Source organism: Platichthys flesus, chromosome 21, assembly GCF_949316205.1.
Source record: "Platichthys flesus chromosome 21, fPlaFle2.1, whole genome shotgun sequence".
Taxonomy (NCBI): domain Eukaryota; kingdom Metazoa; phylum Chordata; class Actinopteri; order Pleuronectiformes; family Pleuronectidae; genus Platichthys; species Platichthys flesus.
This window is the reverse complement of record NC_084965.1, coordinates 5,983,191-6,055,279: the sequence shown is the minus strand read 5'-3', so window position 1 is coordinate 6,055,279 and position 72,089 is coordinate 5,983,191. Positions and strand designations below refer to the sequence as shown.

Sequence of the window (72,089 nt, the reverse complement as noted above, 5' to 3'; positions counted from 1 at the left end):
GTCAGGGAGTAATAACATGGATGTGGGACGGATAACACTGACAGGGAATTAGGTGGCCTGAATGCGATGCAGCCGCGCGCCCTCCTCCCCGGCCTCACAGATTCATGTCACATTGCACATATTGGTGGATTACTGGTTAGTTTAAAGAGCTTAGGTTGAGTTCCCTCTGGTGTGCGATCAAGTCTGAGCAGCGTGCCTCATAATGCACCGCCGAGAAGAAAAGGCCCTGTCACACCGGCTCGCCTCCTGTCTCGCTCTCAAGGTCTCTCGTCATTTGACTGTCTGAATGTCTTTGTGAGACGGCCGTGGAAACGCCGCGCTGATTGCAGCCGGGGTTTCCATGGAAATGGCACTCAGGTTGCTTCTTTTGTGTTTCGCTGTGCGGCAGCGTATAGAAGTCGTACCTGAACGGGACGTATGCATCCATAGCTGAGGCTTTAATGTGCAGGCAGAGCAGGGGAGCAGTGAACGCGGCACAGAATTATTCATATGTCACCAGTGTGGCAATATCCAGGGTGAGTTTACCCCTAATTTGAAATATATATATTTTCTAATAGCACCATTGGTTTACCTGTTATTCTGAATTATATGTGTCAACAGTTTTAATAGTAGTTTCTTTAAAAATATATATTTGACTCATTATAAACCATCGAATCAACCTGTAGTCTTCCTCAGTCGACATGTTCAAACTAAAGAAGAGTTTCCACTAAAAATAAAATTAAGAAAATCCCTAAAAAAAACAATTTCTAATCGTAATAACAATTGTATCTCCACACCAGCACATGTCCACCCCACCAAAATGTTATTATTCCAATAAACACATCCTCTAGTAGCTGTGCAGACTGGCTGGTATCTGAAACCTCCGGCCACAAATGGGACCCTTAAAGTTGATATAATACATGTTGATTTAATATTAATTAGATTAGGCTGCAACCACATGTTTTCTATCCATCCAAACACTGGTGATCTACAGACCCTGTCGCCCATGTTCCCGTTATAATCAGAGGAATTTGGAGTATTGATCCCAGACCTTGTTCAGTCTGATGAGATTCTAATGACAAGACCTCTGATCCTCTAGAGCCTCATTGATACTTTCACTTTCACCCGGGCTTGAACCTATTCACTGCAGAGGTAACACGCTTGACCTGATCCTCCCCTGCGGGACAGCGGCCTCAGATCTGACCTGACCACATCCGCTGTGTCAGATCTCAACCTTCTCAAACTTGGGGGTGATGTTTTTACCATCGAGACATATCGCTCCATCAACTTCCCCCTGCTGTCTGTGATTACCAGAGTTCCCCACTGAACCAGTGGCTTAAACACAACTCTGTGTTGTCTCCTTGGACCAAAACTTGACTGAGCGCAAGTGGAAAGAATCTAAACTGGAAGTCTTCTGCCTCCACTCGAGTGACAATTAAGCAGCATATTTCTCCTGTTTAATCAAAAACAATATAGGGAACCAGTTTGGAACCAGTTAAGAGCCCGTTTAGCATTTGCTGAATGGTTTCTAACACATTTGGAAAGTATGTCTGTGGAATCATTGACTAAGTCATGACTAAGTTGCCTAAGCTGAAGTTTGCTCAGGGCGTTGTCACATCCACCTTGTTTGGTCTGGACCTTTCAAAATAAAAGTCAGTCCAACCAGAAGAGCTGTTGTCGGTCTGGATCAAACTGGACCATGGTTCACTTCGTTTGCAGAGTAAATAAACTTCTTCTGACTTCTGGACCTATTGCAAGAAGTTGAGATAACATTAATCAACTGAAGCAGAAAAAAGTAACTTTAACAGCTCGCAGGAATAACCCCTGTCTTTGCTTCTAATGATATAATATTTGAATCATTCAGGGACTTTTTAAAAATTAGAAGAGTCTTTAAATTAGATATCATGTGATGCTACAGAGGAAAATGATCAGATATCAGCCATCACACAACATTTCTCAGGATGTAACTCATTTGCATTCCAAGCTGTGTGAATCTCTACTTCGCGTCTGAGGAGTGCGTCACCAGGACAGTCACCGCAAAACTCCACATGTCATCATCGACCTCTTTAGTGAATCCGAAGTTGGCGATTCTTCCGTTTGAAGTCGTCTGTGGGAGAGACGCGGCTGAGGGACAATTATCTTGTACGTCCTCAAGAGGTCTGGCATTGTGGAGGCAAAAGGCTGAGTAAAAGAGATCAGAGGAGGAGGGCACACACAGAAGTACATCTAAGGGCCTCGTAGATCCCAGGTATTACCAACTGTCTGAATTAACAGGATACACATACTTCACCTAACAGTCAACATGTCATGTCTTAACAGCGTTTGGCTTCACCCATGAGCCAAAATTCTTACATGAAGCCCCGTGAGCCCCTTGCTGTTTCACAAGCTTAGATGAGGTCTTAAGCCTCAACAGAAGATGAATGCCGAGTGCTAAATTAATTTGAGGCATTTTCTTTTGTGCGCTGACAAAAGCGACCGGGTTGGTGCTGGTTTCCATAGCTGATGACAGATCATCGGGCTGCAGTGTTTGCCCAGGTGTCAGGCCTCCCGCTTGCAGACAGCAGAGGGTTTGTCCAGGTCTCCCAAACTTCACATTGCTGAAGCTTTCGGTGCCTTAATTGTACAGATCGCTTCATTCAATATCGGCCATGAAAGAGCCTCTAAAAAATAATCGTGACAAAGTGTGGAAACGTTGGAACATGCCCTGTTCTCCCGAGGTTTCAGGCTGCACGGGGGAAGGAGAAGACTCTTTCAAAACACTTCTGAATGTGGTGCGATCTTAAGAAAGACTTCCGACCTTTAAACGCTCACAAACACGTCCATGACATCCAGGTTTGTGTGGCGTGGGCGACACTGCTCAGCGCTCTGCTTCCACTCTTTCCCAACAACCTTCATCAAGACTGCATTATAGTTCCCCCTGCATTGTTTACAGCTGCAATGAGGTGTTTTAATTGCTCGGTAGTGTGTGTAAAAAGTCCCGCCCCCCCCGGGCTGTTTGGCAGATCATCGCAGCATTTGGTGCGGTCAGGAATTTTTCGGATGTATAAATATACGAGTATCTAAGTATATGGTTTGATCTGTGTGTCATTGAAGTTCGCGGTGTTTGTTTAAGGTTAAGCTTTTGGAGGCCAGTCCAACAGTTTGTATCCCATCACTCAGGAAGCTTGTTATGTCTGCATTCGGAGGCCGGGGCGGAGTGATCGCAGCACAGCTGGCAGGTACAATGCGTCTGGATCTATAAATTTCCTTTGGCTGCCGTGCATGACATCCCTCACCTTTGCCCAGCCCCTCTGGTGCAGAGCTGCAGCAGCTAGCAAACCCAACAAGCTGCGTCCTCGTCTCAGGAGAAGCAGCCGCCGCTAATCTGCCACTTGTCGTGATTCCGATGCTGATATATATATACGCGTACACATGTTGAACAGCATTCATAACTACAGAGAATGACTGATCATTGACAGGCTTTGAACGCACAATGTGCTTTCTTGTAGTAAAATCACAGGTGCTCTAAATCACTCCCTGCGCCTGGTTTTGAGGGAGTGTCATTTCTCCCACAGTCGGTTTTCTCCTATGATGTGTTCAAGCCTTTTGAAAAACACTCACCCCGGACCCGATCGTGTGCTCACACGCTGCCGCTGCAAGTTTATATTTGTCCCTCTTTTCACTTTTAAGAGTTGATATAAGAGGAGAGGGAGAAAAAAAAACAGCAGAATTTCATGACAATCTTGAAAAAGAGCACGAGTTCCTCTACATTGCTGCGGCTTACCGGACAAAAGAGTGAGGGGATTCGTTTTTCCACGGGGTGAGCGGCGAAGAATTAGAAGCCTCTGCCACTTAATTTGGCGGCAGAGACTTACCCTGCGAAGTTTTGTTTTTCTAAGCCTCCAACATAACAGAGTGTGCCTTGCCGTCAGCACCTTAAGCAAGTAAAAGCGCTTCCCTTTATGAACTAAACCCGCCAGATATTTGCTTTGCGAAGCCCAGCGAGAAGAAAAGAGGAGGGCTCGCAGTGAATAACTTTTTAAAACACTGTGTACGACGCGAGGGGAAGAAAAAGGCGGCAGGAGACATGAAAGAGCAGGAGAAATGAATTGAATGTTGTTTTTTTTCCCCAACTCTATGAAAAAGAGGGCGATGGGATCTGAAGGCTTCGTTTCCAAAAGCTTTAGCCAGGTGATTCATCACGGCGCTCTGTCAAAAGAGCTTTCCACAACATGAGGCGAACAATGACACTGTGATTGCAAGGACAGGAGAGCTCGTGATTGAAAGATATCAGCCATAGGTTCTGCTTCCCAGAGAGAGAGAGAGGAGGCCGACTGCAAGACAGAGGGGGGGGATGAAGGAGGTGAAGGAGGTGAAGGTGGGGTGTGGGGAGGGGGGGACAACTTGGTGATGGAAATCAAAAATCTTAACCCTTCGACATGGGTGTCAAGAGAGCTTTTCGGCGGTGGCCTGCGTAACGAGAGCCTCCAGATATGAATTAACCAAAACAATTTAACAGCTGCTTAAGCGCGAACACAGGAGCTGCCAGGCAGATTGATAGGAGCTGTAGCGGGAGAGGGCTGCTCTCAGATCAGGTTCTGCTGCCGGGTGACGGCGGGTCCTCAGCTGTGGAGCGATGCTGAACAGATCGTGGACGTCTGCCAGATCTTAAGATCACACACACTCAACTCAGAGAGGAATCAGTGGAGACTCACAACACCGGGCTTGTTGTCGTGAGTCGCACACCACCGGATACATGATGTTTTGTGTCTATTTTGCAGATGCACACAGTTTGACACGTGAGACATATATTAATAATGAATAAAAGTGAGTAAATATTGACTCAGTCATCTGCACCATAACATGGCCCAACATGGCCTTTCTTTATAACCCTACTCTGGGTTTATGTCTGTTTGTAAATGTTGCAATAAACATTTTACCGGTCCAGGTGAAGCTGTGTGAAAAGATCTTATATCCGGCTGAGGTTTAAGTTATAATAACACATCATATGTTTAATACGTGAAATCATAAACTGTTCATGAATTTCCGATGCAGGAGAGTGGAAGTTGACATATTAAGTAACAGAAGGGAGAGAAATCAAGTACTTGGATAAATATACTTAGTTACTTTGCACCACTAGATATGGAATTGAAGCAATAGCGATGATAAAAGGGAACAAAATACATAATTGGTAGTTTCTTGTTACATATTTATCATCATTTATCTTGATTATTGAACACATTACATTTTATAATGCTAGTTAATGTTTCAAGACAGAAAGATGATGAAAGTAGCTCAGTTTCTCAGACTGTGGCCCTCTGAGCTCCGTCTCACTTCATATCTCTTCCCCCGTCTCCACCTGTTCCCGCCTCATGATAAAAGAGTAATCACCTTAGACACTATTTACACTCGGGGCCGGGCACTACCATTACCCCTCCATCAATATCAGCATTTAAAGTTCATGAATCTGTGAGGCAGACCTCCAGCCTGTAATTTCCGTAGTCCCTAATTCACGGTGAGAGGAAATAATATTACAGGGCGTTCAGCTAAATAGCGATGACGCTCGCCCGTAATTGTGAGAAGGCATCAAGAACTCTCACTGGCTGCAGAAGCCGCAATGCATTCACGCCTATGTTACATGAGCACACGCGTGTATCGTAACCATGAAACACCCCCGGGTGGGTCAGAACAGACAGCCCCCCCCCCCCCCCTGCAGTTCTCCACTGTGACCACTTCATTAGGAACGTCTTCCTGCCTGCACACACAGCCTGATCCTTGCAGACAGTGACTCAGCAGTTCGCTTCACTAAATTTGAGAGAATTGGCAAAACGTGTGATTTAGGCAACTTTGGACATGATATGCTGCTGATGGCAGCTGCAGCCGACATGTGATCCAGAATCAGGAGCTTCACCTCTGCCAATAGAAACCGAGAACGTATTTGAAACTCGATGCAGAAGCTCAACACAATATTTCTACCACCCTCTTTGAGGTCCTTTAAATCCTTTACATCTTATTGGTCCGTTCGTCTTTAGATCTGTAGAGAAGGAGCGGTGATGGTGAAAGGACTTCGACAAAGACGGATGTGTGTCTCCTCGTCTTCCTGGCATCCGACGGACGGATTGTGTCGTACACGTCCGCAACACAACTGGATGCAAATGTTAACCGTTGCAGGCTCTGACAAATCTCACAGGAATGTTTCACCGATCTCAGATCCTGCTCATTAGCAACATCTCAGATTACGCGGTATTCACCAGATTTAATATATCTTTGATTTATGTCGTCCTATCGTATTTCAGCAGGTAACAGACGGCTGAGTGGGGGGGGAAGCGACTTGGCCGAGGCTGCGTGACCCGAGGCGTCTTGAACTGTGTGAGGAAACGCTGTCTGCTGACTCACTGATGTGATTCATGTTGTTGTTTCTTCATGGGCAGATGCTGCTCATATGATATTGGTTCATTCCTCAAGTGTAAATGAAGATGAGATCAGTTTTAATGACCAGCGTTTACCTCTGATGTAGATAGGGTCCAGTTGGATTTTGGTTTTACAATGTAAACATATGGGGAGTTGATCATAGACTGTATAAAGACGGCCGCTCTCAAATGTGGAGCCAAACTATTTGAGATCGCCCCCTGGTGCATTGCTGCAGTATGCACCATCCCCCCTCCTCCATGTTAGCAGATGGGATGTGGACCTAATTTTTAAATCCACACGTCAAACAACATGATTGACAGCTGAGACTGACTCACAATTGCTCGGGCGCATGTATGGGCGGGGCCTCGATAGCGTGGCTCCACCCTACTTTCACAATTGCCAAGATTCTTGTGGAGTGGAAAAAGTTTGTTCATATTTATATACAATCTACGGTTTTCATTAAAAAATAAATTGAATATTAGCACAACTTACTCATGTCACTTAAACCTTTAATTTAATTTCAATACTGTTATAATAAATCCTGACATAAAAGCTTTTAGAACTAAATTGAAATAAGTCTGCACAACAGGCGACAGAAAAAAACTCTTATGCAGATATATATTTTGGATGCAGGCAATTAGTACGATTAAAAAAATTAAGAATATAATTGTATTGATTTTAATCCCATCTCGTCTGGAGCCTGCTCTAAATCTAAATGATTCCCAAACCCTGAGGTTCGTCGTCAGATACGGGTCGAAGGCAATTTCTTGGAAGTTTTAGAGTGTGATTGTACTTTGGCAGGAGGCTCGTTAGCAGCGAGCGGTAAATATTTGCTGTCCGGGGACGGCTGTATCTGGAAATTCATCCTTATCACTTGTGTAACTAAACTACATATTGGCCTCGAGTTTCCTCCTTTCGGCTGCGGACCAGGAAAGATAAGCTGGGAGGAAAACAAAGGCCCAGATAAGAATATGACAGCAGACGTTAGAAACAAAGCTGTTTTGCAGTGAGTCAACTTAGTTCAGATTGTATTGACTGTTGTTACAGATACGATATTTACTGTACGGCTGTGAAATCCTATTCGGGCCGAACGAGCAACTTGAGAAACCTTACCCGCCCGTTATTGATCCTGTTCTGTTTGTTGTCAGCTTTTTATAATTAAAGACTTGAAGACACCGAATCCAGTTATAAAATCACTTTGACATTTGAGCCCTGACGGTGTTTAAAATGATTTTTTTTTCACACGTCACAAGAAGCATTTATCTCTGTCAGAGTCTCCCATTCAACATGTGAGAACAGGTCAAGAACATCTGATACGTTTAAGCGCATAATGAGAATAAAGGTTGATACTTTTTCCTCAGAACCGAGTGAAAACAATCGGCCGACTACAACATCTCTCTCCATCATATTCGGTTATTTTTTTCTCCAAAGCATAACATTAATTATTGAGATGTGTTTTAGAGGAACTAATGGCACTCTTTCCCCCAGACAGATGTCGATATGGAGGATCGAGAAAATAGATGTTGCACTATAAAACTGTCAAACAACTCTTCAGGGGATATAATTGCTTCTTCCTGCGCCCTGGTCTTGTCAGTCCCACCCTGAGCGTAGACACATTGAAAGCTTCCTCATTTCCCCCAAAATCCACCAACTCACCAAACTACTCCAGACTCTCCTGAGATCTTGGTTCCCCCCCCCCCCCCGCACACACACACACACACACACACAGACACACACAGCGCAACGCGGCACTGGAGAGCATCTGCGAAATTATAAAAAAGGCACGACGTTGCCAAATTAGCACCACATTCAAAAGTTCTGAAAGGCTGCTGAATGTCAACAATGCCGGCTGAGCAGCAAAAGCTTAATTATCCCAAATGTGAGCATGGGTGTGTGTGTGTGTGTGTGTGTGTTGGTGGGTGTGTGTGTGTGTGTGCGCTCTCTACCCAGGTTTAGTGGCGATGATGTAATATCATATATCTGTATTTGTCTCTGGGTGAGCATTACATCATTACCTCTGGCTGCCAGCGAGGCGGAGATGCTGAGACAGAGGAGGCTGCAGCAGAAGCCGTTCAGTCTGCAGCTCACACAGCAACACTGAGCTTCCAGTTTCCACACGATGCTGAGCTGCAGCAGCAGACATGGACGTGATGTCACCCAGAGAAGTGTTAGGATTTAAAAAGAGATGTGACGCAATTTTTTTGTTTTTTCTTTTCCTGAAGGGAGTAAGATGGTTTTTTGGGAAAGTAAAAGCTCTGCAAAGTTAACAGGAGATTTAAGGCACCTCCCTTTTGTACCTGTATCAGCAGCCGGGCCGATACTACTCACGATGTCATCACATCGCGATGCCCCACGTTTGCATAACGTACATTTAGCATCTAGCCTGAATCGCCCCCCTCACAAGGTCAGGTAAGAATGGAGGCCGCCATTTCCTACAAGTGCTGTAAGTGGTCAACCAATAGCAACGGAGTGGGCCACCTGACCATTCAGAGTGGACTATATCAGGAGGGGCGGGACCTAAAAGAGACAGGAGCTCAAACCAGAGGATGAACAGAGGAGCTGCAGCAAATCAAACTTATAAATCTGAATAAGACCATAAAATGTCTCCTTTAATCAAACAGTGGCTAATATATGTTTATGTTTTTTTTATTTAGCAATGAAATGCTGTATAACTCTAAAATGATGGGGTTTAAGTACTTTCACATTATTAGAGGAATTCAGATGCAACAATTTTGTGTCCTTGTGTTTTACTTTAAGTTATTTTATGATGAGAGTCTGAGCCATGTTGCATTTTTGTTTTATTTTCCACCTTACACTGGACGTGGTTATCCATCAGTTCTTTTTGGAATAATTAACCTAACTTTTTTGCTGAGAAGCTCAAAAGCTTCTCTGCAACTTCTGAGACGAGTCGACAAAGTCACAAAATGACACAACTTGTGCACTTGGCGTTTATGAGGAGGACGACAGGAGAGACGTCCTGACTCCTCTTCCTGTCGGTGTCATGCACTCAATCACATTTACTATGCAGGCAAGGAATAAGGACACATTTTTAAAATGTGAACGCACACACACACAGCCTCACACTCAGACGTATTCCTGTGCAAAAACTGCTTAGTCATTTGTTATTTCCACAATTTATAATCCTTAATATAATTTCCTCTCTGGAAACGCAGAGCAATGAGTTCAACTGAGGCATTTCTGAATTATGAGCTGAGCAGGAAAGGTTTTAGATCTTGGCTTGAATTAAGTTTGCGTCGATGACATCATTACACAATTTAAGTAATCACTGCAACTGAGTCACACACACATTTAGGATAATGCAAGCGGGAATGCAAAGTATGGATCTTTCATTTTCATTATTTGGTAACTTTTCCCCGACGCGTTTTGACAGAGTTAATTACGCGACTTGGAAACACATCCTGTGTTCAAAGGTTGGAGCAGAGGACATAAAAAAAAATCAGGCATGATCATCTATGTAAAACTTCACAGCGGCCCTTCATCTCCGACAGCAGCCAGCTCTACTTAGAAAGCCACAAGAAAGTGTGGCTGACAGTGTGCAGGAGCCCGCCTGTAATTCTCACTGATACCTGTGCATTAAGTTACCTCTCCTGCGCGGAGGAACACATCAAAAGGAGATTAAAATTAAAACACGGTGAGCCGATGTATGGTTAAGTCTGGAGACGATAAGCTCCGTCCGGAAATTCAAAAAACAAAAACCGAGACTTGAAAATTACCAGAATGGAAATGTACCTAAACCGGAGTGAGGTGAAGAGGGTTGTTTTTCTCCAGCATTCTGCAGGTGCCACAAAACGCTGCCATGTGGACGACCACGAAATATCAAGTGACCCTATTATTACCACGTAGATAACGTAGGGCATTCAGGGAAGGATGTGTGTCTGTGGTGCAACGCCATGTCGCCCACAACCCAGGAGATCAGAGAGGAGCCAGGGCAGGAGGGTCAGCAGCAACATGTTTGTGTGGCGGAGTAAATTGATCACTGTGTGGATGTCACCTAGATGCTGTTATCCCCCTCCGGAGCCACAGACAGGGTCATTGTTGCAGCGTGAATAAATGAATACAGATGTAAGGCTTCCTCCGGGGGTTTTCATTAGACCCTGAATGCATCAATTCAGGCCGTAAACGTGCCCGGTCCTGCGTCTGAGCGACAAACATACAGGAATGGTGAAGGGCAAAAAAACTTTAAAGTTTCTTGCCACGCCGATAACCCCCCCACCACCACGAGACACCATTCAACCACACTGCCATAATTAATACTTGATTCCTCAGCCGTGAGGAGCAGATGCAGGGAAGATGACCTGGAATTGGGAAACCACATGTGAGGAGGCAGCATGGGTGCAAGGTATCATGTTTACTTTCATAAATGTGGCAACCCCCCCCCACCCACCCCCCCCCCCCCGCCCCTACACACACCCACACACACACACACACACACACACGCACACACATTGTGCACCTAGCAATTAAATCGAGTTAGAGATTACTCTCTGCTGCATCCCGATTTTCACAGGAGCCTCCAGCCTGGACTATAATAACTATGGTCTGCAGTGCTTCAGCCATTCATTTGATAAAGTGCTTTTCACCTTGCAGCTTTCATTACCCGCACACAAGACAGTGTGTTTGTGTGCGTGTGTGTGTGTGCGTGTGTTTATGTGTAAGTGCTGGTGTGTGTGCATGTATAAGTTTATTTGCTTGGCTTGGAGGGAGCTGATTAAACAAGTGTCATGTCATTATTTTGTAATCAATTTTTCAATTATGATCCAGGCTCTATAACGCCGTAATGGAAGGTGCACCCGGATCTATACGGGAGAAGCGAGGTGATTAGATGTTGCTGGAAGCTTTCCAGAGAAGAAAGGGAAGGGGGGGGTGGGGGGTAGAAAAAAGAAGGAGAGCAACTTTTTCTCCAGATCGATCCTGCTGACTGAAACGGCCTCGGTTCATAACAGACCATGTCTGCTAGCAACAGCTTAGCTGGTCCACTGAGGCGTCTGTCCACACGTCTTTTGGGAGCTTCTTTAAAGAAGGTGAGTAAAGCAGGCGCTCGGAGGAGGAGGGAGGAAAAGATGTTTATTGTGATGACCCTGCTTGACACTGTCAGGCTGCTTCCATGGTGCAATAACATGCTACACCGGAGCTAGACTTTCAGACAAGACCCCGGAAAATATACTATCAACGTGGCACGGAGAACAGGGCCGGATTTAGGTGATTTGAGCTCATTGAGAAATGTCTTTAAATGACTTTCCTCCATTACAGTTAGATTTTCCTTGGTCCTTCAATGTGTGCTCAAAGAAATAACCTTTAGACAGAGGCTGTTGAAAAGTGTGTCCTCTAAGTGGCATCTGTCAAGTGCAAAATACATCTCAAACTATTCAAATTAAATTTTAAAGCATGTTAAGGGATTAACTTATTCTAATCATATCAACAAATCCCTTTCAGACTACAAAACATGGACGTTTTATATATAGATTGTATATAAAGATAAGATCCTCCTTCTATCCAGAAATGGAGCAAAAACATGAACACTGACATCTGTCAAGCAGGTCCCAGCTGTCAATCATAACTTTTCATCCCATTTTTATACGATCAAATAAGAAAAATAAAACCAAAGATACCTGAACATGAACAGGAGCAGCATCAGCGTGACAAGATAAGAATGACCTGAAATGACAGAAACCATTTTTGATGGAAATTAATTGAATCTATATTTTGACAAATTAATTGAATCTTTATTTTGACATTTTAGTTTTGTCCATATCCCACCCATAAACATGGAGGCAGTGTGGTTAATGACTGCAGTCATCCACCAGGGGGCTGTTGAGACTTGCTTGAGATGCTTTGGATTCACTTTTGGGGAACTGTCAATCACACAATACCATCTGTATGTACGGTCTAGGGCATGAATGCACAAATAGACTGTGAGTGAATGTGTAAATGAGGAAGGAAGGAAGCAGACAGGTGTAAGCAGATGTCCACAAACACACACACACAACAAGATATTGCTCACTGTACTGGTATGAGTTAGCAAATAATTGCTAGTCAGGGGAGGAGGTAGCCTGTAATATGCATTGGGAATTTTAATCTTGACTTTTAATAAGCTTTTGACCTTCTTACGTCTGCAGCCTATAATTAGAATTTCTGGCTGGGCCAGATTGACAGAATGCTGCGTCTTAGGGGAGGTAAAACCTTGTGCGGCTGCGGTCAGCAGACCTTCTAAATCATGCGGCTGCAGGAGAAACGTTTAATCTACCAAATTGGTTTCTGTTTCCTCTCCTTTCTTTCATTCTTTCATGCGGTACGTCTTCTCAAAATGGAGGTGATGTCACTATCTCATCCTTTCAAGACTGACTTTGCACCCTATATTCTGAGGGGGTTGGGGGGGGGGGGGAGTCAGAGAATCAGGACCTAATGGTCTCTCCTCCTCCAGCCAAATCTAATTGTGCCCTTATCATCTCCAAATTGAACTGCACCATTGAAGAGGATTGAGCTGTCTGGACTTTAACTGTTGAATTGCCTGTGTGTGTTCTTGCAGAGTTAAACATCCAATCGAGCCGCAGTGTTCCTCTGTGTTTTCTGGCAGGTGATCTGGTGTGAACCTGCACTAACAGCGGCGGCGTCTTCCTGTGTCCGACGACAAGATGAACTCTCTCTTCTTCTCCGGGCCTTTGCATCTGTCAGGCAGTCACTAAATTTAGCGGCTGGTGTTTATTTACTTTTTGTCCTTGCCGGTGTGTCCTTGCTAAATGAAGGCGAACAGGACTGTCACCGTCCAGAGGACAGCGCTGCTCAGCCCCTCGGGGGTTGATGGATAATGCAGGGATGTGCACGCCTCGGTGTGTGTGTGTGTGTGTGTGTGTGCATGGACAGAAACAAGAAAATACATGTGTGTGAATAATCTATGCATGCACACTTGCACACAAGACAGACCTCCTTTTTGCACAATTACTGTTTGCAGTAATCCACTCAGATTATACAGTACAGGAAGCTGGTGTGCCCGGCCAGCCATCGCAACAGGCCCGCGAGCCTCCAGCCATACAGGCATTCGCAGCCTGTGAAGGTATTCAGGCCTCCATGTGGCATAGTGGTATTTGCACCTTTGCTGTTTCAGTGTGTCAGTGTTGAGCGCTGCACAGTCCCATGGATCAGTGCCTCTGTATGGATCCCCTGGAGCAGCCTCTTGTTCCCTTAACATTCCAGGTACATCCACACCAGCTCCTTCCTGTCGCTCGCCTTGTGTGGCGCTGATTGACAAGCGTCCGCTTCTCTCAGGCGCGTAATCAATCTGCTAATTGGTGTCGGAGGGTCGGCTGCAGCTGAAGCGTCACCCGCTCTTTCTTTGGCTAATTTGTCTTTGTCACCGCCCGGCTCACGAGGTACATTAGTTGAGAAAGTTCAGTCTCTGCAGAGCCTCGTCTCCCTCCCTCTCCCTCTCTCTCTCTCTCTCACACACACACTGTATGCTACTGTGCTTTGTTCATCTTTTCTTTTCTTTTTTACTGCAACACATCACACAAAGGAGTGAGGGTAAATGTTAGTCTTGCACTGTTTCCATTGGTAACCACGGCTCAGGAGCTAGAGGAGGAGAGCGGGTCAGTCTCCCTCTGCAGGATAATTGGCGGCAACAATGGACTTTTATCATAATTCACCACAGCCGATGCATCGCAGAGGCAGAGGATGGTTATAATTGGACGGAACGCTCCTCTAGGTCGATGGACAGGGTAAACACAATCTCACCAGGAGCAGATTTTCTTTAAAAACGGCACAAATCTACATTGGTGTAGAGAAATGAGGAGGATCGACTGTGTGTGATTCCTGGTGGAAGCACAACAGCAGCATCGACGCTCAGCCGGAGCCCTTGACACAGCTCTTGACATCAGATTGATTTACAGGCCATTTCTACCCAGGGTGCCAATCAGGCCCTGATTAGACAGCAGCGACTCGCTGATGGTTCAGACGGCGGCAGCCAGGGCGTCGTGGGCCGAGGTCTTTCCAGGCTGAAGGCTGATTGCAGGAGGCTGCTTTAACCCAGATTAATCACGGCAAATAACACGGGAGCTGTGAAGTTCACATCTCCTGCACACAAGGTTCAGTGTAACGGACGGCGATGAAGTACAAAAAAAGGGACAAAGCATGTGTGCTGCTCAGAGAACACTTGTGGATTAGGCCCCCAGTGCCCCCTATTGGCCCCCAAATCATCTGTTGATCCTCTCACACACTTGATCCTTCACATTCATGAGGAAAAACAACCTCACTCTGAGAAAATGTGTGAATGAACCGTGAGATTTAATGTTCATCGTAACATGAAGGCAAAATGGCCTTATTTAGCTTTATTAGACAAGACAAATGAGAATATTTTAAGTATCTTCATCGTTTTCCTCCTACATCCTCTTCTTTTGGTGTCTTTTCTTTCTTGTTACCTCTTTCTATCTCAACGTTTTTCTGATGTAATGATATGTAGGTGTAGAAATGAGGCACGGTGCTCTGAAGGGGAGGAAGCACGGAGAGGCGTCCGTGTTCCAGCCTCTGCAAGCTTCCTCACTCGCTCTGTGACAGGAACAGCAGCTGCACGCTGATCATACCCTCATTAAAGTTGTTCACTTTGTCCTTTCTCACTCGTTTCTCTCCTTCTTTGACGCACTCACCGCTCTTTAAGTGCTCGAGGCTCTGCGGCGGTTGCCTCGGTAAGAGTCTGTCTCCGATGCCATTAACAAACCACCTTTTTTTTCAACAATGACACGACCATCAGAAGACGATTTTATGCAAACTTCTCAGGAGATCGATCCATTACCTCCACTTTTATTCACTTGCTCCTGTTGTATCAGGGTCTTAAATGTCTTTTTCAATGCAAGATAAGGCTCTTAACATAGCTCTGGGATCAGACTTTCACATTATTATTATTATTCATCGCCGACATGAGAGAGCCCTGCACTTTCTTTTATTGATTTTCAAGTTTGATTTTCAGCAATGTATGTTTATGGACCTTTAAATATAGAGAGTTAGAACCTGTAATCTGGATTTACAGGGGATGTAAACCTGGTTTCATGAGCGGCCTCCGTGGAGCACGCGCTCCAATAGGTGTCATTCTAGTACATTTGACTCAAGACTGTGCTTGTGCCTGAGAAAAAATAAAAGAGGACATGATTATGTTTTATGGTTTTAACAGCCAAAGCTTAAAGTACAGAGTGCGATAAGATAAGACTGAAAATGTCTGTTGTTGTGAGAATCTACAGATTTTGGGGGTGAAATCTTCTTCATTTGGATTAGAACAGGTTTCAGGAGGAGACTGAGATTCTTCTTGTTAAAATCCAAATGACCCAACAGATCTGCGACAGGTCGGGATCAATGCTATGAACAGTTTAAAAGACACCTCTCCTCAGCCTGTATCTGCAGTGTGTGTCGATCGGCCTGTTGTGAGTCACACCGCACGTTGTTTCAACCCAGACCTACAGACAGACACACACACTGACACGACCCCGAGATAAAGTGAATACAAATCCGTTTTTTCTTATTTCTATGCACGTCTCTTTGCTCTATGACATTCAATAATATGTAAACCTTGATCAGGTCTAAAACTCACTGTCTGCTTGAATAATGACCCCTCACTTTGTGTCTCAGGGTTTTTTTGTTTTTGAAGAAAAAAGGATTCAGGGCAGTAAATTCAACACATTTTTGAGCGGCGAGCTCCAGTCTGGTCGGCGGCTTACCCGATAATGTAGCGAGTGGGTGAGCTTTTGCACACCGCCCTGCCAGTTTTCAGGGAGCTACGCAAGCGGAGGATGTGGCAGAGTCTCACACCGGCCCCGACCCCCGACAAAAAAAGAAAACCTCCAGCGGTGGAAGCGGGCCTCTGATAGTTTGGTGAGATTATAGAGGAAGAGAAGAGCGTCTAAACTCGGGGGAAAACACTTAACAAGAGGCAAAAACAGCAATGAACTCATGGAACTGCTGAAAAATATCCCATAATGTGATAATAATGTGGAATTTCCGCATGAGAAATAGAGGTGAGGCGGGGTTATTAGAGAAACAAAGGAGGATTTCAGGTGGGGAAACACCTTTTTCTGTGAGACCACAGTGTAAACACCAATTTGAGCAGCACCAAACAATAATCAATATGTGCTACTATCAGAAAATGAGAGGCTTGAGGATGATAATCTCTGCACTGCGAGGTCTAAGCACCGTCCCCGCTGTGAGCAAGTCCCTTTCCTGTGCTTTTGATCTGCGGGTAGAACACGTCCTCACAAAGCTTGAGAGATAACATACGATGTGCTGCTACCTTCGTATATATGTACACGGCACTAAAACAGCCCTCGGTACACTCCTCGAACACCTGCACGGTCTCCTCTGTGATCCCCTCACCTGTGATCTAAGCCTTTTATAAACCTCTGCACCCTGCAGTAGGAAAAACTTTCAACCCCTTAACTCCTCCCCCCTGCTCCTCACGGGGGCGGCCATTCTCCGAGGCAATAAAGATAAAGGATGAGGAGTTTCCCACCTGTGGACAGGAACCGGGGAGAAGTTCACTCGACAGGCAGAGCAGCCAGACACCGGGCTCGATCGTACTTTCACCTCTTAGACCTTAAACCTGTCTGGTGTGCAATGCAAGGCCCGCGTCCAGAGCGACCGGGTGGCCAACGATAAGGTTCTGACCTCCCGCGATAACACTGAGAAATAGGACATGCGGGACGCGCTCTGACGTGCCCGTGCAGCCCCTTCTCCTCCCATACAGTATATTCCACCTAGAGCTATGTTCCAGTTCCTTGTTTGTATTGTGGGAACGTATTTAGCGGTTGCAGTGGCACTGCAGGATTAGCCCCGGCTTACCGACACAGACACATGGAGAAGGAGAAGCAGTCGCTCTTTAGACTGCTTGAACCCTGGTGGAATGTGAAAGAATGTGACCCAACAGGGACACGTTTATACATATACATAGGTATCCATATGTGTATATATAACATCATGTCAGGCACTAATCACAATTTTGTGTTACTTGTAGTTACCAACCCGTGGAGAAAAACACATTGAGCAACTAAAGGCATTTAATAGAGCGCATAGATCTGTCAAGGCCCAAAAGTCCCCTAATGAATATGCATTTAAATCAATGACTATGTAGAATTATGTCTCTAGAAAGTCTCTATCTTCCAATGTTAAAGAAAGAAGAATGTGGATTTGTCCTTTTTGCAGAAACTGTGCCCAAAGGCAATGTTTTCTTTCTTGAACCATGTCCCCTCCTTCCACCAAGTCTCGTGGAAATCTGTTCAGCAGTTTTTGCGTAATCAATGTCAACTTGGAAAGACGAGCAGATTCTAGACAAATCAGAGAACATGCGACTATTGCAGCAGAATCTTCACGTCACGTCCGGCCTGTGCATGCTCCACCCAGACAACAGACGTACCTATCACACCTGTCTGTCTGTCTGTCTGTCTGTCTGTCAGTGATGGGACATCAAAAGAGTTTTAATGCAGGTCAGTGCCCCACATTTTCTCCCAGGGGACAAAAACAGAAGCCTCTGCTGTGTAAGACATTTAACCCGGCGCCCTCACAACCACGCTGGCTAAACAAATCATAAAACCCGGAACGAGCGGCGGATCGTTTGGCGGCTTTTTTTACGAAGCCGCCATAAAAGGATTTTTGTCCGTCCACGATTCATTTGAAGTTTCTGAGGGGAGTTCCTGAATATTTGAAGAAGAGAAGGAAAACAACAGAGTGAAGATATCTCGAGGTGGATTTTGTTATTCAGGGTGTCACAGGCAGGGGTCATCGCCAAGGTGCGGTGGAGAGCTGCAGTGCAGTCTGGGTGCTAATCAGACTCATCCTCCAGAGCGGCGCTTGACATTTCCCATCAACGCCGGCTCCCAGCTCGCTCTCTCTCTCCTCACCTGGGCTCTCTCAGACGCTCAGCTCCCAACCAGACTTGTCTCCCATACTGGGCCGACACAGCCAGGCTGCTCCGTCAGTCGCTCGCCTCATTAACCCCTGTTGGGCTGCTACTCCCACTGCTGCAGTCCTGGACACACACACACACACACACACACACACACACACACACAAACACACACACACACACACACGCGTACATCCACAAGGTCGAAGTTTCCCGCTCGGAGGCAGTGGAGTGTTTGTCAGTTTGCACAATTTGACATGTTTTGACGTCGTGCTTCTCGTGTGAATTACCGCGGCTGCAGGGATCACTCTCTGTCCGTTAACATCCGATCAGACGAAATTGATTTTGCAGCGCTGACAGGATAAGTGTGCACGTTTCTCCAAGTCGGTTCGGATTAGAGCTCACACACATCAGGGACTGCATGGAAACGATTCCAGGGACGGCTGGACAATGTCTTTTTCTCCACAGAGGTTTGTTTACGGGTCTTATGCAATAATGCAGATGTGAAACAAGTCAAAAAGGAGCTCTGTGTAATCTGATGATTGCCTCCTGTGATGTGTAGGTGTGCACTAAGAAACAAATGAGGTCACTAGACCTCTGCAGCCCGCTCCGCACCACTTGAAGCAGCTTGAGGGTAAATTAGCTGCCACTCACGACCTAATCTCTGTCTGTGGTTGCGTTGCATTGTGGGTAATGTAGGCACCATGTTATGACGAGGAAGAGCAATGTCTGAACATCTCTGGTTCTGTTGCATCTAGTTTGATTATCTACTTCTTAAATCTGCCAATCAGTGGAGTAGCCTGCACCTTTAAGGTTTATATTGAACTGCATCATTAAAATTATTTGCTCTCCTTAATGGTAAATAAATGGCAGAATGTGCTATTTACTTGAATTTGAATGTAAGTCACCACCTTCACTTTCAAAAGCCGTCAAACAAGATTCATGTCCATCCAAAGCCACAACTCATCACAAGATATGAGGCCAGTGTCACTTTTGTTCAGCTTCCTGCTTCCTTCCGGGCAATAGATGTGAGCAGTGGCCGCAATTTCCTGGATTAGTAAAGTTTGAATTGAGGCGACACATGCAAGCTCTTCCTCCTGCTGATGGATCGGAACATTCGAGGCAAATTATCTTAAAATTTGTTTAGAGAGAAGAGGAGAGGGTGATTCCACGGCACAGGAAGTTATACTTATTAGAGTTTAACGATTTGAAAACGCAGGGAATCTATATTTAAGCAAAAAAATAAGCTACAGGGCGTCAATCTGATGACAGCCCGCGCTGAGCAGGCTTCATCGAGGCAGGTAGAAGGAGCTGATTGAGGAGAGGATTGCCTGAGCAGCATGTTCGCGTGGGATAACCGACTATCAGACACACAGGCGGTTAGTGTGGTTAGCATGGGTAGGGTAGTAGCCTGCTAACGGGGCGTGATCGAGCTCCCCTGCTGTTTGTTGTGCACCTCATTTTAGTCAGGAGGGAATTATAACCTGCATTTCCGCCGCCCGGGGTGAACTGGCACACACTGGAAGCACTCAGGGCTCATTAGAGAGATAGAATCAGTGTCCTCACTTTAATGAGAGCAAACATATAAGGGTTCGTATTGAAGCAGATTTGATCGTCTCTAAGAAGTGCGTTGGCTGTGTCGATATTCTCACACCAGGCTGATCAGGTTTGATTCCTCAGACAAACCTGGACCATGTTACGTCTTCCAGTTAGTAATAAAAAATGATTTAATGAAGTAATCTCACTATTTGGGTTATTGATTTCTTTTTCGAATGCATGAAGATGTGAGCCGGGCGGTGTGGCCTAGGGGGTAGAGCGGTCGTTCTCCAACAAGAAGGTTGCCGGTTCAAACCCAACTCTTCCCCATCTGCATGCCGAAGTGTCCTTGGCAAGATACTGACCCCCTAAAGGGCTCTTCATAAATAATCAAGATCAGCTGATAAAACAGAAATCTCTGATTAGAGCCTTTCAAAATCTATGAGAATAACCCTGATGATGTCATCAAGGTAATTTTAAAACTTTAAATGCTGATCAGAGATTCTGTGTCACAAACTTTGGAGGTTGTGTCTCACAAAGAACACTGTTGAGTTGCTTTATGGGAATATTTTAGAAATTTGACTCCTTCGAAACAATCAATCAATTAAAGGAAATATTGTGTAAAAAGGTTTCTATTACATTAAGGTAATTTGTAAATTTGTATTCTTGGTTCATGCAAAGAACAAGATGAGAAAACACATTTATTCTTGTTTGTCTAATTCACACAAATAGGTGGAAATACAAACTAACTCTAACCCAGTTGCCTTTCAAACTCACAATAACAACACGATTTGTGCCAGCCAGGCTAGCTATTTCCCTCTGTTTCCAGCCTTTATGCTAAGCTAAGCTAAGCGTCCAGATGTGAGTCATATCGATCTTCTGCTCTAGCTCTTGGGCGAATAAGTACATAACAGTTTTTTTTTTCTAAAGAAGATAAAATCGGAACATTTCTGAAAGAAAGTTTAACCAAAATGGAAATAATCAGAGTGGCAGTCATTGTTTTTTTAAAGGAGTTAAAGAAAATTCTTCGGCTCATAAACACAAAACAGTTTTTTTTGTCTGGATATAAATTCTTTGAGGAACTCTGAGCTCAGCTCTGTCTGAAGGTAAACAGCTACACATACTTGTCAATACCACTGAGCCCTTCCCTTCTCCGTCACCGTTGCTTAAGACTGCAATGGTGTTGCATGACGGCCAGCACTGACTCACCTGGTGGAGTATCTCGCACACGCACACACACACACACAAACTAACCCACGTGCACACACACACACCGGCCCCCCGCTCTCCACTCACTCACCTCCTTCCCCTCCCACTGAGTTCACCCTGCACTGCAGTTCAAAGTGGTTTTGCCTGTCTAGCCTTGGCGTTTAATGTTTAAGTATTGGGAGCGGCTGGAGAGTGCAAATAAAATGCCTTTACAGACTCTGGGGCACGCTGAGGGCTGTGATTCCAGATACTGTATTGTGAAATTCCCATTGTGCTTGACAGCGTGAAGCCTCGGGGCACCTAAAAGTGTTCAGCTGAATTTTTGGCTCTTTAATTCTTGATGCATGGGGGCTTCAATAAACCATTTAAAAGAAGATTATTCAAACTTTATTGGGCTCACAAAAGAGTACACATGTTCCCGGGATGGACGGCAACATGTCGGCTCCGTTAAAGGTCTTTGTCGAGAGCTCAGAACAGGATAAGGGTTTGAAGGCAGACCCCACCTGTGAGGGGGAAAAACCACAGCGAACGGTGGTGCAAGGCAGCTTTCTGCCGGGCTGAAAGAAAGGACACCCTATTCACAGCGAAGGGGAAAACAACACAAAAAGCCTGACACTACTTATATGTTTGTGCGTGATTATTCTGTAGTCCTAATCCGTCTAACAATGTTACAAAACATTCAGACAGGAGGAGGCTTTAAAGCAGTAATTGGGGGGACTTAGACTGCTAAAACTCCACTCAACCACATCTAGTTGCATCTCGCTCGTGCTTGATCGAGGCCGTGGCGTAAAAAAAACAAAATCAAACATGGGTGTGGATTTAGTCTGATTCGAAGCATATCTCTTAATTCCTTCGCACGTCGAGCTGAAGACGGAGCTTTGAGTGTGAAACCCGAAGTGAGTGGACGTGACTTACGAGGTTCGGGGGGGGGGTGAATGGTCTCGGAGGGACGCAGGAGCCAGAAACCGGTGACTCATTGGCCGTTTTCACGCCTCACACTGGATTAGCCATCACATGCAACAGGCATCTTAATGTGAGTTGTGTAACGGCCTCAATCCCTCCAGAATCATTTCATAAAAGCGGCCTCAGTTTTTGCTGTGTCACCTTCCGAATGCAAAGTGGAAGAATCAAACGGGGACAGTGTGACACAGCGGGAAAAGTCTTTGCTTTGCGGAAGCTGTTTTATTTTGGTGTAATTCTTTGTGTTCGGGAGCTTTTACAACAAACAGATTCAAATAACTAATTACTTGTTGTCAGGTGAAAAATTTCCAGTTTGCTTGTTCTAACCTCAATCACAGGATTACGTGCTCCTTTGTGGTTGAGCCGTTGGGTTTATGAAATCCTTTCAAACCCCATTTGGCAAACGGGAAAACAGCTACTCTCAATCAAAAAGGGGAAGTTATAAAATGTCCATACAGGTGTGAATACATCCGTCTTGACCATTTGTTGTAACGTTGTTTGTATCTCAGCATGGAATCACTGCAAACATTAGTAATGCTGTGTTTGAATCTTGCAGTACACAAAGTATTTCAATGTTTGTTTTGAGGTGTTTGAGTAGTTTTCTTTAAGAAAGTATCAGATGAGTTCACGATCCAAAGTTCACAGACTGAATAGACACGTTCAGATTTATTGTCTAAACTGTCGGCTGTGATTTCCATTGCCTTGAGTTGCAGACTCCACCCATCTGGCACAGGAGGAGCCAAACAGCCAAGTGCAATGTTTGCAAATACTATTTGCCCCAGGTCTGGCTGATACATGGTTGGTTTCCTCTGTGGGAGAAACTCAAGCTCAAATCCAGTCTGTCACATCAGCACACCTTGCTCTTTAGGCTGCATTATTCATCACAATCTCTGCATTATTCATTTCACTTAGCATCACATTTTGTCACTTGGTACATTTACAAAAAAGCCCTTACAGTCTCCATTATCGGTGTCATTATTATTATTATCATCGTTATTGCTGGTGCTGCATGCTCAGACTGTTTGGAATGTGAGGACACTGTGTGACCTCTAAGGACGGTCGCTGCCTCCCCTCGCTCTCTCTGTGGTTTTGAGGCGTTCGTGTGGCATGCCAGGTTTTATCTCAGAGCGGTGACACCTGAACCAAGACTCTGACCTGGGGCCAAGCTGCACCTCCGGTGTCCCTCAAGGCTCCGCAACTGCTGTCAACTCAGTGTTTGAACAGCACCTCTCTGCACAGACAGCTGCTGCTGAGGTCTAAACCAAGACACCTTGAGAATCTTCATGACATTTAGCAAAAACAGAAGGGATTCAGTGATATCCAGTCAGAGAGCCCTCATCACTGGTAGTCGAGGATGTTGGTTGGGGGTCACACAGCAGCGTGCCAAGTGCACAAGCCACTTTTTGGCCAAGACTTGACGTGCATGGTCTCAGTGAGCGGCAGGTCGTCTCACCTGCCCTGGTGGAGGTGCCAGAAGCCTGGCACACACGGAACACCACCAGACTGGAGGTCAGCCAGAGAGAGGTTATAATGAGACTGAAGCCACACCAAAGGCTGGCATATCTGTCCTCACTTCCGAGCACCTGTGCCACACTGTCAGTGCGATGAGAGCTGAAGCTGCATCAAAACACTCGCTCTTCCTGTAATTAGTCTTTGTTAGCACACAAATAATTTCCCTTCCTGAATCATTTCAGATATCCCCTCTGTTCGGAACTAATGTGCGGATACAACAATGTTTCATGTGTCATGGTACCTAGCAGTTTTAATCAACATCACAAAAATGTTTCTTAATTGGCTCTGATCACAGGAATATAAGTGGATGTGGTTGTGTGTGTTTGTGTGTGTGTGTTTGGGGTTAAAACAACTCAGGGAAGTTGGTGATTGAAATGTATTTTTACATCCAAGCTAAATCATGATACGTGAGGAGAATTCATTACTGAAGTGCTGAGTGTTGTAGGAAGCTCCTCTCCTTCAAACAGAGAGCAGGAGTGATGCACAAACACGTCTGCCACAACTAGGGCCAGTGTCCGGTGGACAGGGAAAAGGGAGAATGAGACCGTCTCGGTGACTCTGGACCCAAAGCAGATGGACACAGATCAGTTTAATGGAAGATTTCAATAAGAATTGGCCCTAAAGTATCATCTGTTCTTGTCTAGACATCCCGTTCCCTCCCTCATTCTACAAGAGCCAAGTTTACAATGCGAGTCAGAAATGTGCTGCAACTAATAACTTTAGTACAGAGGGAGATTCAAAATCTATTGGAAAGAAGAATCATTAAAGGAACAAATGGATGCTTTGATGCGTAAAAATGGAGGATGCGCCAAAGTGCGCACAGTACGCGCACTGGACACAGGCACTCGAGCAGATAGATTTCTTAAGTTTTCTTAAGATTGACAGAGTTTAGGTATAATATGGAAATAACGAGTTGAGTTCCGTTATATTTGTTCAGCATTGTTTAGTCCTGGATATAATGAAACGTCTCTAGAGTAATCGTGCGTATTCATGTTGGCACGAGACTGTTAATAAGGAAAAGGTTGAAATCAATTCAGAAATGAAATCCACTACAATCTAACAATTAGTGCAGTAAGTCAAACGGTCATTGTGTTAATTATTTATTTGATAGATACGGGGTCTCAGCGAAAAAAATCACCCGGCGCATGCGTGCGCAGTGGCGCGTCCATGCACGGACAGTTTTATTCTCCTGGGAAATGCGTTATGTGCGGAAAGTTCCTCCAGACGCACTTCAATTGCCGCACACACACAGAAACCACTTCGCCGGCTCAGATTGGAGCTCCGCGCTGTGCCACCGCTCCTGTCTATCTCCCCTTCCCTGTGAAATGTTCGAAATGGGAGGGTGAGGGGGGGGGGAAGCGGTATATAATTGATGTTTTCCCATGGAGCTGCCCCTCCTCCCCGCGACGCAGGGCTCACCCTCAGGTGGAAGAAATCTTTTAAGATTTTTTTGGTGGGATAACATCAGGAGGGTTTGTCTAGGCGAGCCAATCAAGTCCCTCCCCTGCTATAGATCGGCTCCTATAATACAAAGCAGTAAAAGCGGTCGCCTCACACAAGCGGCTGCAGCTCGACCAGATCCCGTGGTTTTTAATTCCCTCACTACTTTTTTTTTTTCACCCTCCTTCGATGTGCCCCGTTATTAGCGTTTGTCTGAGGCGCTCATTTCCGCACCTGCCACGGTAGAGACCAGGCGAAGGCGAAGTCGAGGAGGAGACAAGGACATTGCGAGAGCCGGGGAGAGGCACACGGTAGAGACGGGCAGAAGCGGCGACTCGACTGAGATCTTTAAAGGACACACACACACAAAATGCTGCTGTGGACCAGAATCGCATTGGCCGCTGTCATCTGCTTGTCCTTGGTGTCCTCGGGGATGGGATGCGGGCCGGGCAGGGGCTACGGCCGGAGAAGGCACCCGAAGAAGCTGACACCTCTCGCGTACAAGCAGTTCATCCCCAACGTGGCGGAGAAGACCCTCGGGGCAAGCGGCAGATACGAAGGCAAGATCACGAGAAACTCCGAGCGATTTAAAGAGCTGACTCCCAATTATAACACAGACATCATATTCAAGGATGAGGAGAACACCGGCGCCGACAGGCTCATGACTCAGGTAAGGAGACAGAATGAGCGTTTTTCCTCCTCCACTGGCCGTCTCCTGACGCACCATCACTGCGCACGGCCACAGCCTCCCTGTCAGACCGATTGCGCACCTTAAGTGAAGTGTGTTTTACCCGCTGCTGAACTCTTCACACTCAGCTTTTTTAACTTCACGGTAGAAGCCAGATGCGCTTTAAAGCTCCAGCATCGGGGAGTTTTCAGCGGCTGCATGCAGGGCTCGAGGGCGAATGTAGAGAATCCAGCTGGAGAAGTAATGTGCAGGCGGACAGTCAGGACACTCGGCCTTCATGGTTGTGACAGTGTATTTAAAATATTAATGTGCCCCTCTCCTCACATCTATATTTGTATCCCTGTGAAACAGTATTTGTTGCCTTATAGGCGCACATCACATGCTGCCTTATATTTCATGAAGACATCCAGTGTTTGTTGCATATTTCAGGTTTTGACATTACAGCTTGTTTCAGGCGCCTTTTCTATATTCCGGCTCTGGGGATGCGCACCGCTTCCACCAGCCGGGCTCATTCAGGCATGGCATGGCTCATTCAGACATTTTCTCGCACAGGCTGCTGTAATTTAGCTTTTCGCAGGGTGTGCACCGGCGCGTGAACACAGCGGCGTTTCTCTGAGAGTGTCCGGCTACTTCAGAAATGGCTGGAAGTCGGTTTGTTAATTAAAAGGCGCACAGAGGTGATGGTGCCTCTTTTTTTATTCATTTAATTTGGTTAAAAAACGCACTCGCTAGGAGGATGGCATCTTTGAGAATCACTCCATCCTCACGCAGGCAGGTAGTTACCAGAGCTCGCAGCTCGGTCGGTGCAGAGAGGATGAGGCTCGTAGTGCATAGCAGAGCTGGAGCCTCGGTTTCTCTCCAGGCTGCAGGATGCCGCGTCTCTCCAGCATGACTTTTAGCACTCAAATGCTGGTGAATTATTAAAGGCGCTTGGGTGATATTGGCTCAGTAATAATAAAATGCCGGTGGTGGTGGTGGTGGTGGTGGTGCTGGTGGTTGTGATGACGCCAGGCGCGCGCCGGAGTCCCTGAACCCGTGCCTCGCACCATGCATGAGCACGAGCTCCGATGAAATATTCACTGTGCGTGCGGTCTCGGCGTCCCTCTCAGCCCCCCCAACCCCCTACATCGCCTCATGGACCTATAGGTTCTCATACGCACAGATGAGGAACTCACAGGTGCGTGCGGATCTGATGCGTAAAGTAGGGTGGAGGGACCCCGGTGAGGTTTCCACATGGAGGGTTCAGGGTCTACGGGAAAAGGAGAAACGGCTTATGCCACTTATACGTCTGAGAAAACGGAGAGACGTGTCTTCGTTAAGTCTTTTAATCTGAGCAAAATGCCCCACCTGCTGTAGAGCAGCACAGTTGAGTTTCCAAGTCTAGAGCCACACGGGAGATGGTTGCTTTAGTATCTTATACTTTAGCAGCAGCTTTCTATTGTACAGATTTATATTTTTTTAAATATCCCTATGGCTGTGGCTCCTGCTTCATCATCCGTTTCCCATTCAGCATCCGAGCGTTTATAGAAAACACAGTAACCGACCCTAAGTGTGAAATATACATGAAAGGGCTTTAACGCACTCCTGGCTGGGCCTGAGACGCAATTTGAACTTACGACCTCTGGTCAGCGGGAGGCCAGAGTAAGTTGAAACAGGTGAGATTGTCCTTATCGTTCGTGCCACTGCAAAACACCCTAAATTAAAGCAAAATGGGAGCGTGGCTGTAGCTGTTATGTAGACCATACTTTGACAAAGGCATAAGCGTTATCACATGGGGATTTACGCTGTGCCAACAGTCTTAGCGCTGCTCCACGGCTTTCCGCATGAATCCAGTGGGATTTTACGCACGGGCTTTTACGCACGAATACAGCGAACTTCCGTCGTTATCTTGCGTTGTGGGGATTCGATGTTGTGTTGGTACATGGGTCGAGGCACGTGTCTGCTGTAGCTGCCCGAGGTGTGTGCAGTAAATGAAATAATCAATCAATTCCCCGCACATGAAGGAGAGGCTGAACAAGCAGCTCTCTCTGCTAAGACACGGCTCAGTCTCGTGGAAAGCTGCCAATAGAGGCGTTTTACAGACGGTGTTTCATTGAGTGACGGGGCCTAAAGTGAGCCGGATCATCAGTTTGGAGGCTGAGCTGTAAAAGTGCTCGTCTTATCGACGCATCCCAGCTGCACATGCAAGTTATTTGTCTCGAAAGAAGAGGAAATGCCCTCTTGAGGAGCAGTGGCGCTGCTTAATCTCCTAAATTCCATTTATTTCCAACGAAGTTTCCCCCTATTTAGCAGAGAAAGCAGAATAAGGTGTTGAGTGAAACGTGATGATAAATGACTCAAGAACGAAGTAAATACTTGATCTGACCTGTGAAGTCACGCCTTTCCGCGGTGACACACGTTAATCTGAACTTTAAAGAATAGTTCCAGCACCAGATTAAATGGCTTTTTGAAGAAGGTGATTGTTTTGGCAGTGCAGCAGGAGCCTGCAGTCCCGAGCCCACGGTGTCGGGGGAAGAGATGAGCTGGCGGCTTGTTTGCACTGACAGGTAGCTGATAAGTGTTTCCTCTAACCAAATCATTTGTGAACAGATTAAGAGGGGAGGCTGTTGAACAACTTTACCCCGAGCACAAAGCGCCGGTCCGGGGCGCCCTGCTGGGCTTCACGGTGGCTGAGCAGAATTTGGCTTGATTTGCGGCACACGACCTAATGAATTAATAAATAGGTTAAGCTTCACGGCTCTTGAATCTGACAAACCCACTCAGAATGTGTGCTTTTTTTTATTTATATGGATCTGTTTCTTATCCAGCACATTCTACAAGTGTGATATCCTTATAAAAACAACCCACTGGCAAACGAGGAAACTCGGTTATTTCCTCTTTTGTCGTTATACGAGTCGCTGTGTGAACATTCCTGCTTCAGGACACACGGTCTTGTCCATAAGGGAAAAAGGACACTGGGTCACACATAGTCGCTCCTCTGTGCTTCTCCCATAGCATCCCTGGATATTTCACAAGTCTGTCAGTCAGCAGGCGAAACGCAGCGTCTTAAGGAGGCATGTCACGTTCCCCGAGACTTTGCAGGAGAGGAAGAATGAAAGTTTCCCTCCGCGGCTCGAGTGAAAAGGCTCTTTGTGATGTTTTATTTGACATATTGCTCGAGTGTTGAGAATAGTTGTCTTGGAGAAGGCCAAGCATCTTCATTGAGGGAGCGCGGAGAGGTGCCACGATTTATTTATAGGGACGAACTGCAGATATTTTAAGGCTCCAGCTGCTCCTGAAGATCATCTTCATATCATCTGCATATCAATTATTTATTTAAAGGAAACAGACAAGTTGCGACCAACAAAAGGAGCCGCTCTTTTCCGTGGCCTAATATAAACTCATGAATGCGTAATGGACGCATGTTGCGTTCAATCCAACGCGTATTTGTGATAGAAAGGGACGCATGCTCACACCTCCCCAAGACCATAGACCCATATGTTATAGGCCAGTGAAGCGAATGCGGTGCCTTATCAATATTTCATCAGCAGCTTTCTTATCCGACATGTGCCCTCTGACGCTGCTGCTCTTCTCAAACTGAGAAATGCAAGCTCACATCCGAGGATCAAGGGATCAAGGGCTGCAGTTCACTGCCGGTGTTTCAGAGGAGGAGGCAGGGGGCGTCAGGTTGGGGCTGGGGATGCGCGGGGTCAGGCCTCAGTGATTTCAAATATGATTTTAATAGTCGTTGTTTTAAAACAGACATCAGAGGTCCTGCTATTATTCCATGGATGTGTCTGGAAGGTATATTCATTGCTAAACTTGTGTAGTGCATGCGTTGTAACCTGATAATTAATTTATCTGCTTAAAAGATGATGTGGTTTCAGACACTTAAGAGTCTTAGCAACAAAAAATGTGTCATTAAAAAGAGGCTTTGGTGGCAGGTGCTCTCTTTAACTCAGATATTCTCGCACTTTACGCGCCAGGTCAGCTCGTGTGTGCGCGCTATGACCCAGTCTAATGGCACAACAGGTGACTAATTGATCCATCTCTCCCTCCCGCAGAGATGTAAAGACAAGCTGAACTCGCTGGCCATCTCGGTGATGAACCAGTGGCCCGGGGTGAAGCTGCGGGTCACCGAGGGCTGGGACGAGGACGGCCACCACTTCGAGGAGTCTCTCCACTACGAGGGCCGGGCCGTGGACATCACCACCTCGGACAGGGACAAGAGCAAGTACGGCACTCTGTCCAGGCTGGCGGTGGAAGCCGGATTTGACTGGGTCTATTATGAGTCCAAAGCCCACATCCACTGCTCTGTGAAAGCAGGTGAGAGACGGGAGGGGACACACCACCTTTGTTGCACCTTTACAAAACCTGCCATGCGCACAGTGGCGCTGGCTGCAGGATAATGACCAGGTCTATTACCTGATGTGCTCAGTGTCCATCAGGTTGCTGGTAGACGTCTGATAAAGGTGCAGCTCAGTGAGTCTACAGCTGCAGCATCCTCTATAGAAGTTTCGTACAAAACAAAAAAATCTGACTTTTAGCAGCTGCTTGTGCGTAAAAAGTAGATTAGATTGGATGTGATGAAGATAAAATGGGGGGGGGGGGGGGGGGGGGGGGACTGGAAAAAGAAGCTGTCGTCTCAGCTAATCACCTGCCACGTGCACAGACTTCAAAAAGATTAAAAATCAGCTCATTCCTTCCATATTACAGGACTATAATTTACCTAATGATCAGAATTAAAGTGCAAACTGCTAATTAGAATTATTCAATAATAGCAAGATTAACAAAACAGAGGTGATTGGAGCAGATAAACCAATTAAGTCTCACTAGCTTTTTTTTTTTTGGAACACTATAGGAAATATTAAATGCATATTTCCAGGAGTGACGTCCATGGGCACATCCCAGCCTGTGGCGTTGTGAGCGTTTCGCATGCAGCTCGTTTCTTGATCTTACATCGCCCCACTCTGTCTCCTGGTGGGAACCACGGCCACAGGCTCACACGGCTGCTCGCTGTGACCTAGAAAAGCAAATGGTTTTGTCCTGTGGACTCCTGCACATGCAGCTGCGACCAAATAAGATGTAGTGTTTTTTTTTTGCACTAAATAATGTCTTTTAAATTTGGTCAGATGGATAAAATTGCAACTCACCATATCAGGCATCTAATATTTATTTTATTTCCAAGAGTTTTATTAGGGGATGGGTTAAATTGATCTTCCTCTCAGGCCTCCACTGAGCCATAGGACACCTCCAGGGGCTCAGAGAATATCCCTCCGCACTGATTGGTGAATCCTGGCACTTTCCCTCAGCTCGGACTTCATTGATAAATCCCTCATTTATCATTCAGAACACTCGTTTTGAGATCACAGTACGGGCTCAGGCCGACGTGTCACTGGGGGTCATGCGACTTTACCAAAGGGATTTGGCCCGAACAATGTGGAATCGCTCGGGGTAAATCTGGTTTTCAGTTGTCACCTTATTTCATGCTCGGGAATCTTTAAAGAAGATTAAAAGCCCCGGATTGTGAGCAGGAAACCGGCTTCTCTGTGCAGGACAGTGTGATCCCGGGCACTGGTATGTGGAGAGCTTCCATCAAGGCCAAAATTATTGTCATCAGGACTGACAACAAAGCGGGGAGAGGTGCTGGAGAGAGGGCACATTGATGTTGCACAACAGAAAGCATTTAAGAGTCCGGGCCCTCATTTAAATTCAAATCTACGACTCGAGAGGCTTGGAAAAGTGGCTCCACTGGGTAAATAGTAGTTGTGAGTCGCCTATTTGTGTGAATTGTCACATGGAGGTTTCTGCACCTGAGTAAATATGGGGAGAGGAGCTGGGAAAGGCGTAAGTGTTCTTTACCGAGAGTCGCTCGATCCACAGGCTGATTTAGAATATCAATGGCTGCTCTTTATTGGGTTTTTTAATTAAGAATAGATGAGCCAAGGCTTTGAGTTTTATCGCCTCAGACAACGTGGGCCAAGCCAATACGCATTTGGCACCGAGGAGCAGACAGGCACCATTATGCAAAATGCATATGTGCCTCCGAGATGTTAGGAGGCAGGGGGGGAAAACAAATACCAGCAAGAAAAGAGAAAGGGTCTTGAATGAGCTTTTGAATGAGCCAGTGGTCCTGAAGTGCAGTGAATCACAACACGAGGGATTTATTAAGTTTATAAGTCTGTAAAGTGATTAAAAAAAAACTTTTGAGGGAACTGTGTGTGTCTGTTGAGATGGATTTGCTGTGCCACGATGCTAAAAATGTAGTGATACGTCTTTATGATCGTTTTCTGATGGTTTAAAAAGTTTATATTTGGCCACGATTTTATTTCTTAACACTATTAATCTTCTATTTGACAGAGAACTCAGTGGCAGCGAAGTCAGGTGGCTGCTTCCCGGGCTCCTCCACCGTCACCCTGCAGGACGGAACCACGAAGCCGGTTAAAGCCCTGCAGACCGGCGACAGGGTGCTGGCGGCGGACGCGCACGGACAACCGGTCTACACCGACTTCATCATGTTCATAGACCAAGACTCGACGACCCGGAGGCTCTTCTACGTCATCGAAACCGACTCGGGCCAGAAAATCGCCCTCACCGCCGCGCACCTCCTCTTCGTCGGCCAGGGCAACTCCACGGAGCGCGCGCACAGGCGGATGTCGGCGGTGTTCGCCAGCCAAGTGCGACCCGGACACACGGTGTTCGTGCTCGACGCAGAGCGACTCCGGCCGGTGACCGTAACACGGATTTACACGCAGGAGCACGAGGGCTCGTTTGCGCCGGTGACCGCGCAGGGAACCGTGGTGGTGGACCAGGTGCTTGCGTCCTGTTACGCAGTGATCCAAGACCACGAGCTGGCGCACTGGGCCCTGGCACCGGTCCGGCTCGCCCACTGGGTGTCCTCGTTGCTTTTCAGCTCCCAGCCTCAGGCCAGTGCGCAGACGGACGGGGTGCACTGGTACTCCAAGGTCCTTTATCAATTAGGAACATGGCTCTTGGACAGCCACTCGATCCATCCACTTGGGATGTCAGTTTATCCGAGTTGAACCTCCACCACAGGAGCCGAGTGGGACTCAGATGTAGGACGCACGAACTATTCAGTAGATTAAAAAGTTAAAACAAATAATTATTATTATAAAAAACAACAACAACAAACGAACAAACAAGACAAACAAGACAAAAAGGCCCCAGCGGAGTTGGGATATTTATTTCAGTGACTTCTCCAAGACGTGTCCCCTTTCAAAGAATGAATGGAGCCTTAAAAAGTTTCTCTTTGAATAATTTATTCTCATGTGAACTCGCTGCTGTCTCACAAATGGATTCTGAAACGGTGTGAGCGGCGCATTGTGCATAATCTATTTTTGTATATCTCAAATGCAAAACAGAAAAAAAAGTGAAAAGACAGGAAAAAAAACAAAAAATGAAGAACAAAAAAAAAGTAAAAATACGGAAAAAGAGAGAAACAGCGCAAAGAGAAAGAAGAACCATGTAGAAAGGAGCTAACGTTGACAGGTTGTAATGTTCATATTGTGCATTGATGTGCAACTGACTGTTATATTTCGGGGGAGAACAAACTTCGCGGGGTTCCATAAATTATATTTTTTATACACAGAATTGTAAATTAGATTTTGACAGATCGCTACCGAATCACATTTCGTTATTTGAAATAGTGTAAGATATGAGAATATATTTTAATTTAAATACAGTAGTTGGGGGAAAAGTATTGGAAAAAAAATCTTGTACTGCTTTGGTTCATTGAGATTTTTATTCTTTTGGAGAAACTGTTGGTTTAAGTTGTCGGAGAGGGACAGATATTCTGCCTCGTGTCTGCATTCTCTTGCATTTTTCTTTTGTGTGTGTTTTCTATTTTTATTTTTGTCCTCCCTGTTTTCCTCTGAGAAAAATATTAAAATGCAGATCCTGACAATTCCGTGACAGTTAAAGTAGAACCGAGACGGTTTCGTTGAATAAATTAATAAGTAACTCCTGTAAATGTACTAAAAATGTATTTTTCTTTTCATATTTTGTAATAGGGAAATAGTTTTATAGAAATGACCTGCGGCAGATGCACAGTTTGGATAGTCTATATATATATAGCCAGACCATACCAGTTAACTTTCATAACAGGGCGATGTGTCAAAAAATGTCTAGAGTTTATTATTTATATGTTTATTACAAAATGAGATAAAGAAAATCTTCAAACTTGCAGTTGTTACATGTCTTTGTCTGAATGAGCTTCACAGGAAACACAAGGGCGAGATCAGAATCAGAATCAGAATTCTTTTTATTGCCATGTATATTTGCACATACAGGAAATTGCCTTGGTGTGTATCACATCCAAGCCTTTAATTGGTTAATTAGAGTTAATCGATGGAATACATGCTCGATTTAATTATTTCCACTGGTTCAATTATATTTTAAATTGAACTACATCGAGTTAAATGGATTTTTGATTGTTTTTTCACTTGCTGGAGCAACTGAAGGAGTTTCTTCTCGAATCTTTTTAGCAAATGGCCGCAGCATCGCGCTTTGAAGCACCTTTTGCGTGCTTGCGAAATATTGAGAGTCCCTGTCAAATTTAACGAGCTTTTCCCTCCGCAAATAACTCGGGAGTCGCGGACAAATGAAACACAGTGTGTGTGTTTGTGGGATCAGTTCCTGCAGGTCGGAGTCGGGCTGCTGCACCAGAGACCAGAGGAGATACAGTGAGGGAGTAAAACAGGGCCGCATGTGGAACCTAACAGGGAGCTTTCTTTTTTTTTTTGTCTTAATGAAGTGGGCTTTTATTTTGATAGGCTACATATTGATAATCAGTCGCCCCCTGGTGCCTTGTTAAGTTGTGCAAGTGCGACACCACGTGGCCAGTTAGCCACACTGCTGCCTAGAGATGTTCCAACCATCCCTCAGCAAATAAAGAAAACCGACTATAATCATGAGAAAGCAGCAGAACTTAAAATTCAAGTTCCAGAACTGGACTCAGTAGAACACACACGTCCACCTGGGCCCAACCATCCTTCACGTAATTTGTCCATTTGTAATAAAACATAGTCCTTAACTTTAGGAAATCAAGATCCTAGGATTACTCCTTGAGAAATTAACAATATAATGATGGGAAATAACCTTGGATGCAATTGTAAAGAAAGTGAAAAACATGATTAGTGGACTTGCCCCTTAATCCGCATCCCCGCATAAATTTAATGGGTTCTTTTTCAGATCTCTTTACCAAGTTCGGAGGAAGTAGTTTGTGTGTAATCCTGCAAACAAAACCAACAACAAACCCACAAATAAACCAACAAACATACAAATAGACCAAAACAGAGATAGCAAATTAATTTAGGCCTATATACTCAGAGTTGAGTTATAGAGCTCAACTCTACAGGGTCTTGCATTCATGGTTTTCAAAGGTTTTGGTGTAATGTTTCAAATCCACTGTGCAGGTTTAGAGAGAACCCAAAATTGAGTTAAGAAATGTGAGAATGCTTCTGGATCAATTGAACTTTCTGGTTTTTCATTCCTACAAAAATCACAGAAAATGATAAAAGCCATAATTCACCCAGATGTATCAAAGGTAAAGGCTAAAAAAGAAAGGGCTGAACCTGGAGTCTCCGAACACTGTTGCAACACGAGCAGGAATTCCGTCTCCCTCTCCCACATTGTGTTTAGTTGTTGATATTGTGAGGTGGAAACTTTGAGGGGGGACAAAGCGGGCCCATCTCTCCCGGTGACCTTGGGTCCCTGACAGATACAAAAGCGTCGGCGCAGGGCAGCATTCCTCAGAGCAGGTAAACAGAGCCTCCTCTAATCCCTCAGGGTCCCCTCAGTCTGCCGCAGCTCAACAACGGCTTTTACAAACGTTGACATTTGCAAACACGAGCGGTCTGTGGCATTCTGGAAAACAAAAACTCCCCCCCCCCCCAAATGTTTCTAAGAGAGTTCTGCAGGCGGCAGCGTTTGGTTCTTTCCAGGTAACACTGACTGGTCTGTGGCAGAGTTCAAGAACACAACTGGTTGAGTTGGAGGGAAAAGATCGGATCCTTTACGAGGCCTCAACCATTTACAACCACTTCCTCCATTACAATAAACTCACTGAAACAGAACTATTTAAAACAGATTAATTAAACATGGGGATTTTCCAGATTAATAAATGATTAATAACTTGATCTGGAGACATTATGAACATTAAACATTTCTCACCAAAATAAGAGAAAAACCAGAGTTACCACGATCTCAAGACTCCGTCTGATGTCTCTGGGTCAGAGAACTTGGTGGATGCTCAAGTTAAAACATGATGGGAGATCTCTACCTTAATGCTTTGACTAACTTCACCTCAATAACCAAACACTGAGCCGTTCAGCCACTTTGATTTAGGTCTGACGTTTGCCTCCAACTGAATGTGGAGAATCACACAGGTAACATTAGTAAGTCTACAAATCTGAATACTAGTCCTTACTTGAAATTAGATAATCCTTCAGATTAGAGGTTCATAATTAACAGGACTGGAAAGGAGGAAAACACGGTTCTGTTCCTCAAGTAAAGATCTTTCTTCCCTTGATTTTGATAATTATGAACATTTGTTCTTGTAAAATACATAAGTGTTACATTCAGCCACACATTCAAACAGGAAATCTATGAGCAGCACTTACTCTATGAGAAGGGGCGATTTGGAGTTCAGTATCTTGCCCAAGGACACTTCGGCATCGGACTAGGAAAGACTGGGATTGAACTGCCGACCTTCCTGGAAGTTAATCCTGGAAACAGGCAGGTAACCGTTCTCCCAATTTATTTTCCTTGAAGGTACTTAACAAACCAAAAGCAGAAAAAAAAAAAAAACGAACTGGTAATAATGAAACCAGTTGTATAAAGAAGAAGCTTCTTCAGATTCAAGTCTAAGAATTAACTTCTTACTAATCTTCCTTGTTTTTGGTCTGAGACTCAATAGATTGAAACTTTATAAACCACAATGAAAACCAAAACAGGGTCATGGTGTGAAAAAGGTTTATTTTCTTTCAGTTTCTGGATTCAAGTTTATCACATTTTATCTTTTTAAAAATATTGAGTTTCTTTAGAAAAAAATCATGTTTCTTCTTTACAAAAACAGTTTACAATATCAGAAGAGCTTTCACAGTGACTTCAGAATATTCCAACACAAACACGGTGACTTCATATGACACGACATCAGTGCGACGGGTGGAAACACACAACACGGTGCTTTGCTCAACAGTTTCAGTCACATCTCAAAAGGCTGGAGTCATCACTCGGTGCATCATATTGTACAAGACGAGGAAACCACTGCAGTGTCTAGTTTTTCTTTTTTCCAAGAATCCCACCAAACAATGAAAGTCAAGAAGCTGGGATGACCCCTGGTGCAGTGACAGAGTTACAGGCTCTGCTCTGTGAACCCGGCAGTCGTCACAGAGATGGAAACCTCCAGCCACTGGGCTGACACACACTGGTAATCGAGGTGGGGCCCCCCCCACCCTTCCCCTGCTTGATACAGGAGTCTTAAGTTCATTGAACAACGGCAGCATCGGGGGGGGGGGAAAGATGAGCAACTGTGAAACAAAACAAATCAATATGCAAGCTGGAAGAAGAGCAATGACAGGAGAAGCAGTAATGGGAGGAAATGAGGGTGAGGCCCCCCCCCCCTATACTCTGACTGTAGCAACGTGTATTTGGTTAGGGAAGGAAGTTTGAGTAAAGTCTTCACCCCGAGGCTGCAGGGCTGCGAAGGAATCCAGAGCGTGAGGTGAGGGAGGGAAAGCAGGAAAAGTGACAAAGCAGATTCATGGATAGAGAGCTGGTGATTGTCTCCTCCCGCCGATACGCTGCTGAAAAAATGAACGCGTTAAACGGAGAGGTCAGTGTGTTCGAATGAAGCCGACACGTCAAGTGTGTTTTCATCACACAAACATTGTGCAGCTTCAACCTCACAGCCCAAAGTGGAGCACCTCACGTGTTGGACCATACCAGCGGTTTGACATGCTTCTGCTCAAACTGTCTATAGCTCTCATGTAAATCAATACTTTAGTAATGATGCGGGGGAAAAAACCCCACTATAGGTCATTTGACGCATAATCCCAAAAATCGACTGGTCCAAAAAATATTCTATTTGTCTAAATATTTTATATCAATAAAAAATATCTATAAAGGACAGATGACATCCTGTGTCTCCTGTCGCCCTTTTCCAGTTACATGAATAAAGTAAAATATCTTTTAAACCAGCAGGATAGAAAAGCTTTCCAAAAAGCAGGTAGTGTTGTTCAATGACCTGTTAAAGATGAGTACACGAGAGCTGGAGCCAGTTTTAGCACATCAACAAACTCATATTTCACCAGGACCAAATTACACTGAAGAGCATTACCCTGAAAAATTATGAAGAGAAGAAAGAAAATGTGAAATTAATTATTCGTAGCCTACTTTGTTGATTTGATATAAAACATGCCAAGCCCTTGGTAGGGCCCCTTAACTCCCACTACACTGATGACTGCTTGTGACTCTGTAGACAAAACTGTGACCTGAAGAAAAACAAATGATTATTAAATCTGCCTCAGTCTGCAAAATCACCTGTAAGAAAAGAAAACGTGTGAAGTTAGTTGTACTTTGTGTAAATCCTAACCCGGCTACTGTTGCATGTTTGACCCAGAGGCAGTATAAACATTCTGTATAAAGGTTTCTTATGTAAGCACAGAAAACATTTGAATCAAATATCTGAATAATCTACTGGAACAATGGAGGTGACTGTAAAAACACCTTGATAATCAAACAACCTACTAAAAAAACAGTGAGCACAGGAAACGGCATCACATCCTAAAACTAAAGTTATAAGTTTGTCATAAATCCTTAAAAGTTAGGATACAAATAAGATCCAATATGAATCTGTTCTGCATTACAAGACCCAGTGTCTCATAGGATATATATATCACTAGGACGGCCATAGCCCAATACGTTTTTAAAAAATCCACAGGATTTACCACAACACTAGAAAGAGATCAAGCATAACCCCACAACATTAAAGACAGTAATAAAACACATCGCAAGAGAACACACACTTCGACAGCAGATCAACTCAAAACAAAAAGGATTAAAACATAAAGAAGGCAGTTTAGAACAGAAGCACAACATACAGGAGACTTGAAAACCGTCCAACCAGCAGCTTTTCAAACCGTAAAGAGAAACTTTAGGGACTTAGACATTTCTCAGACCCTGTTGGTCCGAACACCCTCTGTGCTTCACAGCATTTTGAGAATAGAGTGACCCCCACTGGCAGGAGTCAGTAAGTGCAGCTTATTTTCAAACCTGAATAGATATTTTTTATTATTTCAAGTAACAACTATTTTTTAAGGGAAATACCACCTAATGTATGAATGTTAATTCACACAAGCAGGGAAGACAAAAGGCAAATAAAACTTGTAAACCATCATCTTGTAAATCTCCCAAAATTTAATCTGTGATGTCACCCAGATGCGCAGCCAGGAGTTGATCTAATGACGGTAAATTTAAAAAAACGACCAATTTTTCTTTGGCATTAACCCCAAACTATATTTCCAGGCTCTTCTGAACTTCCTCCTGTGTTGTTCTCATGTCCAGCTGCTGCACATCAGTGTGACAACAAGGTTAAATTTGCAGGTGACGATTAAGCAGAATTCAGTGGCATTCCCCTTAATCTCCATGAGGTAGCATTTCTTACCCGATATTATTTCTTAAAAACTTAAACCTTAAAAAATGAAGAATAATAAGTCCTCAAAAATATTTGTGCATTGATCCCAAATTAGTAAATTGTTTTTAAAAGTATGTATATGATGTGTTGTAAGGTGAAAACTTATGTACTTAGAGGAAACTGTGAATATAAATGATTAAAATGTGGCACAAATAAGAGATAGTTCATGGACATCACACACAATCACACGTCTTTGGGCTAAAGTTTGACCGGCTTGACATACCTGCATGTTCACGGTATATTGGCCATATTTTTATTTTTTGTTGTTTTCCCTTTAACTTGTAGTCAAATGTCTTATAAACAGAAAATGTGGTCCAGTCATGTTTGGCTCTAAATTAAAAAAAAACTAAACACTTGTAAAATGATCAATGCCTGGACACATCAGCTTATCCTTACATATAAAAAGGTTTTTAACTCGTTACAACATGAGTGAAGGAGAAATTAACAAAACAAAAAAAATTCTAACAGGATAAATATTGAATTCAAGTTCTGTTCTACTGGTGTACATGATCACTGCGGAGATAATGGTTGCCCCCTCACCCTCCTGCGTCACGTCCCGATCGATTCAACTACAGAGTTCACTTTCCGGATTTCAGCTATTTGTAAACGAGGATGAAGAATATTTGAATATCAAGAGGACCTGTTCCAGTTGTGGTGAAAAGTAAATGGGTGTAACGTGGTTGATAAGGAAATAAAAGAATTAAGCAATGTGCTAGTGCTTCCTAAACATGCTCTGAGAAATTGCCTGTTACTTTACACTTTCTCACGCATTTTTAAACTAAATTGACCCTTTAGAAGATAACCATCATTATTCTTCAGAGCCCAGGATCTACAGTGAATGCCTATGTTATAATGAGGAGAACATTAAACGCGTTGTGTAGGTTTGTTCTTGGTGAATGCATTTCCTTTTCTCTTGTGTGCTCTCGTGTCAAACCTCTTCATGACCTGCTCAGTGTTTTTGTTCAAAGTGCTATTCCATGTTCATTATCCCATTCGGCGATAAAGCATCAAATTATCACCTGACGCAGATACGGATCAGTTGCTTCCAAAAGGAGAAAGACAAATATATATCCAAGCTGAAATAATGTAAAGAAATGTGTGTATATCCCGAAAAGAGCCACGAGCAATTCTCTCTGAAAGACCAAATAAGACAAATATTTAATTCACCAACAATATATTTAAACTCGTCACTATAAAAAACCTAAAAAAAAAAAAAAATACTTTCAAACATACACCCTCAACGCACACTCAGCACAAATTACAAAGCTCACTTCGACTCGAAAAATTCAGACATACAACTAAAATATGCATTTTCCAGGATGCACTCCAGGTGTTACCAGTTAAAAGACCTCATAACAGAGAGAAACAGCCAAATGACCAAATGTACTAACTTAAACCAGAGATATGATATGAACAAGCAGCACTGAAGCTTAACGCACCGCAAAATATACAACCACAACCCCCAGGACTGCTGGGAATTCAGTAAATAATTGTTATTGTTACACTCTGGGCTAATTCAGCTTCTGATGCTCCAACACGTCCTCTGTTCAATCATCCACCCAGGCCACCACTCTGCCTGTACATAACTTCTCCACTAGGTAGCGCCATCCACCCCAAAGCTGCTCTAAGACTCATCTCTACTAAAGAAGCCGGTTGGGTACCAAAAAAAATAGTGTTCCAATAGTGTTGAAATACTGCCATCTACAGGAGAAGAGAAACACTGCAACGTGAATGAGCCGTGCACCATCTATCATAACCATCCGCCGCATGTAAACACAGAGCTACAAATAAAATAAAGTATGGAATTTTCACATTAGAATGTCGTTCTGCATTTTGCTGTCGTGAATCTCACTGAGGAGGGGCGCAACCATTATCATGATTTGTTCGACTTAGTGTCCGTGTAGGATGCACAAAAAGGGTCTTCACACACTAACTTCAGAGAAGGATTTACTGTCCAGTGTCTCTCCGGTGCCACTTTACAACAACGGACAATCGGTAGGCAGCGTCGCACGGAGGCGGCCTCGCGGCAAAATGTCTTTAGGTTCATTGTTCCAAGTTGATGAGAGATGAACGGCGAGCGATGCTTCTGTGCAGATTGAGAGGGAGGTGAAGAAATACTCCTGTGTGAAGTTGGCGCCGCGCACGAGAGGCGCCCACGTCAGCGGAAAGTGACGTCTTGAGACGGGACTCCCCCCCCTCATCCATCAATCAGCGACACGTCAATGTGGGACAAATCAATCATGTGCCTGTGTGGTAATTGTGATAGTAATGTTTGAGCCATCGTCTCGGAGGAAGAGATACTTTTTAAACACTACACAGGAGCTGCATTTCAAGACCATCATGTGTAAATATTCCATAATATGTGAAGCATTTAACTGAATGTGTAAATGTGATAGAAAAAAGGAAACAATGATTACCGATGGAAGCTTATTTGAAAACTTTCTGCGTGCTGTGGGCTGGAGAACGTGGCGACTGCTTTCCTCTGGTGCGGCATCATGTTGAACATCTGCAAAAGACAGAAGAAGAAAAAGCACCAAAATGAATAGGACTCCGTGCTCGTCTCGTCCACAAGAGGGAGTGAGGGTGGTGACAGAGAATTGATAAGCTCCTTCACGCTCAGTCAGATACCTAATCACAACGGCAGAGGGCGCTGTGGGATCACACTATTACTGCCGCTGTGGTGGGTGCAAATAAATGTTTTCCACACAGGTCACATAGGTTGAAAATGACACGTTAGTACATATGGCTTGAGTATCAGAAATTACTGCTGACAATATTGTAATTTGTTATAGAAACTGGAACACAGATATATAATAAGTTTGCCCACCAGTAGGTATTGAGTAGTATTAAGTTAAACAGCGTCTTGTACAAACCTCTATGGGCCCGATGGATCTGAGAAGGTTCTGCAGCTGAGCGTCAGTAGTGGAGGAGGAGAGGCCCTCTATGGACACAGTGCAGCGTTCGCCCTGTCCAACTCTTTGGCTCTGTCTGGTGGGCACCGCACGACCTCGACCCGTCTGTCCAGCCCCTCTACCCCGGCCCCGGCCCGACACAACGACCTACACCAGCGCCAGGTGGTGAGGAGAAAAATTGCAGACATGAGATAAAATAATATATGGGGGGGGGGGGAAGGTGGAGATAACATCGACATCTTATCCTGCTTAAACAGGCCCACTGATGTTTTAATCCTGCGTTCAACCGCGTGGAGAAGGATTCTCCTTCTCAGCACAAAGGAACATTTTAAATTGCTTTGTTTTCCTCTCGCAGCTCCCAGACATGCCACGCTTTCACATGATTGACTTATCATTTTTGTACATTGAACATCAACTTCACAACACGATACATGGCATATCTTCATAAGAGCTTGTGCGTGAGAGGTGTGTTTCTTCAGCTGCGGAGGAAGAGGAGGAGGCAGAGACCCCGAAAAGAGAGGAGGTGAAGGGAGTGTGTCTGTGTGAATGTGTGTGTGTGGGTTGGGGGTTGGGGAACATTAAGGGAGAGGAGCCATGCATGCGTTATGGTGGCAGCCTTACCCTGTCAGCATCAGTGAGTATGGTAACTGTGACAGCAGCCTGGTGGTGACAGGCGTGCAGAGAGGCCAGGGGACCTTGTGTAGCCCCCCGTGTTACACTGCTTTCAGCTTGTCAATACTGCTGCACCTGGCATACTGTCCTGTCTTATTACCACAACTGCTCGATTGGTATGTCTACTGAATGCCAGGGTAGTGCCAGCGGCTCAGGACAACTTTACAGGAGACACTTTGGCTCCTTTTATAGCAGAGCTGCCATTACCTTCACTGTCTGCTCTGTTAATATATATATTTCAGGTGAAAGGGTTACTGATGTCCACAGCACAGAGGGCCACGAGAGCTCCTCTACGACTTACCCTGTTTTGCTGCTGGTTGCCTATGCCCCCTCGGCCGGCCTGCGGAGTTCCGCCTGGTCCAGGTTGCTGCTGCCCTGCCATGGTAACCTTCCTTTGGACGCCCGGGTTGGGAGCAGAGGCCGGCCAGGTGCCTTGTTGCTGCGCTGGGCCGCCAGTGGCCTCAGGCCCCTTTTCACTCTGGGTGAGGATGAAGGACAACGCTAATTAAAAAACTAATAGCATTCACAGCCTCTATCTTAGTTCGCAGGCTTCACAAGCTCAAGCTAACGCAAAGAGTTTACGCAAAATATCAAGTTTATGGAAGAAATGCGGCCATTTCTTCAAAGTGAAAATGTGCCATCATTGGAGCTGGATCCCTATCACAAACAGGCTGTGGGGAATAAAGATCAGCCCAACAAGGTGATGTTCTCATTATCAAATAAAGTCACAGCTCGACTCTGTTGACATGCGGGGAGGAATTGAAGGTCGTCTCCTTCCTGACTCTGCGGAGAGATGTGACAGATCAATACGGGAGAAGAAAAGAGACGATATCTCTGACCTGTCCCCAGTTGAGAGTAAATGGATTAATCCCTCCTATAGAAATCACAGCTCCTGATTGCACCCATCAAATGCTAAGCTGCATTACACTGGAACGACAGCAGCTCGATGTGTACCCCACCCCCCTTGCACCCCCCTTCTCCCCAGCTTTTGTGTCTTGCGCTGCTTTGTATTATCCCTGATGAAAATATAATTTGCCTGTTATCTGTGTGCCTAAGCCATACAAATCCAAATCCTCAAAAGTGGCAACTTTCTTACACAGGTATTATGTTGCTCTCCCTTCAACCAAGAAAGATTAATTACAAAGCTCTTGGATTGGAATTCTTTTGTTGCCTTGCACCTGAGAGATGGGTTGATCGGGGGAAAAAGCAAATCAGGGATGACACGAGAAGAGCGCCAGCAAGACGAAAAAGAGAGAGAGAGGAGATAACATTGTAGAGCTCCCGTTGATGACAGCGGAACAATGTGGGAGAGGGAGCATCTAGAGAATCTTGTTTTCACTGTGGCTACAGGCCTTAGCTGTGTCCTTGTGTTTCCATCTCTCTTTCCCCACCTCACATCCCGCTCCCCTTCTCTCTCCGTGATGCCGCACATCAGATAGCTCTGCGCAGGTTTCCATTAAGGCACTGACACCCAGTTATCTTCATCTGCAGCCAGCCTGCGATTTTTGGCTCTGCCGCTTGATCCTCCGGGATGGAGTCAGAAAGCGGCTTATTTCAAATACTATCACATCCCACCAACGTGTCTCATCAGTGACAAGTATGAATGTTTAACATGCATGCTTTTGTAGGTTTTCAATAAAGATAACTGGATAATTAAGGCGACGAAAGAATCAAGTGAGTATGAAATAGGAGGCAGTGGTAATTCTGGACTGTTAGTGTTACTGTCAATCTTGTTTTATCCTCCATCTTTTTATCAAAAGAACACTCTTGTGCCCTTAAAGGGGATGCCAACCTTTAAGAGCAGGGATGAGGCGTCCCCATCTCTACAGATAAATGTCATACCACTCTCTTAATGTCTACAGCCTTTCTGTGTTCCCAGGGTAAAATGTATGTTAAGGTATCGTTGCTCAAATACCAGACACCAAAGCTTAAGAGAGGCAACTCTTAACAGATCAATTTTGTCAAAATGACACAGACATCATCTTGTCATTCCCATAGGTTAGATATCTTTTGGATAACAAAATAGACAGTGTGAGGGGAATCAGTGGCCTTTCAAACGGTTACATTTCAAAACTATGTACCTTCCCAGGCGAGTAAATCAGTGCTAGAAGATCAAATAAATGTCGGACCAGAACACTTGAGAATGACCGATAAAAAAATAAATAAAATGATATGCTCACCGCTCCTGAAAGTTTGACGACTCTGAGTTTTTGCGGCACCGGCTGACCTTCGTCGATAGAAGTCCTGGCTCGCTGCATCACAGTTCTTTTAGCTCCGGGTTTTGGTCCTTGACTCAGAGCCTGGCCAGACCCCACTACAGGAATTACAGGTATGTTCTTCTGGATCTGAGCGCCAGGCCTGTTGACGTTCTGTGGACCGCTGCTCCTCTGTTGTTGCATCTGCAGCTGATTCTGCGGGGGCTGGTTCCACTGCTGGTCGGGAACAGGCCCGGGTGTCTGTGGCTGCGGGGCGCCGCCTTTCGCCATCTGCAGCCGTGTCTTGACATTGGGACGTGGCGTAAGGGGCTGAGCAGCGCCATTAGGAGGAATGGGATTGACTTTATTTAATGACTGATTTAATGGTTGTGGAGTTCTCGGAGGAAACTGTCTTTGCTGTTGTGGCGGTAGCTGCTGCAGCTGTGTCTGTTCTGGTTGTTGTTGCTGCGGTGGTGGTGGATGTTGCCGTTGTTGCACAGGGTGTGGTATCTGCTGATTTTGCTGTGCAGGTTGGATCAGCGTAGGTGGGGGTCCTTCCAATGGAGCGTTTGTCTGGGAATTAAGTCTTTCCAGCAGCTCCTTCTTCCTGACGCCAGCTTGCATTTGCCGTCGCATCTCCTTCCTCTTCAGGATTTCCTCTCTCAGACGCTTCTGCTCCTCAATCTTCAGGCGATACTGTCGTGTCTCCTCGTCCTCGTTGGGGTCCTGTGGCGCAAAACACAAGCTGACAATATGACTGCCTATCTTCACTTTTGTGAAGGGGCCCCCCTGAGCCACTGTGTCCTATTTGAACCACATTACATGGCCTAACACTCAGATGTAATTAAAGTCAGGACCCAAGAGAAAAATGCAATGGTATCGATCTGCTCTTTCCAATGAAAGGAGACTATTGTCATTAACAACCTTATGATTGGGTTTTAATAAATGGGGTTCCTTCTCAGCACACTGATTAGCTGAGCTCACAACTTCGGGGGTCCACTGAATTTAACTGGGGAAAACATTAAAAGTGACTAGATTTGTAGAACAATGTCAGGGTAACATTTCAGACAACATAAGCAATTATATGAAAGTTTGTGAATTATGCAAAAAAGTGCACCATTTTATTATTTGTTTGTCTTTCTACTCATTTGTTAAAAAACTGACCTGCGGTGCCGAGGTAGGGATCTCCTTGCGAACAACTGTCCTGCCTCCCCCCCCAAGCTGAAATTCAGTCCTGGCAGCAACTTGGCCTCTTCCTCTGCCACGGTCAGACACTGGCTGAGTGTTCTGCCCAGGACGCACCCCCTGCGTTGCCTTGGCAACAGGCCTGACGTTGGCGGCGGGGGAGGAGGAGATGCGGGCACTGTTCATGTTTGTGTTGCCAGGTGCTACAGGGAGCTCCCGTAGGTTGCTGTTGCGCTGCTGCATTTGTTTGGGGCCAGGTGCGTTCTAAAGAGGGCCAAATGTAAACATTCAGGTTAATTCACTTTTAGTTTTTTCCATTTTCACCATGCTGGGAAAGATGCTGACAGAGCAATACAAAAAAATATTATTAGAATGACCTCGTGTTGAAGAGTGGAGCCCTGCTTTACATCAGGTTGAGCATAATAAACATAATATGCAAATAGTGTAATAAACTGATATGTTAATCTCTCACCATCCTCTGCCTGTTGGGCATGTTGCGCTGTTGGGGGTTCAGAGGACGGGGAGTCATCTGCCTGGGGCTGCCGTGTGCCTGCTGTTGATGGAAGGGAATCTGGCCGTGGTGCATCATGGGGCGAGGTTCACCGAGATTCAGCTGTTGCTGCTGGTGATGATGGGGTAGGTCCTGCCTATGATGTTGATGCTGCTGCTGTTGGTGGTGGTGCATGGGCTGATGGGGTGGCAGCGAGTCGTGGTGTGGAAGTTGGGAGACGGGAGGAGCGTGCATCAAGCCCTGAAATTACAGAAAAGATGATGAGCTATAACATGAGGAAACTAATATACAACATAATTCTGTTTATATTTAAATCAAAGACAGAATGAAAATGCCTCCATTCATATATATTTACATATGCTATGGCCTTTGCAGTCACCAAATCTCAACCGGACTGGCATGCTAAAGCCATCCGCCACCATCAACACACCAAATGAGAGAATACGATTTGAAAGAATGGTGATCAAATCCCTCCCGTTTCCAGGGACTTGAAGAATCAATACCTGTCACATTGAAGCCGAGTCCCTTTGAGTGGCCTTTTTCCCCCCTTTCCCCATTTTCCCCTAACAACAGTAACACTATCAGCTCTTATTAGCACTATTTTCAACACAATATCAGGCATATTCTGCATATAAATAACCTCAGAGACGGGTGCCCACATACATCACAATGGTGATTTGGTCAGTAGAGGGAGCTCGTGTCTATGTCTCGACAAAATCCTGAGATGCCAAACAGACATGCGTCTTTTTCTGTAACGCTTCAGTGGCCATGAATATGATAACTAGTCTGGCTTATTCATGTGTACAGTACTCTAGTTATCACTGTTGCCAAATCCATTTTAATAATCTAGAGAAAAGCCAAACTGAAATTCATCCATTCATAGCAAAGAAAGCATGTGGGTTTTATGCCAGGCTCATTTACAAAAATGGAAAGATACACAAAAAAAAAAGAATCATGATACACAGATCACAATTTGAGAAGAAAAAGATAAAACAATGACCAATTGCTGTACAATGAACAGACTAAACTACATTGACTTCTATAAGTTATAAAAATCACTTACTCTCATTCGTACCTGCATTCCGAACGGAACCGGTGGCGGGGGGAAAAGGCTCCCCTGCTGGCCAAACGGCTGACGAGGTCCCATGAAAGGCCTGGGCTGGTTAGGGGGGCCACCTTGTTGATTCATGCCGACCATCCCTTGGTGACCTTGGTTGGGAGGGTGGTTGTTTCTTGGGGGTTCTCTTGGAAACAGTCCTAGCTGGCCCGGCTGGTTGAAGGCTGGCCCTGGTGGGCCAAAACCCATGTGGCCCGGTCCGGGCATCTGCTGCTGCTGCTGCTGCTGCTGCTGCTGGTGCTGGTGGTGGAGGTTGTTGCCGCTGTTCATCAGAGGGCTGGGGCCCTGGTGATCAAACATGTGCTGCCCTGGAAACCGTGTTGACTCTGTGCGCTCTGTGCCCACGCAAGAAAGACCAAACAACAACACCAAACAGAGATGTCAAGTTTTTTCTGCTGTGAGCCAATTTCAAAACATCAGCAACTCCCTCTCCGGATGTATAGTGTTACAAAAAGGAAAAACGAAAAGAGACAACTCTATCAAGGTGAAATGGTACATAACAAAGTGGGTTGTATTTAATTCTACATCAACACTGAATGAGAAACCTCAAATAAACATGTTTAATGCATGTTTCAAGTCTCCGAGGCTCATTCAAATGTATATATATACAGATGCATTTAACATGAGTGCTGCCTCTTATAGAGCAGCAGCAGAAAGCTTGCAGCATACCCTGTAGGTATACCGCCTGAGCTAATGTCGAATTGGGTTAAACATAATAGTAAGAGAGCTTTGTAATCCTCGTCATTGGAGGGGGTTAGACTCACCTGTCATAAAGAGGGGCTCCCTATCCTGGTTTCTGAAGGGCTCCATGTGATGAGGGGGCCGCTGGGGCTGACCAAAATTACCAGGCATGTGCTGCTGGAAGTCTCCCGGTCCCTACGAAAACACAAAACTCATGAATTAGAGGCCATACTGGGAACTCAATAATCGCTAACAAATTAAAGTAATGAAGAATTTGCCATGGAGTATTGCATTGGGCAGGAAGCGCTTATAATTAAAAAGGGCCAGGGTCATTAAAAAGAGACAGAATCTTGAGTTGTAAACATCAATATGTATGCCAATATTAAAGAAACCCTTTAGCATGAATTTGTGAGCGAACCTGAATTAATGCTTTGCTTTCGAACCTTCTGAAAGCCCGTCTCTAACAAGGAAAGGCTATTTCAGGAGGGGATAAGTGCCCTCATCTTTGTTTCAACTTCTTTTTCCGTTAGCATGTTCGACAGCTTTCACTGCATACACATTACTCCCTATCCATCTTCCAAGGAAAAGTAGATAACAACCCTTTAATCCCTCCTTGGAATTCAAATCCCCCTCATAACTGTCTCCTTTATTCTTTCAAATATCCATCTCTGTTAAAAAATTAACCTGCTATTCAACACATGGCACTTCCACAAATGGGCTGCTTGCCTCCTCCAAGCCTATTGTAAATTACTTAAGATGCTATCAAGGCTTAATCCATCTTTATCCCACTGCTATGTGGCGGTATTTAGAGAGAAGAGGTGTTTGAAAGCTGGAAGCCACAGTCCCAAAAACTTGCTTAACAGAAAGTTAATCAAAGGGGATTACTAAGACAGGGGGGATCACAATGGGGGCCGCAATCAAACCGCTCTAAAAAGGTCAAGACAGGCAGGTTGGCACAATGAGGACTCTGGTGTCCAGACACACCGCGAAAATAACACGGCTCATCCCCTCACTTCTAATCCTTGATAAGAAGGCTGCAGGTGATCATCATGTAACTGATGCAGGCAAAGCTCTCTGCAGTGAAGGGATAACCATGACACAGATAATAGAGGGGGAAATTGCCATAGAATTAATAAAGAATGGAAAATTTAGCTTGATTTGGGGGTTTTATGTAGACTTCTTACAGCCAATTTCCAAACAGCTATTAAAAAGCTTTTCCTTTGTTTTAAGTATGTGATAATGGTTCGTAAGAATAAGGGTCTGTGACTGATCCCATCGACCATAAAGGAAGAATTTAATTATAAAAATGCAGAATTTTCAAACAAAAAAAGGTGTAATATACTAAATTACAGTCCGTAATAAAAATATGTCCAAATAGCGTAAAGGGTGGCCTCTCTGTCTCATGGTTAAACTGAATGTCCTCATCCAACGGATTAAATATCATAATAACTTTAATTGGCACCGAGATTAATATTTAAAAACCCAGACTCCACTAGAAAAAAATTCAATGCATTAATACTAGAGGCAATGACCCCCCCCCCCCTTCCTTGTGGCCTTTTAACAATTAAATTTGATGGGATGATAATGTATGATAATCGTGAGTAATCAGATGCCCATTGGTTAATGGAATGATGTGGCCTGGTCTGTCACCTGCATTTCAAATTGTGTCCTTGGCAACAGCAGCCTAAATGCAATTGACAGCTGGGGGATCCAACACTATGTTTCTCATCAGCCCAAACCTTTACAACCCCACCTTATACTGGGTGACAAGAGCCCAAACAGTCCCCTGCTTCCACACTATCGATATCTAGCACCATCACAGACCTCAGGGAACAGGAATTGGCCAATATTGATACAGAAGGATGAAAAGGGGTCAATAAAAATATATATTTTTTTTTTTCAAAGATCGACTTCTGGCTCAGTTGGCAACGGGGTTGTAAATCCAGATGATTGCAATTGGTTGCAGCTATTTTGCTATGGCTAATTTGCATAAATCCATATAAAATGTTCTTTCCAGGAAAATGTCAGTCAGTACCAGCACCACCTGATGCCCGGGCATCATTAACTAGAAGGACAGCGTAACTTCAGGCACTTTGGCTGACTTGCCGGCGAGCCATTTCCCTCAATACAGTAATTACTTTAAAGGCATTTCTGTCATCTCTCGGATGGGTTCTTTGTGAGTGAAATAAAGGACCTTTTCTTGCAAGAAATGACTGACTTGAGATCCCCTTTCTCTGACATTAAATTCAGACTTCGAAATATATAGTGCAAAAAGGCAAGGGGCTCACAGCACAGCCCTATCAAACAACCGCGATGTTTCATTAATTCAAATACCGTCCAAAAAAGGTCTCCATGCCTTCAGGACACAAACTTGTGGAAAGTGAATTTTAACTGGCAATATCTCCCAGTTTTACAATTCCATTATGTGCCAAGCTGGGTGTAGTCTGAGCCCCAGCCCATCCATGAAGTGTTGCTAACTAAGTCCTGCCACTGCAGCCTCGACCTCCAAAAGTCTACTTGCCTAAAGCCTCTATCAGGCATTTCCAGTTGTGCAGCCAGACTCATATCAGTGTTTACAGATTTGCTTTAACAGTATTTGGCCAGGGCAGGACAGTCTAATTGCCGTAGTGATATTACCCTCACAAAAAGGGGATGCTAACCGTGTGAAGGGGGAGAGAAAGTGAGGCAAGAGGGAGGGAGAGAGGAGCAGCTGCTACTCACAGGGAACCTCTGAGGACCCACAGCAGGTCTGGGCTGGCTCTGAGCAGGAGGCATCAAGGGCACTGCAATGAGAGAGGGAGAGAACAAGAGAGAGAGGGGGTGGAGGGGGGAGGGGGAGAGAAATGAAAATGAGGGGCAGTAGGTAGAGAGAGGGTAAAAGTAGAAAGGGAGGAGAACGTTAGACATCTTCATGCTTCATCTTAAATAGGGTCTCAGAGTTGCTCTTCGTGTCTTTACATCGCGGGTGAAGACGGGAGCTCAAACAAAATATGTAATACATTAGAATTATTTGCCAAGTAAGACAAATTAACATGAATAAAATGCTTTACATCATCTGCCAAAATGTTATTCAATGACTGCAATTTCATTTGCTTCAAAAAAAGGGTTGCTGTTAATGTACGTCAGCGTCTACAACTGGAAAACATTCAATAAAATAAATATATAAACAAACAGAGACATACACAAACAGATGCACGTACACACACTCACTTAATCATAACCAGAGGCAATCCCTGATCTTTCAGAACACGTCTGACTCTCAGGAGCACAACACAAACCAACGCATGCGCACTGGCACACAATGATACACAAAGTGATACACACACAAACACACAGTTTGTTAACAAAATTTCAATCTTGGCCTGGCCAGACAGGCTAGATAAACCTATCTCAGGGAACGAAATGTTGATGCTGCCAGGAGGGAAAAAAGGGAGGATAAACCCATTACTGGCTGAGAGAGCTATTCACTTGTCATTCAACCAAATAACAAAATGACATTCTAATCCAGACACCTTCAGGGACAGGGTAAGGATATCTGCCAAAACAGCATCATACACCTCAACTGAAGATTGTGCTGATAAACTAAGGCAGAATAATTTTGGATAAAAAGACAAACAATGATTTCTTATACTCAGGATATATTTTATTTTTTTGTGAAATGATTTTTTGCATTTATATTTTGGCCAAGTATTTGAGACTGGCATTTCACACGCGGCCTACTGTCATGCACTTCACTTAAATAATGATTGTATTTTTTATCGCAATTCACAACTCTCTTGAATCTCCCTGCTCCCTTTTCTCTCTACGTCATTACAACAAATAAAATGTGATACAACCTGTGTTGATCTGTACACAAGACCACGGTAAAGACTGATGTGTGTCACAAAGTTAATCTAACATGTGTGTCGTGAAAGTAAAATGAGTCCAATGGATTAGGATACCTCTGTTTTTCTTTAAGTGGAAATGGTGTTTGTTAGATGGTTGGATACTATACAATTATGTGTAAGGCTTGCAATATCTAAATGTAATTTACATTGTGAGAATCAGGTATCCTGGCTTTGTAAACTGGCTCAAATTTCAGAAAAGATCACATAATTATTCCATCTTCCTGAAGAAAATAGGTAATGCAGTTATGTTAAATGTTATTGTAATTTAACTGTGCAGCCTTAAGTCACATCAATCTAAATGTCAAAATCTTGAGTTGCTCTCTAACAATCAATTATTTATTTTAACATTGTACTTAATCTTTGAATCCAAAGAAGTGCCACACAATAGATTTGTCTTTATATCTTCTATCCCTCTCTGACATTACGCCTTTGTATAGTTCATCGCTTTGTGTAAATTCAGTTTGGCTGAGACAAATTGTGGGTATGATAAAGAGAGTTTGGTTTATTAAATAGAATCACCTTGGTGATACAGAGGTAGCAGAATTGTTGATTGAGATTAAAAGATCACAGCTTTAATAACACAGAGTGCTGTGGTGGATCCAGAGACACACTGCAGTTAAATGAGAAAGGCATTTGAGTGATAGTTAATTAAGTTACCTTGTACAGAGGATGACGTGGGCCCTCTGAAATGGGGGTTAATGTGGATGTTTTTGGACTGAGGAGGTGGCTGCTGGTGATGCTGGGGGAAGTTAGGTGGCGGGGAGCTCATCATTCGTGGTGGCGGCTCCATCTGGGGCCGCATCGGCGGGGAGCGGTGAGCCATGTGCAGGGGGATGAGGGGCTGAAGGGGCTGCTGGGACAGTGGGCGCCCGTGGTCTTGGAAGGGAGGTGGTCCTCTTGGACGTGAAGGGTGGTGCTGCTGGGAGTGCAGTTGCTGCTGATGAGACTGATGAGGAGGAGGCATTCGGGAAGACTGCTGCTAATTGGAAGGAGATGGGGAAACGGAGAGGAGGGGAAAAACCAAAACAACCTGTCAAAACACATTTCTTTCTAGGAAGATTCTGATATCATCGCTCGCAGCCATGCGATGACACGCCAACAAGTCAATTCAACAGTAAAACTGAAGATGGTATCCTTAAGTAATTTAAATGCATCTCCCCTGAAGATAAATAGTGCATGTGTTTCTTACAGTGACATAAAAGTGATGGCAACCTTGGTGGGATCAGAATTTTTAAAGCGATGTTAAAGCCAGATAAAAAAAAAGGCAAATGGTCCAGATATCTGCTACAACTGGAATATATAGGTTTAAGTTGATACTTGATAGTTTCCCAAACAGATGCAGAAACATGCCAGAGACCAAGTCAAGTAATAAAACGCGACTACAACACTTTGTCTTAAAGAGTCCAAAGTCATAACAGCACCCAGAACATTCTGTGTGGTATTGGCATCGATCTGCCTATAAATTATCATATACAATGTTGATGTTGAGTTTTAAAGCCTCTTATCGTTATTAACATGAGCTAACGTAATGGAGAACTGGAGAAATGGCCACAACCTTGAGAGGATCCGCTTTAATTCAATGAAAATGTGTACTGGTATTTAATTATTCATGTAAAACATAGTTTATGTGCATTTTTACATAATGCAAACTTATTAAAATGTGGTTTTATTCAGTGATCAAATATATTTAAAAACAGAAAATGTATCTTTACATGATGACGACAAGTCTTGGGCCACTTCTAAAATACCCTCCACTCTGTTTCTGAGGATCATCGTCTTGTTTGTTTCCGTTACATGTTTGAAGTGACTTAGATTTCACAGGTCTTGTATGAACTGATGAGCCGTGTAACCCCAAGGATTAAATGGATGGATTGATATCAAATAATAAAAGCCTACAAGGAACTAAATCCTGGGCAATGAACAAATTTAATTTGAATCCGACTGCCTGAGCAGACTACCGCCACATACTTTGCTATAATCCCAATATAAACATTGATACAGGGAAGCAGAATGTTTTGACTTTTTTTCATGCGCCAACAACCACTGCTCTGGAGGTCTCAGACAGTTAAAGGATCAGCAGTGAGCGAAACATGTTTAACTTTCAAGTACAAAGCAAATAAGCTTCGTATCTGTGACGGATAGAAGGGAAAAACTAAATCCAGTAATTTTAAAATCATCTTAACCAGTAAAACCCATATGCTCCCTTTAGCTTTATGCATTATCCATTTAATGTTGTTCAGTAGTTTACCTGCATGCCAATGTTTCCCATGAGGGGTATTCTCTGGTCATTCATTCTTCCTCTGTGTCCTCCTCTAAAATCTCCCATTCCGAAGCCTTGGAATCCTCCTCTTCCTCTATTTCCTCGACCTCCTCCTCCTCCTCTACCACCTCGACCTCCGTAGCGGTTTTGTCTCTTCTGTCTTTCTTGTTCCTCAAACTCCATCAGATCCCGCTTGGCTTTCTCCGACAGTTCTGATGATTAGTAAAACACAACATTTTAGCATTTATATATTAAGTGTCTGGTCAAATTTGAACTTAGGTTAACATATATTGTAGTAAACCTACAACAGATTAGTCAAGGTCAGAACATATGCGAGTATTCACTATGGTTTTCCATGAATCAAGGACAGATTATGCCCTGCAGGAAACATTACTACCTAGTGTTTCAGGGATATTTCTCCTGTTACTGCCGGCATCAGCCAACCGCACAACAGCGCCGTCCTTTCTCTCCGATTTGAACCGTATGCGACCGGACTCTTCATCTTCCTCATCCTCCTCATCGGATTCTTCCTTTGTTGTGTCTTCATGCATAGTTTCGTTTTCAACCTGAAAAAAAATATTAGAGGTTAAAAACAATTCAATTTAAAAATATTTCCACTATGAGCAAAACTGTGTGTTAATTCAGATGTTTGATACAATTCGACCTGCATCATGCAACTCAATCGCTTCTCCTGTCCTGTTGTCTAGAGCCAAACAATTAGCCAAATAATCCATTACTTACTGAAACGATTTTGTTCTCCCACAATTCTAATAATCAATAAATATGTTACATGATATATTTTGATAAAATTGCATTTCAATCTCTGGTTCCAACTTCTAAAATGTGAATATACAGTCTTCTGTGAATTTAAAACTAATATCTTGACGTTTTCCACAGTGAGACAGAACAAGACATTGACAAGATGAGTTTTCAGAATTTTTGTTTAGTTATTCAGAACAAGTGTTAAACTGATTGAGAAATAGGAATTAAATCAATAATGAAACGGCAGATCAACTGAATAATAACTTCTTTTTATTTATTTAGCCTTAAATCTACATTAAAATGGATTCAAAACGTGAAGCTACAATACTTTGAATGTACCACATAAGTGTATACTTAGTACTTTGAGCAATTATGTGTAAAGAAATAAGTGGCAGTTAACTGTCTGCACCACCTTCACTGGGATTTAATTAAAAATAAATGTCATTAATCCAGAGCAAGTGCATGTTTTTGTTTGGAGGGTCTTCTCATACCTCCTCTGAATCAAAGACCTGCGAGCTCTCTGCAGCATCTTCCTCCTCCTCTTCCTGCTGCTCTTCTCCCCCCATCTCCTCGGGGGTCGCCTCCTGTTGGACTCCGTGTTCATCATCATAGGAGGTTTGATATTCATTACCCTTCAAAAGATCACATGGATAATAAGTATTGATCTTTTCAGTAATAACAATGCTTTGATAAGGATCAGCAAAGGCTCAGTGCATTTCAGCCGTTGCTGGAAAACAATCTTTTATTGTGTTTCTGTTGAAATTAAAAACATCCATGTCTGCCGAGCAATGTTGTTCAGTGCATGGCAAATATATACAAGCATACAAAATGCATTACGAATTAAATTAAAATCGAGCGCATGAAATATGGACTTATGGTTTTAACTGTTTTTTGATGACTAAATTAGGTCATTTATCTTAAATAAAGATATACATATATTAATGAAGAGAAAATTGAAATATAAAGACAAATAACAGGGCACACAAGCAAGCATTAAATTATTATGGAGAAGATTTTGGGGAGGCATCCAGTAACCCCCCCCCCCCCCCAACCCAAATTACCATAACAGTGGGAGCAAGCCTTCATTACTATTCCTGACACCATTTGAAATTCAATGAGATGTAAATGTTTGACATGATATACAGAAATACGGGCACAGATAAAAACACTCCTCCCCGGTTCAGTGATGGTGAAAATATCATTGACTGACTCCTTCGCAAATCACTCCCGTTATTGGCTGCACTGCAAGTTCATGACTCAGTGCCCAAAACATGGCACAGATGCAAACATTCCAGGAAATGACAAACCACTTTTTCCCCCCCTTACTCCATAACAAGATTTCAGCACAAGTCATGATACAATCACTTCATATAGAACCACGTACACATCCGAGTCATTCCAGAAGAACCAGTAAAAAAAAAGGGGTCAGCACAACTCATACAGTAGTATTCAAACAGCCTATCTCCTAACACCCGCTGACAAAAATCCATCGCTAAATAAGGTCAGACTGTAGGTCACACAATGGTGTTTGGCGTTGCGCTCAATTAACCAGAAAAACAGCAGCACACATTAATGCAGAAAAAGAAGAGGAAAAAAAAAAACACTCAGTAAACCTGATAGATGGACAGGCTGCCCCAAGGGAACACAACAGCGTAATCCTTTAAACTGTTCCACATAGTACTCATTGAATACCATGGTGAGCAAAATGTCACGGCCAGGCAGTTTAGTGACCTTGTAAACTGTTATGGCTCATAACATAAATATACATCCACACCTGCAGACATTTGCCAAAACTGAAAATAGACATCCATTCGTTCTGTGCACCCTTAGTAAGAAGGTCATCATCTTATCTTTGTTTGGAGAGAGGAGGCAGGCTAATATATCTCTGTCAGGTGCCAAACACCATCACACCTCGGTAAATGGACCATAACGGACATTTGCACATGGATCTGGTCTTATCTTTGATCCTCTTAGTCTGGGCTAAGAGGGAAGGGAAACGAATGAAAGGGAAACTCGCATCAATCATTAGAAAACTGGATGGGGTGTCCCCAGGAAGGTCAATAATCTTTTCACCTGCACTGACTTTATCAGATCCAGTCTAAAGCCTGAGATAAAAGCCCCCCACATTAACCTCCGCCGATTGGCAGCACATCTCCTCGACACAAAGCAGCTTCTTACTCCCCTAAAGATACGCGGCCCAAGGTCACAATGGCACAGGTATTGGGAGGCGACAGCAGAGAATTACTTCACAGCAAACAAGCCGTCAACACAAACTTCGTCAGCAAGATGGTGAAATTAACTGGCAGGATGTGATAGTGAATCTCCTCCTCCCCTGGCCAAGAAAAACCCCAACCAACATCTCCTTCCCCTGAATAGATTTTCAGTCCTGACTGTTGGCTTTCTTGTGTCAGGAATGGGACAATTGAATAAGACTGGACAGAAAAAGAAGTGGGAGGACATGTGTGTTTTTCATCTTCTGGCTTTTACATTCGAAAAGGCAAATGTGAAAACTCACTTGAAAATCCCCATCTAAGGGCTCATTGATTTGGATGTCTAACACTTCATCCTGGTAGCCATCTTCTGCGAGTTCTCCAGTGTAATCCATCTGGTCTTCAGGCATCCCAGCGTTGTTGTCCTGGCTGTATTCCCCTGTGTACACCTCCCCCTGGTACCCCTCCTCCCCTACTTCACAGCCCTCTGCACCCAGGTTCACAACGTCATCTGTGTAGTCTGCTGCCTGCAAGTTTCCCTGCTGGCCATAGGTTGTGCCCAGGTTGTATGTGGCATTGACGTTCAGCTCCTGACCACTAAACAAAACAAACACAACATTACACAACTGGAAAACAACAGATGAGGTATGAAGAAAACATGCTCAAAACGTGGAGCTTCACTCTGTTTACTATACAACAGAAAATACACACAACACTGATGTAATCAGCTTACCCCATTTCCTCATCACTTTGTAGGAGGTCATCATTTAACTCTTCATCTGAGACTTCTGATGGATTCTGAAACAAAAAAAGAAAGAAATAATTGCTTCTGCTATTTTAAATGTGTTATTATTCTCTTCCTCGGTCTAAGTGTATACGTGTGTGTGAGTGTGTTTGTGGTGTGGGGGGAGGGCACCACCTCCAACCCCAAAGGATGCTTTATTCCCATGTGGTGCAGGCAATCTGGGCAGGTCAACACAGTTCTTTTTTGTCCACTGTACTTCCTCCTGGTTCACATCAACAGTTCCTCCTGTGGAGGAGCCACCTGCTACAAGTCCACTGCTCACGTCTATTTTCTCAAATGTTCTACCAACAGTAGCACACAATGTTGTAGATGCTATTTTCCACTTCCTGCCCAAGCTGAGAAGGAAAGTGCTTTATGTGGCTAGAATAAAAATCTACTTAAGAGATTTGGTGTTATCTTACCTTTTTACCTGAGAGCCAATCATCCCCCAACAATTCCTCTTCCAAATCACTAAAGAGAAAAACAACAAATAACAGGTTAGCAGAGTGTTATCTTCGAAATTCTACAGTTTACACTGCCTTATACAATTCTTAGTATTTGGCTGCCAAACATATTGCAATAACAAAGCATTTCAGTTTTTAAAAACGGTCTGCTTGTTTTTTTTTAAGTATTACTTATTAACACACGCAGATGTTTACTTCTGATAGCATTGCAGTTTTTTAAAGTATGAGATATGATTTCAGCAAGGAGTGTACTCTATTAACAGAACAGGTATAGATTTTGATGATAGCCCCAAGTGGCAGCGTTGCAACTACACCAGTGAGAGGCAGCAATGAGCGAAACCACACGTAATCTCCCATGAAGAAGAAATTTGCCGCCCTGGTTTTTTAACACAGGAACTGCATTCAGAAAGTCCAAATAATCTAATTTCCTAACCATTATTACTTGATCCAGATGAAATACATCACAGGGTCAAGGAAATAAATGACAACTAGGGCTACGTTGTAGCACTTGCGGGCCCGAGCACCCGCACGTTGAAGCCTGTTGCGGTCGGTGGAGAGAGCGATTGATGACCAAGCGCACATCATCGATCGAGCATGCACTTCTCCACGTTGCATGCGTTTTGCGCTCTGCGGCAGTAGGTTTGCCAGTAGGTGGCGCCATCACTATTATTACGCACAGACATATATATCTGTTCATGTAGGCGCTCTGATGTAGCGTGAGCAATTTTGTGTCAATTGGACAATGTTAACACAACTTAATTTTCACACTGATCAGTAGGTGGCGCTATGACCCTGAACTAATATTTATATGTGGAGCTGTTCAGATCAGTATTGTGATCATAGGTCAGTAGTTTGGAGCCGGTTGGATAATGCAGAGTGGATTAACAAAGTACTTCCTGTTTCCTGGCGAATCAGTAGGTGGCGCTATGACACTGAGGAAATATTGACACATAGAGCTGTTCAGGCTTGGACTCTGACCATGTGACAGAAGTTTTGTAGTGATAGGACAATGCACAGTGGAGTTATGATAACATCGTGTCCTTTGGCGAAGGAAAATCCTTCGCCGCACATCAATGTTTACACGGTTTGAGGAAACGTCACAATTCTGACCATGATCTAATGACTTGACTGATCTGATTTGAGCTGTATATTGTAAATCAGCCAGGAGCAGTTCATCAAAGTATAAAACATGTCACTTCCTGTAGCCACCAGGGGGCGCTGTAATTTCAAGTCATAATTTCTGTGTAGATGTCATCAGGATGGCACCCTTGTCTTACATGTCTAGTTTGGACTCGATTGGACAATGTATGTCCGAGATACAGAACCTCGTGTTTTGATGGCGTTTAATAAAACTCAAGACGCCACGCCACGGTCACACGGTGTGACGAAAGGTCAATCTCTTAATCACTTTTTATCTCCATCTTGTTGTGATGGCACTGATCTTAATTTGAAGTTAATCTGATGAAAGCCCTGGGACAAGTGCATCAAGTAAAAATGTGGAATATGGAAAAAAAATGGCCACTTAATCCAAAATGGCGGCCTCCCTGTTTGGTCAAGCATACCTATCCAAGATATGTTTTTGTTTGTTATGAAACGACACATGTCCCGATAGATTTGTATAAATGTCGGCCATCGTAGTGCCGGGGTTGCCCTATAGGGGGCGCTGGTCAGTTTTTTTGCCACGCCCATTTCTTAAAACCATATGAATATCTTCAGGGGGGGGCTGTTGTTACACACATGTAGTTTGAGAGAGATAGAATCATGAACACTGAAGTTACAGCAATTTCGTGTTTCACGGCGAGTTGATGAACTTTAATGCCACGCCATTCATATGGCGTTTGACGAAAAGTCACGGTAATCTTATGTCTTCATTGTCAATGTCTTGGGACCCATTTGATACAGTTTGACATGGTTGAGGTCAGTGGATGAGGAGAAATTCATCCAAGTGTAAGACAAGCAAAAAACAAGACATTTCCTGTTGCCACCAGGGGGCGCTGCGGTTTTAAGTCATCATTTATGCATAGATGTCATCAGGCGGGGAGTTTTGTCTTACATGTCTAGTTTGGACTTGATTGGAACATGTATGTCCGAGATACAGATGCCCGTGTTTTGATGGCGTGTAACCAATTTTTAACGCCATGCCACGGTCACACGGTGTGATAAAAAAAAAATCCCTCAATCATTTTTTATCTCCATCTTGTTGTGATGACACTCATCTGAATTTGAAGTTGATCTGATGAAAGCCCTGGGACAAGTACGTAAAAGTAAAAATGTGGGATATTGCCAAAATGGCCACTAAAAGCAAAATGGCGGACTTCCTGTTGCGTTTTTCATAATGCTCCATGAGACTTTTTTTCATGACTGGTCACGATACACCTATATCCAGATTTTGATGAAAATCCGTTATGTGGAAACCTAGGGGCTGGTTCCAGGGGGCGCTGTAGAGCCATTTTGCCACGCCCAATTCCAATTACTCCAGAATACTAAAATATCCGCAGACCTTGAATTTCCTGCAAAGTTTCATAACTTTTTGAGCATGTCTAGACCCTGAAAAAGCCCCCCAAAGGGAAATAATAATAATAATAATAATAATAATAATAATAATAATAATAATAATAATAATAAAAATCCTTACAGATTCAATAGGGCCTCTCACCATTCGGTGCTCGGGCCCTAATTAGGAAAGGAGATAAGAAAGTAAAACCACAATGCAGAAAAAATCTGGATCCACTTAATTTGTAACATTAATTACGAAATAATAATGTGAGGATTATATGAGGAGAAATATATATACAAGTGGAGTATTGTGTCTGTTCCAAAGTCAGGACGTTGAAATAACTTTCATATCTTTATTTTGTTGTGATGATAATGCGAACAATAAGTTCAATATACTTGTTGTTCTCTGACTTCTGACAGGACAGATGTTACAGAGAAGAAATCAGGAGCTCAGATGATCGTTTGAAGATTAACGCAGTAATATTGAGTCTGGATCATGAGACTATAAATCATTGTAAACATTTAAACATCAGTACAGCTTGCTTCAGCGATTTTAAACCAAACTAATATCTGGTTCTGTCCTAACTATTTAAGGCCTAGAATGTTCTATGATTGCAGCTGAATACCTGTCTTAAACCTGACTGCCAAAGTAGGTCGAGAATTACAAACACTACAGTACTGATACGGTAGAGTACTCCTTGTTGTAAACATAAGAACATAGAGATAAGTAAAACCATTTACCTCTCTAGATCATCATCTTCACCTCTCCTCCTGCGTAACCGCTCAGCACCTGGTTTGTCATATTCGCCGAAGCCATAATCTGCAACAGGAAGTTCGTTTCACTTACAGATTCACAACAGAGGAAGGGTTGCAGTAGAGTAGACACCAGAAAACCTTTTCACAACTGCATCCAATTGGAAAATGTATATTACCAGAATGAGAAAATTAAATTGTAGACCGGACAGAGATAAAGCTGTTAAAGCCTTAGTGCTCATCATGTTGCCCACCCAGTATTTATGTGTTTCTAGTGTCACCTGATTTCCAATAAGAATTTATTTTCACGGCCGTCTGCCAAACTGGCTGCTGCTTATATCATCTTGCTCATTTTTACAGATTTTCCCACCCCAACTTTTGGCACTGTCTCCCCAAAGGGAGCACAGATCCAGAGAGAGATTATTAGATCAAGCAAACTCTTGAGACGTACATCTTGAAGAAAAAAAAACGCAGAAGGCAACCAAAGCATTTACACCCTGGAAAATCACCTCAAACAGAACATTATGCAACACAAACTATGTATGATTAGAAACTGAAAATGTCTCAATCCATGATGGGTGCAGTCACTACCACAGAGATTTTGGGAGTTAATTGCTGAGTTTATTCCCAGAGGCCACTTGTTTTTTGGCACAGTCTGAAATTGGTCCACACATTGACACATTAGGAAAAACAAAGGTCTTAATCAAATAATCCAGAATGACTTTACTCGGTTCTGCAAGGCAACTTCAGCAAACAAGCGCCAATTTATATATTGAAACGCAAACCTGGCACGTGTCAATTTCACGACACCTCCTTTAAAAATACACTGATAATCAAAGTATTTGTAAAAACAAGAACAAGCAACAGTTTGTACAATGGTGAAACAAAGCCACTGTATGTTTTATAATCACAGCTCTTCAAACTTTGTTCTTCTCCTGTGTGTTTGCTGCAAAGTTTTCAGAAGTTGTACAGGTGTGCGTAGGCAACAGGACTTGCTTGTGTTTCCTGAAGAAGTTGAAGGTATTTAACCTGAGACCTCCCATCGGTCAGACCACAGAAGAAGCCTCTTGGATGAAATATCGTCAAGAAACACAAGCAAGTCAATTGCCCCACCTTCACCTGTACAACTTCAGACGACATCATGAACTGGATGACTGAGGATCTTCACATAATGACAACTCCATCAAATAGAACAACTTGGCTTGTGTGAGTATGCAGCCAAACATTTTGATGGAAATGTGAACCTGCAGAGAAGGTGGCACTCAGGTTGCCATAATGGGAGCATGCAGAGAAATTGAGCCATGACACTGAGCCCACAAGCAAAACACCAGGACACCTAGACCAAAGCTGCCAGAGAACTGGGTGTTCTTCCACAACAATGTACGAATCAATGTTAGCTAGCTTGCTGTGTAGCCACAATTCACTTTAAAAAGGCCACTGCCACAGTTTCAACAATTCAAAACACTGGCACACACACACAGTCACTCATGTATGGAGCTTGTTTTTACCTTATGTTAGCTGAGCAGCTAGCTCTTATGCTAACAAACGCAGCTGCCAACAACCCATAGCCGATGAAAAAATGAATCAGCGTTAGCCCGCAGAATGGGGCTGAATGTATTAAGATGAAATAACCCAAATCTAAAAAATAAATACGTTTATACAAGTGATGTGCTAATGATACTAATAACAGCTAAGTCATCCAGTGATGGTCACTGGTGTTTCTTCAGGGTGACGCTAACCATGGCCGAGGTCTGACTTGAGGCCTACAGCTAGCTGCTAGCTAGCCTAGCCAGTCGCATAGCCACCCGGAAATCATAAATACACAACTGATTTTAAACGTAAATAATTATCTAACCATAACCAGGCTTTAATTGGTGGCCTATATGCACAAAAAGTGTTTTTTTTCCTAATGCGGTTTCCAGCAGCTAGCCACTCTAGCTACACCAGCTAGGCTAACGTAGCATCGCCGACAAAAGCCCGCTGACGGTACTCACCCTGTGCGTTGGCCGACATCGTGCACCGCTCGTCCCGCTCACACTCGGACTACACGCGTGTGGGTCGCATTTAATGTTTCGTGCTTCACTCGGGCGACAACACGAGATGCGATCCGAGCCGCCGAGCAGCGTCTATGCGACAGTGGTTCCCTTCCGCGGCCGGAGCACAAACATGGCGGCGCTGTGATGATGCATTGTGGGAGGGAAACACCACCACCCCCCTCTCTTAACCTCCACCCAGGGTTCTGCAGCACAAGCTTGTAAACACACAGGTCAATGACTGCGGTGTCCGCGCATGTGGTGAATTAGACCTCTACGTGGAAAATGCATTTGTTGGATAAGTCGAATTAGAATTTGCTCCCATGAACTCACTTCTCTATGTCTAGAAATGTATATATACATGGCACTTGTTTTATAGGCCTACCTATTATATAAGATAATCCCATTTAATTAAACCAAGCCTCATAGCTGTGTCCACATGACATTTCTTATGTACACATAGGTAGTTGTTACAAGTTTCTAAACTTATTTGTTACTAAACAGCAGCCAAAAGCCCACACCCTTATGAAACCACATGTAAATCCTCTAGATCCACATTTTCAACTGGATCTACACGACATTGCACACAGTCAATACCAAACCCCTAAATATGTCAGAATTACTTATTCTGTACATAATTCTCTAATAAATCAATGCAAATTTTGAAAAATGCCTTATCTTGCCACATGATCAAATAGTCCTGGATCTAATCCCTGATTCAGATCTGCATCATTCTAGGTTCTCCATTTACTTTCCTTAGTCACAAGCAAAATTTGTCTTAGTTTGTCATTAAGTCTTTCCCCAACACCTTTATCTTGTTACCCAGTGACATAATTAACCCAGTTTATTCTTCTAAGTGTCAGAATTCATTGTGACTCATCAGTCAAAAGTGACCTTTTAAATGTATCACTTGACTAAGTCCCAGACGTATAATTGTTGCATCTGTGAGTCAGATTCTCATCTTTGAAGGTTCTTGGATCTCAGCAGTGAGAGAATCAAGTTCTTAAACTCAGTGTCCACACTCTTTATGGGAGGTTGAGGCTGGTCATTCACCATCTCTCCAGGACTCAGAAAGATGAGAAAAAAATGAGGGATCCCACATCCGACAACAAGTTTTTTTGTGGAAATCTGGAACCAAAAACAACGTGGTACCAGGGAAGCCGAAATGATCTTTGAGAGTTTACAAAGACAGAACACAGAGAACAGAATGTTGCAAAGTGTGATGCAGACTGAGCTGCTGTGGATCTGAGATATGCATAAAAGTCAAGGCTGTAAATGATCACTTGGTGAGGGGTCGGGCTGGTACAGTTGGTACGGCTGGAATGAACAACATGTGGGACACTCAAGACTGTTTAGAAAAATGTCAAGCCCATTTTCAAGGCTCTTTCCTGACCCATACCACATCTCTTCACCAAGTTTCGTGGTAATCCATCCTGAATTTAATGTGTTATACTGATATAAAACAAATGGCAGTGAAACCATAACCTCTTAAGCGGCAGATTAAACACTTTCTTATTCTCAAATGATCGATTCTGGTAAAAAGTTGTTTGTACTTCACACATAAGATAGAAGTTGTAATTGTATTTGCTATCTTGGCTTTATTTATCTCTGCAGTATTATCCTGATCATATGGTCAGAATTCCCATATACTGCACGTTGTTTATTATATTAATCAAACCCTGATAATTGGTCATACTTACAATATTAGAACCATTCTTAGTTTCCGTTTTTACTGTTTCAGCAAAGGTGCCAGATGTTTAAATGCGTGCCCTTTTTTAAATCTTGGTCACTTTGACGGAAATTCAAAATGCTCCTTAATCTTTATTCAACTCACTCGTTTGATTTTTCTTTCCTCTTATCCTGGTCAGGTCTGGGAGTCAGAGTTGTTGTCTGACTATGCAGCTTGACTATACAGCACAAAATTCTAACCCTCCAAATTCCTCCTGGGCTGACAAACGTCAACAAAGACCCCGAGAGACACCAAAGAGAGGTGAGCAGTGAACTGGAGCCTCATTGTATTGGCTCATTATGGTGTCCCGCAGTGAGGAAGAAGCTATTTTGTAGCACCACAAGGTCAATATCTGAAAGCCAGGGCGATGGAGGGGATCAGCCGTGAGATTTTTAATTTGAGTAAAGCGTAAAGGGACTTTCCTGGTGAAAGACAGTCTGTCGAATTATAATAAGAGTGGGAGGATTGTACAGACAAGATGTTGAGTTGGCAAATGTTCCCCTTTTTCTCTTTTAAAAGTTATATGGAATACTATTTATCCTCAGTATTGTACACTTCTTCTTATGACACACACAGTTACTGCAGTGTTTAAGGTGTACAAAAGTTTCTTAAAACCCCAAAAAAACAGAGAGCGCCCAGGGCTGCTGCTTCTTTAAAAAGTTAAAACCATTTAAAATCCTTAGGGGTCAGCCTCCCACACTCAAAGTGTTCATATTGTACATACACGCACAAGCTCATCTGTCAGTTGAAATGAATACAGGTGCAGTTCAACTTAATAATGACAATAATGTATTCTACACTATACTAAATATTCACTCCAAACAGCTGTTTCCAAAGCTGTATGAGATATTTCTGTGCTCCCTGGACTCACTTTCCCAGGAATTTTGATTTTACTTCCAAATAGATGTGAAAAGGGGAGCTGTCACACTCTATTATGGTGACCTCAATGATTCTGTGCCCTACCCAAATCCAGCGGTTTTCCATAACAATGCAAATTAAAGGGTGCAAAGCTGGAGAGAGACAAGACTTGTTAGTTTCCATCCGAAGGACAGAGGTTCTTTACAACAAACTTGTCTGTACGCCTTGTGTAGATTTTGACAGCGTGCCAACTTGGAAGTTGTTTTGTGCGAGACAATACGTTTTTGCTGTCGATTCAGAAGGCTCGGCAACTGTCTTGAGAAAGTGATACTGAAGCTGCTGTGGAGTAGGAGTTTACAGGTCTGCAACCGATTCTGAAATAAAGATGAAAGAAATGTAATTTAACAAAAATTATTATGATTTGTGTTTGGCTGCAGACAAACTCTGTCTGAGACCTTCTGAGACTAATTTCGAGTCCAATTTGGAGCAGTTTTCTCACTGAGAGCATGTCAGAGGAATGAATTAGCATGTGGCCATATCCAAGACCTATTAGCTTAATATACTCCAACAGGAAGATTTGCTTTTGGCAGATTTGTAAGTGTCTGCTTCAATCCCACATGGCAGACTATGGTTTAAATCCTGTATCTTTCACTGGACACTGGTCAGGGATTTGGGCTTAAAGTTTTTGCATCTTTCATACAGAAGATCCAGTTACTCTAGTTTAACTATCTGATAAAATATAATTTGCATTCCAATTTCATTTTGAACTTTTACTATTCCCACAGATAAATGGAGCAGCAGGGATCAGTTTAATTTGTAGGAACATTGCAGGAATCTAAGTGAAACGCATGTGCAAAAATATTTAATGTACGGACACACAGTGGCTGCAGTGAATACAGATCTGTAGACAACCCTGTATTAGTCCCACTGTGGGGAACATTTGTATGTAAGAACAGTAAAGTAATACTAAGTAAAGGTGGCGGGAAAATTTGTATTTGGTGCTCTTCAATTAAAAACAAATATCACAAGTTTCAGGGTCATGTGAAAATATGTATTATGCCTTAATAACTTAAAGTCCCATTTACAGTCTTTTATGGTGTATAATACTGTATATATTTAAAAAAGTATATGAATATGTTTTTCATATTGCAACTACTTACCATGACTTGAACACTTTTAATGAAATTGTCCTTTTGATATTACTGTCCTCTGCACATTATCCATATAACAATTACCAATTACATCATATTATATTACTCTGCATGTTTGCCTCATATTGTGAAATTCACCCAGTCATGCATAAACTTGCATATCTTTTTATATGCTTATCACATTACATACTATTGTGAGTTTATACCTTGATATTTCAGATGTATGATATAAAATATACTGCGATTTAGTGTACTTTGGTGTATTTATACCCATTTATACACATATTCATTGCATTTTGCACTCTTCACACCATATCTGCCTATATATGTATAAACACACTATATATGCATGTGTCTATTTCCATATCTCTTTATTCAAATGCAAAAATAGGGTACACATCCTCAAGCAATCTCTCTGGGCTACTGCCTTTTTTATTCCGTATCTCATCTCATCTTGTCTTATCTTATCTTATCTTATCTTATCTTATCTTATCTTATCTTATCTTATTATATCTCATCTCATCTTATCTTATATCCTATCTTATTATATCCCATCTCATCTTATATCTCATCTTATCTTATCTCCAGTTAAAGTGAAATTGCTTCCTGTATGTTAAGATAGATAGATAGATAGATAGATAGATAGATAGATAGATAGATAGATAGATAATGATTACACATGTCTAGTGTAATCATGAATCATTTCTCTGTAATAAGATCCCTGCATCAGCATCATGGATATGCTGCAGTCACTGACCCACATCTCAGAGCAGTGAACTGTTTAACTCAGACTCTTGTTTTTCCTCCTCTGTCAACACTGAGAAGGAGGAGGAGGAGGGGGCGGGCTCTCCACGCTCACCGGGCTGCTGTGATTGGCCCGCCACGCTACACTCCCCGCCGCCATTGGCCCCTTGCCCCGTCGCTCCCCGCCTCCACTGGCAGCCTCGCTTCCCGCGCCATTCCCCGTGCACGCGCCGAGCCAACGCAGGCGCGCCCCCGCTCGGAGACTGTCTGGAGTCTGTCTGAAATTGATAAAATTGAAGATGGAGACTTTTTTTTTTTAAACGCGTCCCTCCGCTCGGACCAGGGAGGGAGGGGGGGTGAAACGAGTCGACCGCAGCCGGGGACCCTCGCTCTCCTGCCCGGGGACGACTTGCGGAGGGGTCGCCCGCGTTGAGCCAACAAAACAAAAACATTTGTGGGATAAACGCAGTGAAAGTTTCTTCTCCCGCAGTGTGACAGCAGACAGGTCTTTATGCTCGGGCAGGTGAGACAGGCGCCTCCGCGGGACTTCGCTCACACAGTACGATGTCTTTACGCTAATTGCAATGTTTGTGTGTGTTAGCTGTGCTGGTCTAGCTCTGCTTTTACCTCGCGTATAAATTGAATTTGCAAACGGAAAATTTAAGAATCCTGCTCTATTTGTTTTATCGAGAAAAAATACTGCGTGTGATATGTATCTATTTTAAAAAATGTGTCGTAAACTCCAGCGTAGCCGGTTTGTTTTCAGTTCTTGACCCATTCACGCTAGTTCAGCCTGATGCGTAGGTGACGCACCTGTGCTGACGTGATGCCCTTGAACGCACCTGTTCCTCAAACACACACCTGAGGGGGGGGGGGGTTCCCTCTCACGCGTGATGTGTTCGTGTGGTTTCTGCATTTCCTCTTTTCTCGTACCCTTCATTCACTCGTGTCTTATTTTAAAGCCCAGACACAATACATGTGTTTTAACGCGCATGTGTGTAGGTCACTACGCTGAGACGCACGCTCCTTCCTGCAGGTGAGGTCAAATCAAACCATGTAATGAAGTGTTTACTCTTTCCCTCTGCTTGTTTTTGCTCCGCAGGGGATCAGACCTTCAGCCCCCAGAGTTCAAGAGGAGTGCATCCAGCTTCCAGCTTCCAGCATGCAGCAGGACACAAAGGTTGGTTGCTGCACACTACAGGCCTTTCTTCCCCCTCCATTGCAGACATGTTGCCATATCAAAGCAGGAAAAAGCAGGTGTAAATTATCAAATGAGTGATGGCTGAATTCCGTTTAGCGGTTTCACTGTTTCTGGATCAGTCGTTTGAGCGTGTAAAGGACCTTTTACCTGTGATTTGAAACATGCTATATAAATAACGTTTATTGTTACTGTAGGGACGGTTATCTACTGGTAGATGTGGAGGAGACCTTCAACTTGAAAGGGATATTCACCATCTAGTCCTATATTCCAAAATGAGTGTTATAGGGACAGTTGAACTGAACAAAGCCCTTGTTTATATTATCCGCAACACCTGATGTTTTAGTATGACAAGTTAAAATGTCTGTTTTGGCCAATGGAGGTTGAGACACGAATTGGCATTGTTCCCTTTTAAGGTTTAAAGTGTTTTTGGTGTGTGTGGATAAATATTTCACACACTTCATTGCATTTATTCATTTGCCATGGTTTAATCTCTCTCATGGTTTAATTTCAAAAGAAGTGTAGCACTACGTATATTTCTGTAATTCTCACAAGTAGTTTCGAAGTACAAAAACTAGGCATGTGTACTTTCTTTGTAACTATATTTACTCTATTGCTGTTACACAAATATTTAAATATCTTCTTCTAGCTGCATCTTCACTCTTTATATAGTGTATAGACTTTTTCTGATTTTAAGTCTGACATATTCTGTATATTGTGAATTGATGAAACCCTCTGCGTTGCTCTACACTTCCTTTTACATTAGAAGAGGTTAATTGTTTCCTACGTGGACCATAAATATAGCGTTTTTGAATCTCATTGGACAGAAATGAAAGGGCAGAAGTTTTTTAATTCGACTGAAAGCATTGTTGGAGTAAAAGTGAGGTGTGTGCACCTGATGTGCTGCCGCCTGTGACTCGTCTAGACGCTTTAGCTCTGTCACTGCAGTTGTCTGCAGACGGTGCGGTCATATGACTTAGGGGAGCTTCGTTCCCCCCCGCCCTACCAGTGTCTAGCTTTTTGGGGCAAGATGGCTGCTATAGCATTGTTGTTATTCATGACGTATATGAATTAAAGTGAGGGGAGGAAAAAAAACACACCAGGGGAAGGGATATAGTGTGACGCTGGATTTAAAGGAAACAGATGTCATGTGTCTGACTGTAAAGGGCAACCAGAAGGGACGGAGAATGTTAACTCTTCACAGGTATCTCTAAAATAAACGCGTTGTTTTGAATGAGCTGGATGAATATTTAACCATTCTCCGTATTAGGTCGATGCAACCCAGCTAGGTATTGTCACACGACAGGATAGGATAGTTTCTTTCTCCACCGTCGCCTCTCTCGTCTGTTATTGGGGCTGCTTGGTAGCCATTTTGTCTGATTCATCACTGCCAAAGCCTTGTGGCATATCCAACAATCTGCTGTGAAGAATAATAATCTCTCTGAATGATATACAAATGTCAGTGGTGGCTTCTGATTGAGATTTGTACAGTTTTAGTAGGGACATCGTTTTACACAGCATCGTTGTAAAGACGTATTCTCATGAAGACTCTGAATATACATATACACACACTTACTGTAGCTATCTCTTTCTATCTTGGATAATCACCTTATTTTACAGGCAGTCTGATATAATACCTGTAACATTTTTGCGCTTCATAACATTATGATGGCAACGATATTTTGGCAATATTTTTTATGCCTTGAAATAGTTTTAAAATGAACGAGAATATAAAACGGCCACTTCATTACGTAAAGTTTGTGTTTTTCTACACAGATAATATCTTTTTGATTCTGGACTGAGTCACACTGAAAAATTACAGAACCACAATCTCAGATTTAAGATTGCATGGCTCCTCAGTGCAGAAGGAAATGTAATCTGAATGAAGTTGCTTTTATTTTTTAAGATTTGTGTTTTCGACTCCATTCAGTTGTGTATTAACTGCAAATAAAACATATCCTACGTCCATTATTACTATTATAATATGCTATACAAGATGCATCAAGATCAAATCGCTTATTTTCACAGATTTAAGTAAATAATCACGTAAAGTGAATTACAATATTTCATTTGAAACGTTAATGCGAATGTTTTTAAAGTTATAAGAAGCTGTTTTTTTCCCGCTCTCTTTCAGTGAGGGAGGATTGAGGCGAAATTAACTCTGACTTTCAAAAGTACCTCCAG

At 43.6% G+C, this 72,089-nt stretch overlaps 2 protein-coding genes across 4 annotated transcripts; one reads left to right on the top strand and one right to left on the bottom strand.

The window, feature by feature from the left end:
• Positions 1-25,071: 25,071 nt before the first annotated feature.
• Positions 25,072-33,771, top strand: shha (sonic hedgehog signaling molecule a). The gene is made up of 3 exons (XM_062379067.1): positions 25,072-25,592; positions 29,654-29,915; positions 31,950-33,771. Exons 1-3 carry the CDS (start codon positions 25,293-25,295, stop codon positions 32,630-32,632), a joined length of 1,245 nt encoding a protein of 414 aa, XP_062235051.1. The 5' UTR covers positions 25,072-25,292; the 3' UTR covers positions 32,633-33,771.
• Positions 33,772-36,564: 2,793 nt separating this feature from the next.
• Positions 36,565-64,366, bottom strand: rbm33a (RNA binding motif protein 33a). Of its 3 annotated transcripts, none has more exons than XM_062379077.1 (19): positions 64,187-64,366; positions 62,181-62,259; positions 58,902-58,950; positions 58,429-58,493; positions 58,001-58,292; positions 55,977-56,117; positions 55,121-55,289; positions 54,712-54,935; positions 53,121-53,442; positions 51,298-51,359; positions 48,660-48,771; positions 47,842-48,230; positions 46,740-47,018; positions 46,247-46,531; positions 45,068-45,808; positions 43,189-43,365; positions 42,177-42,362; positions 41,721-41,809; positions 36,565-41,549 (listed from the first exon to the last, which is right to left on the bottom strand). In XM_062379077.1, exons 1-19 carry the CDS (start codon positions 64,203-64,205, stop codon positions 41,501-41,503), a joined length of 3,729 nt encoding a protein of 1,242 aa, XP_062235061.1. In that variant the 5' UTR covers positions 64,206-64,366; the 3' UTR covers positions 36,565-41,500. The 3 variants fall into 3 exon arrangements, with proteins under 3 accessions (XP_062235061.1, XP_062235063.1, XP_062235062.1); XM_062379079.1 differs by having other exon boundaries at positions 47,854-48,230; XM_062379078.1 differs by having other exon boundaries at positions 53,121-53,439.
• Positions 64,367-72,089: the final 7,723 nt, after the last annotated feature.

Coding starts and splice junctions, on each gene's coding strand:
- shha (XM_062379067.1), top strand. CDS start 25,293: ATGCTGCTGTGGACCAGAATCGCATTGGCCGCTGTCATCTGCTTGTCC. Junction 25,593..29,653: donor CCGACAGGCTCATGACTCAG/GTAAGGAGACAG, acceptor TCCCTCCCGCAG/AGATGTAAAGACAAGCTGAA. Junction 29,916..31,949: donor CCACTGCTCTGTGAAAGCAG/GTGAGAGACGGG, acceptor TCTATTTGACAG/AGAACTCAGTGGCAGCGAAG.
- rbm33a (XM_062379077.1), bottom strand. Junction 58,951..62,180: donor GAAGATGATGATCTAGAGAG/GTAAATGGTTTT, acceptor TTTTCTCTTTAG/TGATTTGGAAGAGGAATTGT. Junction 58,293..58,428: donor CAAAGTGATGAGGAAATGGG/GTAAGCTGATTA, acceptor TGTTTTGTTTAG/TGGTCAGGAGCTGAACGTCA.